Source organism: Dendrobium catenatum, unplaced genomic scaffold (assembly GCF_001605985.2).
Source record: "Dendrobium catenatum unplaced genomic scaffold, ASM160598v2 fragScaff_scaffold_390, whole genome shotgun sequence".
NCBI classification, from domain to species: domain Eukaryota; kingdom Viridiplantae; phylum Streptophyta; class Magnoliopsida; order Asparagales; family Orchidaceae; genus Dendrobium; species Dendrobium catenatum.
The window spans coordinates 9975303-10041788 of NW_021318852.1; the positions used below are offsets into that span (position 1 = coordinate 9975303).

Below are 66486 nucleotides of genomic sequence, written 5' to 3' on the forward strand. Positions count from 1 at the left end.
CAGTCTCAGAGTGATAAAGCCAAGAAAAAATAGAAACCCAGCCAGAAGAGTGCGAAGGCACCTCAGTCTGGGCACCCCTCTTCCTAGTGGAAGTGAGAGGGGAAACCCAAACATGAGGTACTTCCATCGGAACAGTGGGAGTAACAACAGCAGCAGGCTATCGGCACTGAGGGGCTGCAGCAACCTATGCAATATGAGTGACAGGCGCAGGTCGTCTGGCCGCTGGACGAACGAGAGGAACAACTACAGCAGGCTGCCTGCGCTGAGGGGCCGGGGAAACCTGCGCAACAGGAGCGGTAGGCACTGGTCGCCTAACCACAGAATGATTTGGTGGAACTGGAAGTGGCCTAGGCACTGGTCGCCTAGCCATAGGGCGCACAGGCTATGCAAGTACAGGAACAAGATGAACAGGTACCCGGGTTGTCTGTCAAGCAGTCGGGTCTTCCGAAAGGGCGCATGGCTACGCATCCTCTCCTCTGGGGAGGATAGAATGCAGCAGCCTCCGCTAGGGTCGGCCCGCCAAGAGTGACGAAGGCCGAGTCAGTGAATGAATCAAAAGTAATCCCTCCAGCAGACGAACTGGTAAGTATGGACTTAGGGAGAGTCACCCACGCGTCCGAACCAAAATTGAAAGTAACAGATGGAACAAAGGAAGCCATGGCACTGCTGCCAAGAAAAGAAATTAAAAAAAGGTCAGAAATCAGAAGTAAAAAATAAGAAAGGGTGAAGGATTTGATAAAGATAGATAGGAATTGATAAGGAACGGAATAGCCCATAAGGCTGTAAAGAAGTAGAGTAGGGGAACCCTAGCTACAGGGAAAGGAACCTTAACTAAGGAAAGACCCTAACTAAGAGTGGGACGGACCTAATTTAGGGAGTACCAATCCCGGAGTACACACCAGATAGGATAATATAGAATCCAAAGATGGAGAGAGAAACTGGTCCCATCGTGGTAGCCAGAAACCTGTGGACCTCCGAAAGAGCACCGCACGAACGGGTCAATTGGAAGGGACAGATTAGATCGTGCATACGACTAACCATTGAGGATAGTGGCTCTCACCAGCGCACCCCAATGGGTAGTAATATACACGACCTAATCACTGGTTTCCCCCACCTGATGCAATAGCTCGAGTGGGGTTTAGTAGATATGAGGCCAAGTTTCCCACGGGCGTAAGCCCCCGTGGTTAATTATATCCCAGGCTGGAGCCCGAGAAAACTCTCGATTAAGGACCATATATTATCCTCTCCTAAAGTGGGATCAGTATGAGGGTGTAGACTAAGCAATCCTACTCAAAGGGAAGAAAAGTCCGAATGGCTGAATAACATGTATGGTTCAGACCAGCATTCGGAGGCTCTAGAGCACAAGAGAGAAATTAGGAAAACAAAATCAAGCATTTAATTACATGCGTGAGAGAAGGGATGGAGGTGGCGTAATCTTGTGACGCTGATAAGTAGGATTTATAGTCCCTGAAAGGAAGGGACCTACCTACTATTTAAGGCATACTACAAGACCAAGTGCAATAGCCTCGAATCCTAGATCTAGGTTGGGCTTAGTGTTCTACACAACACTAAGACCCGTGTCCTAGCTAATGCAGTGTAAAACCTAGACTTACCCCGGCCTGGATTGGGGAGCCAGCTAACCACCTATTCACTTTAAAACCATGCTGTCAAGTCATTTATGAGAGATAGAAGGGTTGTATAGTTATTAGAAATAGGACTAACATCTAGAGGATTTCCTAAGTGGTCCTGGACTTATGTGGGTCAGATGCTCCAAGATAATGCAATAAAAATTTTATTTAGTTGGTTATCAATGCAATGCATGCTAGTTAAAATGTCAGCTCATGAATGCTATAGAATTTTAAAAATAGGCTTATAAAAAATAAATTTTTAGAAAAGACTGAGTCTCCCTAGGTCCGACACTTCATCCTCATAGGTCAGATTATCTGAACTCTACCTGCAGGTAGGGAGATGTCTTATAATAAAGAAAAAAAGGATGCAGTAATATGCATGTGACCCCGGACGATTCTGGCAATTCCCTAGATTTCTTAGATTTCTATGTTATTTTAAACTTAGAATTTACATATTAGTTATGAGTAGAAGAATTTTTATAGTTCTTAAAGAGTCTAACAAAAATCCAGGAAAAAATAAAATCGGCATGCAAGAAAAGAAACCTAAGAAAATCCAGGTGAAAATCCTCCTTAGTCTCCTTGGAAATCTCCTCCTTGGACACGGATCCGTCGTGGCTTGAATATCCAAATGAAGAGGTAATTCCCCATTGGTAGGGGTGTTGCCTTTTCTCTTTGGATATCTAAAGCCATCCCATTTGATCTCCCAAATAGAAGAAGACTCTCCCCTATGAGGATGTCTTCTTCTTTTGGGATTCAAGTGGGATAAAAATATCCACACTCAAAGATCATTTTCATAACTCTTTACAATTTATTACAAATTTTACATCAAATAAAAATGAAAAATTTCTAGACTCCCTGCATGGTTATCCTAATAAAAATCATTCCAAGCAGTTTATATATATAAATAAAACTCAACCAATTAAAGATGTGCCAAGACATGCTCTTAATTATGAGGGCTAAGCGGTCCACTTGTAGCAGTTATAATTATTTTTAGCCCTCATTTATTTAGGGGGGCTGAGCAAGCACCTGTATAAGACAGTATTAAAAATCATAACGGTGCCCCCCTTTATTAGCTTGAGCATGGCTATATATATATATATATATATATATATATAGCGTTCCTAACCTAGGGATAAATCTAGCGCTCATCACATCATCCACAGAGTGCAGAAAAAGTAAGCAAACACACCAATCATTTTCAAACAACATGCAATAAAAACCACGAAAAGCTCCGGCACACAGCAGAAAATAAAACCCAACGGCCTAGCCTAGATCTAGAAGTGGTTCCATAGAAAATAATTCTATGTGTTTTTAAGTCTTGCGTGGTTTGGATAGGTCCTAAGTAGGGTAGTTGGTTAAAATTTCCTAGAGTTCGGGTTTAATGAAGGCTAGAAAAGGAAACTTTAATTGAAGTTCAAATATTAATTGATTAGGGTTCATTTTAGTTAATTTAGTTTGTTGATCACTTTTAAAAGCTTAGGGTAGTCAAATTTGAAGTTTAAATTGTATTAACAAATTTTGGAAAGTCTCGGGTCCTCCTAGGTGCTAGGCTGAGGCGGTCCAAAAAGTCACTATAGGAAATAAGCTAAGTCTGGGTCTCTTAATATTTTAGGAAAATACTAGACCTTAAGAGGAGTAGTTAGCCAAATAGTACACTAAATTTGGAGTTCTCTAGGCAAAGTGAGATTGCCTAATTTGGAATTTTCTACAATTAGTTATAAGTTTTCTAAGTTCAGGGTATTTATGGAATTATTAAATTACCTAATTAAGGGCTGATTTTATAGTTTTGATCCAAATTAGCTCCAAATAGATTGGAATCACTCCCAAAGGTCAGGGATGGCCTGAAAAAGTGATCCTAAGTGTTTGGAGAAAATTTGGGATTTTAATAATTTTTAATAATTTATTAGGAGCAAAAAGGTAATTTCCACCTAGGGTCAACTTAGAGTAAAACTAAGGAGTCCTATTTATCTAAGGTAAAGGATCAAATTCTAAATAAATCGAGGTATTATGGGTAATTTTTTAACCTAAAATGTATTTATTGTAATTTTTGAAAGGTCTCGGGGCCCTATTTAGCAGGTTAATTAGGGTTAGTTAATTAAGGGGTCTAAAGACTCTTACAAATTCCTAAAAAATTATGAAATGTTTCAAATGTCACTAAGTTTAAGTGTTAAAGTTTTCATGTCAATCAGTGATCTATCCTAGCTCCTAGAAATTTTCTAAGTTCGCTAGACGGGTCCTTAATTGTTATCCTTAGGGTGTCACTACGTTGTATGGGTTTGAAATAAAGTTTTACCTAACCCTCAAGATAATAAATGCATGGTAACACATAAAAAAAACAGTAAACACACCATATCCTTAAATTTACTAGAGCCTAAGCAAAGTGCTCATGGTGCAACCTACACATGCAAGCTACGACGAACAAAAAGTAAGCATGACTAATGAAGGGACCAGTGAATGTTGTGACTCAACCATTCACTAGTCCAACTCCCCCAAGATTGCTCTTCATTCATAGAACCCATGTCTAAAACTTCATCTAGTGGATCTCCCAAAATTGGGTTAATTTAATAATATAGGTAATTTTAAATTAAAATAATTTAAAATAGATACATACTAAAAGAAAATAAGTAAAGTTTTATAAAAATAAACATAATTCAAAATAGTTTTATTCATAGGTATTTGGGAGACCCACTGACCACCTAATCGAGGTTTCAAAGTAATTTTTTTAAAAAATATTTTTTTAATTTTAATAATAACAATAATAATAATAATAATAATAATAATAAATTTAAAAAAGTAAAAAAGTTTAACATTATATAATTATTAATGTTATAATTAAAAATAATAATATTATAATATAATAGTATTAAAATAGTATTTTTTAAATAGTGTTTTTTTACTTTTTTTTAAAATAATTTAAAATATAATTATAATTTTTATTTAAAAATAATTTTAAACCATAGAGAATCCAAATATGATTTATTCGACAAATTATGCGTCGAAAATAGAGCAAAAATTGATTTTCTGTGATTTTCTAAAGTTTTCTGGATTAAAATATATTTAAAAGTAATTTTTTTAATTAAAAATAAAAGCGGCTTGACACGTGGCGGCCCGGGATTGGATCCCGAGGCCGCGGCCAATCATTGGCGGCAGAACAATGATTGCGGCAATCATGCCGCAATCAAGGCCAAGGCCACTTATCCACGTCGGCATGCTCCCGTGGCCGTTGGATTCACGCGGCTTCAAGAAGAACGGCCCAGATCGAGTCGGATCTTGGGGAGATCCGCAGGATCATCCGACTCATTGGACGGAACTTCTGTCTGACCGTATCCGAAATGTTGATCGCGAGATCAACGGCCCAGAACACCTCACGCATACAGCCAGCCGGACCAAAGGCTTAGGGGTGTTTTTCTCCTCGTTCTCCCAAACGGCTTGACGAAATCCCATGAAATTTTAACTGTATATTCCAGGCATGAAGAGCATTCATGGAGGTATATTTTTATGATTTAATATGCATTATGTCAAAAGTTATTTAGATCTAAGTGTTCTAGCTTGGGTTTGCAATATACCTCAATCCACATGGTGGATTCGGACGATCTTGGGCTTATTGGACTTGTGGACTCCTCAAGAACAAGTTCCCAGTTGACGTCAAGTTCTGAATCGCCTTGGATCGGTCGAAAATCATCGAGGAAGATTTGAGGGCTCGTTCTCGCCAGGATCTCACCGCCGGCGAGTCGAGCTCGTTGAATTTTGGTTGGGGAAGGTGTGGAAGGGCTGTAGGAACTCTCCTGCCAAATCTCAGAGGCTGGACAAGTCTCTCGAAAAAGCAAGAGCAAAATTCCCTAAAACGACCTAAATTTCACTATTTAAACTCCCCTCTCCCTCTTGGACGGTGGAGATGAGATCAAGGGTCAAATCCAAAGCGAGAGTGAGTGATTTAGGCGGGATTTTGAATTCTAAAACATCAATGAGCATTTAAATGCATTAAAGGGGGCTTAATTCCAATTAAATAGGTCATTTTGACCAAATTATGACTTAGTTTGACCAAGCTAAGGTTTGACTTGGTCAACCAAGTCAATTAGGTCAAGGAGGATGAGGTTTGAGCCTAAAAGCCATGGAATTGGATTGAAATCAATTAAAAGGCATTTGGGTCAACTTGGGTCAACCCTGGTTGACCTGGTCAACCAGGTTGACCCAGGACTTGGGTCTGGGCTCAACAGACTCAGTTTGACCCAAGAAATTGATTGGGATAAGTCTTGAGTCCTGGCTTGGTCAATTTGACCAAGCCAAACTCTTTGACCAAGAGTTTTGATAAAATCAAGGTCAACAGTCGCAAGCTTGGACAACCAAATTGATTGGGCCAGCCATTAGATGATTGCCAACTGGAAGGGGACAACCTGGGGAGTCATTTTGAGCTCAGAAGAGGTGAGTTCATACCTTGGGGAAGCTTCAATTAAGAATTATGAAGGGAGGGACAACTGGAGTTGGTTTTCTATTCACTCAGGCCACCACGGGCTACAGGCTTGGTCAGGGTGAGCTTGAAAGGATGCTGGTGGTCTAGTGAACTCGGTGGTGAGCTCAATTAGGCTTGGGGGAAGCTAATTGGGAATGTAGGCTTTGGTAAAACTATATAGTTTTGGTCAATTTAGGCTCAACCTGGGTCAAACCAGCTCATGGGATTGATAGGGGAGATTTATTGGGTCAAGGGGCACCCAATGCAAGTGTCAATTAAGTTTTATATGATCTGAGGTTGGATATCGATCGGGTCAAATGAATTTGATCACTTTGGGCTAGCCTAGAGATTGACCCAAGTCAACCCATTGTGGGGGGGGGGGGAGCTCTGATTAGGGTAGGTGCCTTGGGTCTAAGGCAAGCCAAGACAAGTGTTAAATTGAGCTATTGAGTCATAGGTTGAGAAATGGCTCAATCAATAATGGTTTTGACCACTTTAAGTTAGTCTAGTTCCCAACCCAAGTTGACCCAAGGACTGGGTCAACTAGGGAAGGTGTGTTGGGTCATAGGGGACCCAATACCACCATTTATTTGATTCAAATTGGATAAGGTAGAAATTTGGCTCATGGGAGACCTCTCTTTGGACACTTGGGTCAAATGGCTAACCCAAGTGACTCCAAGGCTTGGGTCTTAAAGAGGGATCTCTTAAGGACCCAATGGATGATTCGTTGAGTTTGAATGGGTTTGGAGAACTCTGGTCAAGAGGTTTGAGAGGGTGGAAGTGTATAGGAGGTTTGGTCAAACTTGGTTGACTTGGTCAACCAAATTGACCTGGTCAAGGGTTGGGTCCATTAAGTTCAAATTGAACATATGAACTCAATGGAGATGGTTTCAAATCAAGAGGAGGTCATTTGGTTGAAAATAGGTATTAAAACCCTTCAAACTTTGGTTAATCATGGTTAGATTTGTCAACTAGGTAAAACCAAAGGATGGGCTTGATTACAATGTTCTCCTAATAATATTTAGGATCCATTCAGATAGATTTTAAAGATTGATATGGGAAGGCTAAGTTGGATTTTGGGGAAAAGATAAAAAATTCCTTTAAAGTGCATTTTAGCCATTTTGACCCCTAGTCAACACTGGGTCAAATTAAATCCAAAAAAGTGTAAGCTACTACTCAATAGGTCATAACAAAAGTTATAGATGTGGCTGGAATGTTTGAAAAGAGTCACAAGGTCAAATTCCACTGAATGGAAAGTCTAGTGACACAGGCTATAAATATTTGAAGGTTTTATAGCTTATGGAAAAAGATTCAGTTTATGGGGCTATAAGTTTTAGAATTAGCACAAATTTGGTGAGTTTATCCTAGAGACATGTTTAAATAAGATACAATTGATAGACCCTAAATCATAGGTCATTTGATTAGGTTTCGAGGTGACAAAAAATCATCAAAAAAGGGTTTCAGAACCTAGGTCCTTAACCCTGGGATTTAGTTTAGAAACTTAGATTTGGATTGGATTTTGGAGTTGACTAGTTGCGTTTGAATTATCTATATCAATGACAATAAAATGAATGATTGAGATTTGTTAAATATGATTTGAAAGTCGATTGAAAGTTGATGGGAGGTTGAGCTAGAGATTGAATTGAAGGGTGGAACTAGATTTGATTAGGATTGGATATGGTTTTAATTGGGACCTATATGATTGAAAAGTGGTATCTTTCAATAACTAGGTCGCTAAAGAAAATCTAGGTAGGTCCCACTATCCTCATATAGAAATGAGGTCAACACCACTACAGTCGTGGGCACACTAATGCAGCCTATAAACTGCTCAAGATGAAATTGAGAGAATTATCTGATATGGCTACCTTCGATAATCTATTCAAAATTCACCCGATCAAGATGTAGGCTCGTCCCATGGGGGGGGGGGGGGAATAAAAACATTAAAGAACAACCCGTTGATACTCATCAAATGGCTCGTGAGATTAAAACCATCGTAGGGGGCCCTTATTGCCTTATCAAGTCTTATTAGTTGTATATGAAAAGTCAACACCAAATAAGTTTCGTATAGATCATTCTACTATTTTTGATGATTTTAATTTAGAGGCAATAAAAACCCCTTATCAAGATCCACTCATAATTAATGGGGGGATACAACATCTAAAATTTTTGGTGGATAATGGGAGCTCCATAGATATATTATTTTATTCTACTTTTCTCAATCAATATGGGTCTCACCAAAGAAAACCTTCAACCAGGAGCAAGACCACTATATCGATTTGATAATGTACCCATATGCGTAGAATGTATAATTAGTCTCCCAATTATACTAGGAGAATTTTCTCAACAAGCTTCTCATACAATCTAATTTATTATGGTGAAATTAGAATCAGCTTAAAATGCTATCTTTAGAAGACCCATCCAGCCAATCTTTGGATTTATCACCTCCATTCCACATCTCAAACAAAAATTTTTTACCCCTGCTGGGATCGGTATGGTGCAAGGAGACCAACAAGTGGTGGAATCCTACTATCTTAAGCAAGCTCAACCACACCCATCAGTTATCCTAAGTATTGAGGATTTCAATCATCCAAAAGAAGATATCCATTAGAGGGCTCCTCTTGTGGAAGAACTGACTTCTATATTCATATCAGAAGAGCACCCTTAAATAACTTTATAGTTTTGGTATTTTTGTTATTAATACTCTTGTCTTGTGTCATCATATATCTCTTCTGTGTTTTATATGGTGTAGCTCGGGTATCCCTAGTATTTCCTTCACAAATATTATCAATAATTATTGATAGTACTGCTTAGCTTGTATCGTAATTTCTCGTAAGTTATTGTGAAGTCCCCGTATATATCCCTTCTTTGTTGAGTATGGTGTAACTCTAAAATCCCTAAGTCATACTAGGGAGTTATTATATTATCTTATATAATATAATAATGTATTATTCATTCCATTTTGAGATTATCTTCTTCTTTAAAGAGGATCAAAAATGATAATTAATGATCAATCTAATCTCTTTTTCCATGATTTGATAAATATAATCATTATTATATCTCTATCACTAGATTATCAATCCCAAGGAGATTTAATCTGACCTCTTCCATATAGGTTAATATCATCGAGCAATGCTATGACATACAGCCTCAGATATATCAAATATCAAAGGAGGATGTCAATCAGATCATAAAATCCTTAATTTAAGAACTACATAATCTTTATTGTGTTGCTCAATCACTAGATGACTAATCTTAGATGATTTGATCCGGCCTCTTCCATATAGGTTAACATCATTGAGCAGTGATATGACATATAACCTTAGATAGGTAAAATATCCTATGAGGATGTCTTTTATCTTAATTACTAGATGATCAATCTCAGGAGAATTTGATCTGACCTCTTCCATACAGGTTAATATCATAAAAAAATACTTTGACTAGCAATCTTGGATAGGACAAACATCTAAGGAGGTTGTCTCTCTTATTCGCTCAAGTCAAATGAGCCCACTAAAATATTTCTCGTCATCTAATTTGAAATAAAATTAAGTAAATTATATATATATATATATATATATATCATATACATCATAACCAATAATAAAAAATCACTATGTAATTTGAACATCATCATCCTCAAGGGAGAAAGCCTTTTACAACTCACTCTCAATCTCATCACTATATGAATTTGAAGAAGAATCACCAGAAGCTTGGCAAGGTGTTAGCCCCTCAATCTCAGCTCCAGTATTACACCACAGTAGATGAATGCCTTTCAGAAAATCTTTGATGAAGCCTTCCTCCACACACTCCAGCTCTAAAGCCTTCACTTTCATATTATATATGTGTGATCAAGAGCTTCCTGAACCTGATCTTAAATTATCATCTTGAAGGAAACAAACTTCTTGATTTTTTCTATGACTCTGAAAGGTGATAGTTCTTATTTGGACTTGGCTTCTTTCTTAGACAACAAACTTTAAAGCCTCTTATTCTTATTTTCAATAATTGTTATCTTTTTCTTAAGAATTTGCCGATATCTCACAAACTGATTGATCATCACCTAGGCATCCACTAAGTTAATATGAAGACGATGCATCTTTTGATTCTATAAAGAGGATGAAATTACCATAGTAGCCAATTCTGCTATACACACTGCAAGCTACTTCTCTACTACCTTCATCTCCATGATTTTTTCATCATACTTCTTTTTGTACTCTCTCTAGAGATGTTTGATCTTCACAAACTCATTATTCCAGTCATTCAAGGCTTTGATCAATTCAATTTCAAGATTCATGTATTATACCATCCGAAATAATAAGAAAAAATTTGAAAGGGGTATAACCATATAAATGTGTTAAAAGAAAAATAATAAAGAAAATGAGAACTCGCCAATTTCTCAGCTAATCGATGTCCAACACATTGATGTTTTAAAATATCTTCTAGAATGTGTAACTTTAGTAGAGAAGAAGGGTGACTTTTTCAAGTGACTGTCAAAATCTCCCCCACCCTTTTCTTCTTAGATGGTTGTGGACCACTCTCATTCCCTGATCATTTAGGAGGTACCTTGGAAGTATGGACAACTAGGACTTTTTCTAACTTCTTTAACATATATGTATAAGATCTCCTTGCCTGAGTAGATAGTCTTACCTTGAAAAAATACTCTTCATTTACATATCTTCTCAAATAGTATACCTCATAGAGAAGGGTGTCGACATCAGGAAGATTGAGCATGTTTAGTTGATCTTCTACTCCAACATGAAGGGGGGTAGGTAACTCCTTTAGGTTCCCCCATATCTCCAATAGATTCCAATCATTATGCATAAAGAAGAATCCACTAACCCAGCTCTTTGATTGTTCTCAAGTGTGAATATCTAACCATTTACATTTAATAAAGAAATGACCTTCCATCTCACAAGTTTACCCATCCGAAAAAGCCACTTTGGAGATAACACCATCTTAGGATCCTGAAAAATATTATTAATCCCATTATGATTGATATGGCTCTATAAGAAAGCTAGGACAAACTCACTTAACATGTCGCTAAAATGTCAATCAACTCTGAAGGAAATGGAAATCGTAGCCCTGCTCCCAAACTGAACTCATACATGGTCAAAACTCCTAGATAAGGAGAACATGCATGATATAACTTTTCATACACCTTAATCACAAGATCATTAGGGAAGTGAATTTTTTTCCTAAAACTGATCAAGGAGTCACTAGTGATAGTGGAGGCAACATCATCAACTTTATCCATTTTACGAGCCTTCTTCAGAGCCTAAAATTGGACAATAGAGCGATCTCCTTTGGATAGGGGGATTTTGATGGATATATGATCACCCATTTGTACTTCTACATTAAAAAGGGGCACTGAATTTTAGTTGGGGATGCCACCAACAAAAAATAATGAAAAGCCTCTAGAGTTAGAAGAAAAATGGGAGAAAAAGAAGGGAGAAGACTAAAAAATTCTAACTTCTACACAAAAGATGGGCACTAAATTTTAGTAGGGGATGCCACCTATAAAAAATAGTGGAAAGCCTCAACTATAAGAAAGTTAGAGGGAGAAGGAAGAAGAGTGAGAGGAGCAATTTTCCCCCTACCCTAGCGGGGTATTTATAGGAGGAGTTTTTTTTTTTTTTGGGGGGGGGGGGGGGGGGGGGGGGTGATGTTCAAAAAAGGGGAGGAAATTTCCCTCTTATTTTATTTAATTATTTTTTAAATTTCTTTTATAATATTTTTGAGATTTTTGGGCTCCTCTTTAATTGAGGTGGGCTGATACAGTCAATCGAACAAAAAAAAAAAGATATAGGCCCCATTGAAAAAAAAAATTTAAGTTAAATAATTACAGTTGGCAGTTAGTTGGTTGCTCTACCTACACTGCGCACTAGAAGGGGCACAATTATTCATGTACGGCAGCACGTGCTGCCACTACTGGAGGCTCGCGGTGGCCGGCTGATTAGTCGGTTAGGCTATTAACTTATGTTCGGACCCAATTTTTGGCTCAAATAGTCCAAATCGAACGGTTTTCGTGTCTCTGTAGCCGTTTTTCAACATTTCAAACTCAATTTTGGCACTTTAGGAGCTCAATGGAGCTTCTATAATCAAATTTGAGCCAATTTATAATTTTTTAAATATTTTTTTCTAAATCTAGTAATTTGAAAGGCTGTGGCATATAGTTTTAAACTTCTAGTGCTTCGATGTCCAAAAATATAGGGGAAATTAATATATCATCAAAATTTTATCTTGAACGAGCGCAAATCTTGAGGAAAAATCAAGTTGGAAACTTTAAAAAAATTAAGTCTCAAACCATTTGAACTTTGATTTTGAGAAAACTTGCAGTCAAACTGATCGTCTCAAAAATACAAACCTAATGACACCAAATTTGACCGCTCAAATAGGTCAAAGCGCATTTGAAAGGTTTAAACCATAATTTGCATTACCAGATAGTTTATAAATGTGACATGCTCATATTCAAATCAAGCGGCTCGACGAGACAAATCCAACGAGCCTAGGATCGTTGAATTCTGATATTATTAAGACATTTAAATGCTAAATAAGCCGTCCACGATCAAGGTTTTCAACATCGTTCATTTATTCAAACAATTTCAAATTTACCTTTGATCTTCCTTCTACTTATTGAATATGTCACTCTCAGAAAATAATAAATAGTCCCCTCATTTCTGATGGAAGGGGGAAAAGGAAGGAAGAGAATGAAGCAAGGAAGAGAAGGAAGAAGAGAAACTATGGTTTTCTTGCCACCTATTGGACCATCGCTAGACTTTTACCCTTGAAAGTTGCATTTGCATTGATTAGAAAAAGAGAAAAGAGTACATATCAAGTATGGAAATACTATCTTCCTTCCCAAGACAAAAAATAAAAGTGGGAAGGTCTAAAACTATAACTTCAACCATACAAGTATGACCGACAAAAAAGAAAGCAACTAAGACAAGGATAAGCCCCTTTGAATCACAATGAGGCCCCCCCCCCCCAATTGCTTGCCCAAGAAAAGCTAAAAATGCACTGAGAACCACTCCAGCGGGGGGAGATACCTATAAAGGGTTTAAAACAGCCCGGAGGCTGAGAGATATCCCATTGCGCCAGACGTAGCATGTGCACCCTTAGCTTCCAAGGACAAGAACTAAGGAAGAGCATCATTGATCCTCAAAGGGGACAAAGTCCCCGCTAGACTTTTACCCGGTTGTTGACTGGCGTCGGACTTCTACCCGATTTCCGACTGATGTCGAACTTCTGCCAGACCGTCATTTGAAGCCGGATTTCCGCTCGAACACCAAATATTGTCGAATTTTTTATCTCTGTTTGTAACTTATTTCAACCCGATGATTGACTATTGTAATCTGATCCTTCTCAATTTCAAGGTTGAGTTAGTCACTTGTAATCTAATCAAACACTAATGGAATCATTTCAATTAGGCGAGGCCCCATGATTTTTCCTTTTTCAAGGATTTTCCACATAAAAATTATAATATTTTGTCTCCCTTATGTTTATGTGTTGGATATATGTACAGCGCTGAGGCAAAAGTTTTTAACTCTATCGCTGCGTATATTCTACTCGCAACAATGACTATATTTATTCCATGATTCTTTATGTAATTATAATTTAGTGTATAATTATATACAAGATTGTTGAATTATAGATAATAATCTAAAAAACTATATAATTATTAATTATAGTTGGAATCTATAATTTAATTTTATTAGTACATTCATCGACATTAAAAATGGAGTAGTCTTATCTGGATTATTTGATATAGAGATATTAAGGATTGAGGTAATTTATATAATATGATTATATAGAACTATATTAGATAAATTTTGAATTCTCCAATAAATTTTATTTTAACTAGAGAGAATTTAAAATTAATCATAAAAATGATTATATATAAAATAATCATAGTCCTAAGTTATTAATAAACTTCTATTTGTAACATTTGGTTTCTTGACTTACTCAGAAATAATTTGAAAGAATTGTATCTTAGAAACACAATAAAACAAATGGATAGATATGTTAATAAATAGATATGGAATCCATTCCTTTTCATTTTTGAAAATTAGAAAATTAATTCCATTTAATAGTTAATTTAGAATCTTAACAATTGATCGCTCAAAGTTTGTGATACAGTAAAAAAGTTTATTATTCATTAGAGAATTAATTGGAATTTAAGGATCAAGATATAATTAGCGAGATGACAGAATTATCTAACTCTAATTATGAACTTTTTATGGATGATTGTTTATATGTAATGATTAAATCAATGAAAAATTCAATCTTTTAAATTGAATAAATTATACTATAAATTCAAAAGTGCAATTTCATATTTATAGTTTAATAATATTGAAATTAATAATTTTGATTTATTAGTTTAAAAGTTAAAATAATGATCAAATTTTTTGGAGCTTGAATTATAGGTTCATCGGTCACTTCTTCAACACCTTAGCACTATTATATATAAATTGATTGAACATTATTGTTAATAATGCGACATAATATAAATGTTAAATTATGATTTCATTAGTAACACCTTTATATTATAATAACACTTTTTATTTATATTATATAAAATTCCATGAGATGATGATATGTCATTATAAATATCTTTTAATTTTAAAAGATAAAGATTATGATGTGTCATTATAGATAAGATGTGAACTTTGAATGAAAAATATGAGTCTCTTAGTCTTTTTTTTTTAAGGATGAAATTGTATTGAGAACAAAAATTGCATTAAGAAAAAAAGTGTGCATCAGTAATTGATTGAATGTACATACTCATTAAAATATATTTGCTGAGGTGATTAGAAGAAGAAGGCTTACGATCTCAATCGACGTTTCAAAGAAAATGATTTACGATCTCAGGCAACATTTTCGTAAAATTTTTTTCATTTCATATTTTAAAAAAAAATTATTTATTAAGAAAATTAAAATTGAGAAAGTCTCAATTTAATTTTCTAAATTCTAATTTTCATGTCCGCTTTTATAAATGGATATAAAGACCAAACAAGTTCATCCTCTAGTAATTAGCCAGGATTATGAAACCCGCAAGGTTTGATGCGCATGATTTAGGCTTCATTTGGGATAGCTTTAGATCACTAATTTTTTTTGCTTTCAATAGAATTTTATATTAAAAAATAACTTTACAAAACAGTAAAAAAATCATCCCAAATAAAACCTCAATCATTAAAGAACATATAGTAAGCAATGGAAGAGCATTTCCTGAACATTGTTAAGTTGCCGGTATCCGATAACTGATAGCAATTGCTGCAAGCCCTATCTTCAAGTTCACTCTTTTTTATCAAATAAGCTGTTTTTTCTGCATTTGTTTAAGTGTGCTTTGTAAAAACTAAATTATTTTTATCCTGTTGGGAATAACAAACTTATTTATTACAGTTTCATAGAGAAAGTACAGATTGAAAATCATTTATATCGTATATACTACTATGTGCTAGTATTTGTAACAGATGGCCATTACAATTCAGTGCAAGCCGACGGGTAGACTGGGTTTGTAATAGAGTATTCAATATAGAAAATTTGAAAGAAATCATGAGGCTTGAATCTGTTGAAATAATCATACTATGTAAATAAAAAGTTATAATGGTCCATCCTAGTTTGTAATCAAAGAAAATGCCATTATAAGGTAAATATTGGTGGTATTTTCGCTCCTTCGATACTCATTATACCTTATTTTAATATTGATTTGTTTCAATAGTTAGTTTTAGCATTTGCTCTTTTGCTCTGCCAACCAAAGAGTTGAATGAATATTCCTTGATACTTCAACATTCACAGTTTAAAGAGGGTTTTTGCTTCAAATATATTAAAATAAAAGAATGGACATGGCGTAGTTTGTCAAAATTTCAGGAAGTATCTAATAATAGTAAAAAAAAGTGCCAAATAAGCGCTCCAATATTAAAATGGTATGCAAGCTTCATTATACAAGAAACCACTTGTGCAATCTAAACAGCAAATACGCACCCGTTTATCCAAACGAACGCTTGCTTCCAACAGCGAGCATAACCTAACATCTATATATAAATAAATAAATAAAACGTTCAATTTTTTGTTTTAGATTACACCAAATTTAGCCGACAAAATCAGCAAACATTCTCCATAATAGCTTTCGAAAGAAACCTTAAGATCAGATATAGAAAGAAGCAATATTTATAGGAAGCCACAGCCTACCAGATATAGTTGCCCAAATAGCAACAGCAACAACAAAATGCAGAGAGCATAACAATAATAACCAAGACATTATCTTGGCATTAATATTTTAGACAAGACGGTTAAATCATGGAAATGTAACCTGAAAATTCATACAAAATAACCTCATACTCAATCTGGAATATAAAACCCGAAATATCAATTCTAAAACATCCCTCTTGAGAAGTAATAAATCACCAATTCAAAAGTAAGAAAAATCATCAGCAACCATTTCTAAAAAGCAATATAAAACAAGGAGCAAAAACTCTTTCTTAGTTTCTTTGTTCCAAGATTCCTCATCTTTCGTTTACTTCAGTGGAATGAACCTGGATGAGTGGGTTGCACCAATACCAGGCCTACCGTGCTTAACAGGCTTGTATGAGATGGAGAACTCCGCCAGATAGTGACCAATCATTTCTGGCTGTAAACCAAAATGGATTGAGCAGAATTTATTTATCATAAATTAGACCTAAGAATGGTAGTAAAAATCAGCAAGAATGGAGCTGAGTATACAATTCAATACAACTGGACAAGAGCTAATGACAATGTTGATGAAACTTAAAAATGCTGATTCGCTGGAAGATAATTTTTATCCAATACTTCGATTCGCAACGTTTGGTTAAGCAGATGTGAAAAACAAATTGACAAATAAGGCATTTTATAAGAGAACAGTAAATTCCAAAAATAAACAAGTGAAGTGGGAAAGGAATATTTAAAACAAGCCGGGGAACAAGACAAACATGCAGATAAAAAACTACTCTTTTTCATGGCTAGCTAACTATTGAGCAACATGAAACGCTAAACAAGTGAGAACAAATGAAAATGTCATCCTAAGCTTAAAGGTATCCCTAAAAACCAGATACAAACGGCAGAACAAAAGCTTGAGAAAACAGAGGTATCCGTGTGCATTAAATTTCATCAAATCCCAAAGATTCCATAGTCAATATCCCTACAATGTTTTAATGACGGCACACAAAAATAAACGCACCTTTATCTCAACCTGGTTGAAAGTTTTTCCATTATAAACTCCAATAATGCTTCCAATCATCTCCGGAACAATTATCATGTTGCGGAGGTGAGTCCTCACCGGCTCAGGTTTCTCACCCGCAGGTGCATCTCGTTTCTGTAAAATTTCCTCATCACAATAACGAGTTAATATAAATGCCAAATTTTTTAAAACCATTAACCCAGAAAAACAAACCATTGAAAACTTTTCCATCATTTCTTTGAACTCCTTGGTCCTTAACTAAAACTAAACCCATATCAACAGAAATATAAGAAAGCATGTACAAGTTTTCTTTTAAAACTTAATTAAGGCAAACACATACATCATATGCGCATGTTTTAAATTCAAAATATCTTAATTGGTAGCTAAAACTTTCAACCAACACATCAACGAGAGCTGCACTAGCATATATAAGTGAGACAACCTTAAAATTAATACAAACCAGGTATATATGATATGCTGAAAAAAAAAATTGAAAAGGTACAATTTTAAAATACTCTCAATATTTTTCATCAAAGCTTAAGACTGACAATCATGATTGTAAAAAATTTATGTATTAGAATTTTTGTTAAACGACTATTGAATTCAACCGAAGTCATGGAATTTATGATACATCCATTTTTTTTTAAGTTGAGATAATTCATTTCTGCTCTTTAATATAGAGTTCAGAAAATATAAATTAAAAAATAAATTATAGTTATAACTAGCATTTCTGATCTCAAATATAGTTCATGATAGATTTCCACGAATGCTAACCAAATTCTTTTATAATTATAGAAAATTAACCATTAGTGGATTTAACATTGTCGTTGTCGGTCTCAAACTCTGGATGATAAAAGTGGAGGGTTGTGCGTAGGGTAGTCAACAGCCAGCATAAAATTTATCGAATAATCATGACTGCCTGTGCAAGTACCTGTTCGAAGTTGTCTTGCATGTTACATTCAAGCAAGCAGGAGGAGCAACTCCTCTCTAGGACCAAAGTTCGTTCGAGGGATTCCCTCAGGAAGCTAAAAAAGAGCTTATCACTGGAGCACGATAGACCAGCACCAGCAAACTCTTCTTGGCAGTCCCTCCCCCGGCACGCGCCGCCAGGAACGACCCTAAAAGTTATTCTCAGACAAACATATCTTTATTCATCTTGGTCAGAGTTAAGACTCCCACACGAGATAAATCGAACAACTAATGGCACACATCACCGCTACAAACCTCTCTCACAATTAGGTCAACCTGAAGGCCCCATCATCAAGATGCTACTCACCATTTCTCATCTCAACTGGGCGACAAAAAATCCACTTTTTGTTCTACGCCAGCTTGTTCACCTGACCACACTCCAACGATACTAGCCCCTTTACATCTCAAAAGGGGATCTCGGATCAGCTTCCAATCGATGTATAGACGGTTTCCTTTCTCAATCTCCATCCCACTCGGCATTGACAACCGAACTACAATAAAGAGTGATGGGTCAGGCACCATACTAAGAGCATACTCCCCATACCTTTCCAAGCCCTATAAAAGGGGGGCAGGAGGAACACACAAAGAGAGGGACGACAAACACAAAAGAAGAGGAAGAGGATCACATAGGACGAGGGAAAAGAGATCACACAAAAAGAGAAACGAGACAACATGATAATTCATTATCAAACCCACAAGAGAAGAAAGATGTGTCATTTTCCGTTTCTTAGCTTAAGCTCTGCAGTTTAGAGCTCTCCCTATCAATATTCTTGAATCTCTAGCTTGGATAAAAAGATTTTGCCTAGATCTACACTGTCTCTCATCTTCTATATTTTTCTTCAAATTCAAACTTCATTACATTCTCCCCATAGGCTCTCAGTCCACAGGTAGCATGAAGTACGACCCAACATCAATAAGACCTCACATTATCCACCGGATAAAATGAGATTCAATAGGTCGCTGCACTGACGCCCGGATATAATATTAAATAAGCATAAGTTCTCACATCAAGGATGGATTTGGGCCAAAAAGGGCTGGTCCATGAAACTAATATTAGGATAAGAATTTGAAATATATGTACTCCTATAAACAAATTAATAGTATTAATAGATATTTTGATTTATAGGAAGATAGATATACTATATATTAGGATTCAAACTATGATATTCGGATAAACGCTATACTAGAAATGGTATATGTGTAATTATAAATAAGAATTTGAAAGATAATATTATAGAAATTAAAAAAATATTGAAGATAGAATTATAATTTTAAATATTATTATTATTGTTATGATCATTAAAAACATAAGCACTTATGCTCCTTAAATAGATTTGGATATATGTTAAAAAATAAAATTTTAGAATGACTTCAAAGAATTAATACAAAGAATACCTTTTGAATAAAGAACTTTTATTAAAGGTAATTTAAATAGAATAATGAATATGTTGGTAGAGTAATAGAAGATTTTAAAATATTTCATTGTGAATATGAGTTTGGAGCGACTAATAAAGATAGTATGACCAAATAAGTTTTTGCTCTACTTTATAATTTTGTAATTGCTAATATTTTTTTAATAAAAGAGAATAACATTATCACTTATAAGAAAAGACATTGTCAATTTTAGATTAATTATTTTATTATCAAAAAGTAGATAATTCCTATCACAAAGATTGTAAAGTCAATCTAAGTAAAAATATATGTACCCATCATCGCTTTATTAAGATTTTAAAATGAAGGTGCGCAAAATGAAAAATAAAGAAAAATATTATCTTAGGATTATATGAGGTATTTAAAGAACACCAATAAAAATATTTTTGAGTAAGACTCAAGATCTTAAGATTTGAAATGTTTATGAGTAAGCTAATGTTATAACAACAACAACAACAATTATCCCACTACGTGGGGTCGGCTACATGAATCCTTTTTCTCCATTGTGTCCTATTAAAAGTCAAATTCTCGTTTAAATCTAATAAAGAAAGGTCATTCCTAATATTTTCTAACCAAGTCTTTTTAGGTCTGCCTCTACCTTTCTTAACATAAGTCAAATCTAATACATCTACTCTCCTAACCGGGTCATCGGAAGGCCATCGTTTTATGTGACCAAACCATCTAAGGCGACTTTCTCTAATCTTATCTTCTACTGGAGCTACTCCAACCTTTTCACGTATATGCTCATTTCATATTCTATCTCTAAGGGTAAAGCCACTCATCCACCTGAGCATCCTCATCTCTACCACACATTAACTTAGTATTTATGCTTCTTTTAATGGGCCAACATTCGCACCATAAAGCATTGCAGGCCTCACTACCATCTTATAGAATTTTCCTTAAGTTTGAGGGGTACATTTCTATCACATAACAAGCCCGATGCATTCCTCCACTTCAACCATCCAACTGGAATTCTACTAATAATATCTCCCATCTATTTCACCTCATCTCTGAACAATAGATCCAAGATATCTAAAACGGTACTTCTATATAATGACTTGATCGCTCAAGTCACAATCCCCCACTAGGTCTATTACTACTAAAATTACACTCCCATATATTCCATTTTAGATCTACTCAAGCGAAAACCTTTAGACTCTAAGGTTTGACCTCCATAATTCAAGTTTAACTTCAACTCCCTCTCCAGTCTTATCAACAAGAAGAATATCATCAGCAAAAAGCATACACCAAGGTACATTCATCTTACAAATGTCTAGTGAAAAACATCCATGACTAAAGCAAAAAGATATGGGCTTAAGGATGATCCTTGATGTAACCCAACCGAAATATACTTTGGTCAATCCACCTTGTGTTTGAACACAAGTAATAGCTCCTGCATACATATCTTTAATGATTGAATATAAGCATTATTGACTCATTTCTTTTCAAGAACTCTCCATAGCACTTCTCTTGGAACTTTATCATATGCTTTTTCTAAATCAATAAATATCATATTTAGATCCTCCTTATTTTCTCTATATTTCTCCATCAAACCTCTTAATAAATGTATGGCTTCCATAGTCGACCTACCCGTCATGAATCCAAATTGATTTTGAGAAACATTAGTATCACGCCGCAACTTATGCTCCATAACTCGCTCCCATAGTTTTAAAGTATGACACATTAACTTAATACCTCTATAATTCGCACAATCTTGTGCATCACCTTTATTCTTAAAAATAAAAAAAGCTCCAAATAGTTGATAGTAAAATCAAAATGTGCAAGAAAAGATTAAAATAAAATAATTTATTATAAAAATTGATTTAAATATAAAAGTTTGAAAAATTGGGAAAGATATAAAAAATTACAATGAAAGTCTAAAAAATTTCACTTCTAGTAATTTCTATAATAGATTAGATATTAATGAGGATGAAAGATGCATATATTAGTTAGCTAAGCTATGTTGCAACGATACACCTATTTATGAAGGCATGTTGTATCCGATATACCGATACACGGATATGCCTCCGATACGTGTCGGATACGACTTTGTCGTATCCAATTAAAATACTACTTAATTTCAAAAGGACACGCGTATCCGATATGCGTGTTCATTGAAAAACAAAAAAATATGAAAAAAAGACCAGTCATATTTACTTCCGCGGCTGCGAGCAAGGTTCTCTCATTTCCGAGTTGGATTTGAGTCTCTTGATGATATGGAAATATTGGAAATTGTTATTTTATTTATTTTTAGGCAGCAAAGACAACATGCTTAATATTAGAAATTGTTAATCTTTCACTTGATGAACTTGAATTAGAAGTTATGATATTTATTGAAGATGATATAGAAGTTCAAAGACAAACCATTGAAGAAGCTAATCATATCATTCCTTCTACTGAATAGTTCAAACTTCATGTGCTAGATAATTTATGTTTATGCTTTTGTTGCTGTACTAGACACTTAATGCTTACTTTTATTTTGATATTATAAGCTACAAGGCTACAAATGATGTTACTTTCATTTTTTTGTAATTTCAAATATTATGCTTTGATTTCTTCTTAATTTTTATGTATGATTTATAAATTATAATGTCGTGTCCGCGTCGTATCCATACCCCTGTATTTTTAAGAATTGACGTGTCCCGTATCCGTATCGTGTCGCCGTATTCGTATCGGTGCAACATAGTAACTAAGCAAAGAGATATAATAAATAAAGATTTAGTTCAAATGAAATACAATAAGGATGAAAATCAAAAAGTGATTTCCTTAAAAAAGATATTCAATATAGGTGGATGAGATATATTGATAATTTTTTTAATAAAGGTTGTGAGAATATAATTGACTTTAGTAATCTTAGCACTCTAAAAAAAGAATTTTTAATTTTTATTATCATATTAGTAAAGAAAATGAATTGTGAAAAAGCAGTAGGATCTGATGATATTCCAATAAAATTATAAAAATATTGAGAACAAGGAATTTCTTGGCTTACTAAACTTTTTAATATTATTTTGAAGACTAAAAAGATGTCAAATGAGTGGAGAATTGTGTTGGCTCTCAATTCAACTCTCATTTGTAATATTGATTTGAACCTTGCTTGGTTGTGAGCAATTGGCTAAAATATGCCAATACGTACACTAGTCATAGTTGTCTTCAACTCTTAAAATGCTCGAGTCGCTTCCTCCCCACACTTGAAGTTATCTTTCTTCAATTGCTCTACATAGGTCCTGCTATGGTGTCACATCCCTTCACAAAATCCTGTAGTAATCAGTGAGACCTAAGAACCACCGTAACTCCCTTAAGTTTTTAGGAAGAGACCAGTCTACCATGGCCTGAATCTTGGACTTGTTTGGCAGAAGCGCCCTCTTTGGATGCCACATGTCCTAGATACTCCACCTGTGATTGCCCAAATATGCCCTTTTTCTAATTGACAAATAACTTATACTCCCTCAAGGTCTCCATAGTTGTCTTCAAGTGATCCACATTTTATGCCTATCTTGTTGTATATTAAAATATCATCAAAGAATAACAAGACAAACCTTCAGAGATATTGCTGGAATACTCGATTCATAAGTGACCAGAAAATGATAGGGGAGTTGGTGAGGCCAAAAGGCATCACCAAGAACTTTTAGTTCTCTTCATGTGTCCTAAAGGTCGTCTTGTGCACATCTGTTGCCTTCATCCTGATTTGATGATATCCCAACTTCAAATCAATTTTGGAGAAGATCATAACTCCAAATAACTTATCCAAGAGTTCATCAATCAAGAGAATTGGAAACTTATCTAGCACCATTTCCTTGTTTAGAGCCTTGTAATCTACACAGAATCTCCAGATGTCATCCTTCTTCACCAACAATACCGAGCTAGAGAAAGGGCTTACAATAGGTCTGATGATTGATGCTTCCATCACCTCCCTAATCAACCTCTCTATCTCATCCTTCTGGATCAGGGGTAACGATATGGTCTGACAATGATGGGAGTAATCCCTTCTTTCAAGTAGATAGCAAGCTCGTGCTCGTGAGGCGGTAGTAACCTGACCGGTGGTTGAAATATATCCTGATATTATGTAGAATCTACTAGGTCCTAACTAGAATTTTCCTAGTCTCTTGTTTCTGGACTCCTTCTATGCTTTGCAACTCTATCAAATATCCTAGGCATCCTGGATTTTCATGAGCATGATTTTTAAAGAAATCATAATCTTGGATAAGTTGACATCCCCTTGAAGCACAACATTTTTCCCCTCCACATGTATCTCCATGGTCAATGACTTTCAATTCACCTTCATATCCCTCATAATTTATAGCAACTTCATCCCTAGAAACATATCTGCACTTCCCAAGTCCAAGGGAAGGAAATCATCCACCACCTGAATATCCTGTAAAGTCATCACCACCCTTTTACATATCACCTTGCTCCTCTCTATCTTGCATGTTCCCATCATCACCCCACATCCTTCCTTTTTCACTAACTTCGACCTCAATTAGTCCATCACCTAATTTGAGATGAAGTTATGTGTGGCTCCTCTATCCACCAAAACTACCACAGATTGCTTTCCAATTTGTCACCTTACTTTAATGGTGTGATTTGGAGTAAATCCCATTTAAGAGTACAAGGACACCTCCGCCACATCCAAATGCAACTGCTCTTGTCTCCTCCAATACATCCTCCAACTCATCCCCGCTCTACTCTTCCCCCTCACAGATCAGCAAGACCTAAAGGGCTCGATTCTTGCACCTATGCCCAAGTGTAAATTTCTCATCACACCTGAAGTAGCCCTTTTGCTTTCCTGTCCTGCACTTTTGCTTCGGTGAGGCACTTGAAATTGCCTCAAGGACGGGCTCCAGCACTCTTCTCCTTAGGTGTCACCTTTCTCTAAAATGACACCACCTGGGTCCTCGGTGCCAAGGAAGTAGAGGTGTTCCAGTAAGCCCCTCCCATGGGGTTGCTCCGACTGGCCTTCTCCCTCTAATGTTTCTCCTCCACCCTTTGTGTTAGCTCCATTCTCTCTCTCAACCTCTCGGCCTCAACACTCTAAGCTCTACCCTTATGTCTTCCCTAAGGCCCTTCATGAAATTTCCTTCCAACCCTTCCACAGAAATTCAACTCAGTCTACTAGATAGTAGCTCAAACATCTCCTAATACTCCATAACGGTCCCTTCTTGAGTTAAGGCATAGAATTATTCATGGAGAGGACCCCTTCCCAAATGTCTCAAAAATGTTCCAACAAACAATCCTTAAATTCTCCAAAGGAATAGATCGGATACCAAGCTTCACTCCACTAAAACCAAGCTAGAGCTTTTTCCTCCACATACAGCCCTGTCGCCAAGAGCATGGTTTAAAATTGCGTAATAAGAAGCGCGCCTCAGCGCAATTTCGTCCATTTAAGCCTCAAAGCCTACGCAATGAGTTCAAGATTTGAGGCGTACGCCTCAAGTTTACTGAGGCGCGCCTCACCTCACGGTTGAGAGGCGTCCGACTCTAAAAATTATGCTCGGTACTGAGCAGTACATACTCGGTATTGAGCGGTATATGCTCGGTATTGAGCAGTACATGCTCAGTACCACTAGGTAAATGCTCGGTACCGAGCCAGTACCGTTGGTACCGAGCAGGTATATGCTCGGTACTGAGCAGTACATGATCGGTACCACTAGGTACATGCTCGATACCGAGCCAATACCGCTCGGTACCATTCAAAATAACTCTTACAATAAAATTTTGTTCCGGTACCACTCAAAATAACTCTTATATGTTAATGAAAAGAATACTGTGATTTAGGAAAGATGGAGTTTGAGTTGAACTATATTTCATGTTGTTTTATAATGGGATATTTTGATTTCACTTCATATCTTGTGCATTTTTATGTTTTATATATTATTTACTCATTACTACATACAAAATTTATCATTTTTTGTTTACGCAATTTTTTGATTTTGAGGCTTACGCCTCAAAACTCCTTGAGTCTTACGCCTCGCCTCACGAACGAAAAACGCCTCAATAACCGAATACGCAATTTTAAACATTGGCCAAGAGTTCTTCTCCTTCCGTCAGACCATTGATCGCAAAGCAAAACTCCACCCGGTACACCCAACCTTAAGCATCTTCCCCTTCGAAAACCGGCATCTTTAACTTTCTCAACCTTGCATCCGTACCCCAATGGTTTCAGCAAGGTGGAAAAAAAATTCAGCAGAAATCAACGATGGCGACTTTAACTTTCAGCACAGGACACCACTATGATATCAATTTGATATGTCGTTGAGTAAAATCAACGAGAATAGTAAAGAAAACAAAAAAAGATTAAAGAAAACAACATAACAAAAGGGAAAATAGCAGCAAATGATAGGAATAAGGGCTAATTTTTTTATTAATAACTCAACGAGAAACAACATACAAGTGATATACAATTAGAGATAGATTGGCTCTCCCAAATAACCTAGTCACCGCTAGGGAGTCCTCATAAAAGAAAAACAAGAGAAAACTATAGCAAACTCAAAACATGCATGAAGAAAAATACCTCTAGACCTCTCCTTAAATAAGCTTTCAAATTCCCTCCAAAATAGATTTCCCTATTAATTTACACATTTAATTTGAATTCAATTAAGAAATATACCCCTCTTTAATATGAATTCAATCAAGAAATCTTTTTCTAATTAATCCTCTCTTTAATTCATTTCCTAACATAATGAATTAATTTCTTATTGAGCCCCCACAAAAGAGGTCGAAATTTCTCGATCCTGCTGCCGTATCAGTTACATGTAAGAATATAGCCTTCAATAGATTAAATTGAGGTTCATAAATTACATTACTTCAGCCATGAATGAGACAAGTTCAGTAGATTATTTTTATTAAGCAAATTAACAATTGCATAAATGTTTTCATTAAATTGCACTTTGGTTCATGGAATATGGAACAACCATGTTTAAGTCCTTTCTTTAAAAGAAGAGTACACGTCAACTCAACCTAAATATCTTAAATGCTATTTTGTTCATCTTCCTTAAGTAGGTACATCCAATGAGAGCACTGGTGACAAAAACAAACGGCATCCAAGGTGGCAGTTCACGAAAGATAGCTTTAAAGACTTCAAAGTATCAGTTTTATAGGGATCAAGGTCTTAGAATCAGGCATCTTCTTGTTTAGGGTGCAAGAAAAAGCAGATATTTAAAAGAGTGCATGGAAGTGCAGTGATTGAAAGAGTGTTTGCCAGAAAGGGAAGGAAGCACAAACAGTTTCTATCGGGTCATTGCCTTATGCGGGACATTATGTCTGACACCATGTCAAACATGACACATTGGTGTGTCTCGTTATTAATTTTATCTGACAATTACTATTCACCTTTCGAACACTTCATGGGCACTTGCCCGCATATTGTGAGCATCTCTCAAACCCTTCAAACAATCTATAGCACTATAATTACCAAAAACTATTATTAATCAAACTAGATTTAGACAATTGATAGAATAACGAGAATTAGAACTTCAATAGAAAACAAGTGCAGGAATTGAGAAAACCTTGGCTGAAATTTAGAATTTCAGCAAGATTTCAGATTTTGAGATAAATCCCTTGGCAAAATACTAGGAAAACTTGATAATAGATGAAAAGTAGAAGAAAATAAGCAAAGATACAATGAATCTTCAATTCGAGAGGGACATCCAGCTCTCCCAATCTCTAGCCAGCAGCTAGAGCTCAAAACACCTAAGAGAAAACTTAAAAACAGCAAAACATCACATAACCCTAACCCTAAACCTTGTCCCCTTATTTAAAGGATACAAATAAAAGCATAATTACTAATTATCCCTTCACAAACTAATTTCCCCCCTAAACCGCCCCCTCCAATTTGGATTTGCATCAAGGCATGGCCCCAAAAGGGGGCCAGCATCTCCTATAGTCCGGCTAGAACAAACCAAGAGCAGGCCCTTGTTTTGGGCCAACTGGGCCGATCCATCTTGGATTGGTCTATAAATACTACCCCCCCCCCCCCCCCCCCCCCTTCTCCCAAGAACCACCTTGTCCTGAAGATGGAAGGACGAAAGTTGATGTTTCATCTGCTCATACGGCTCCAAGGTAGCCTCATAATCGGGTTGGTTTTTTGACTTAATAAGCACTTCCTTACTTCCTCCCTCCCCTTGTCGTACTCCTACCAACTTCAGGGGTTCCAACACCACCTCCAAGTCCTCTATTAGTGTCACGGGTAACTCTGCAATGACTCGACTGTGACACATGGAATACCGGATGTATGGTCGCAGTCGGAGTTAGCTTAAGTCGATATGTCACTACTCTGATCCTCTTCTCTATCTCAAAAGGGCCAAAGTACCATTAAGCCAGCTTCACATTCCTCCTACTTTACACTATCTACCGCCAATAGGGACGAAGCTTCAAATACATCCTATCCCCTACCTCAAATTGAATGTCCTTATTGTGCCCATTGGCCTGCCTTTTCATAATCTGCTAAGCTCTCAACAATGTTTTTTTCAGTTCCTCTAGTATCTTATCCCTCTCTTTCAAGTACTGCTCAACTGAAAAGACTGATGTGCTACTATGTCCAAAGTGCACCAAGTGAGGCGGATCCCTGCCATACAACACTTTGAAAGAAGTCATCTGGGACACCAAATGGTACGAAATGTTGTACCATTATTCTGCCCACTCCAGCCACTTAGCCCACAACCAAGGTCTCTCTGAAGTGAAGCATCGCAGATATGTCTCCAAGCTGTTGTTGACCACCTCCATTTGCCCATCAGTCTAAGGGTAGAAAGCAGTGCTCATTTTTAGCACGGTCCCATGCAACCTGAACAACTCTCTCCAAAAGTGACTGAAGAACACCTTATCTAGATCTGACACTATAGACTCTGGTATCCCATGTAATCTGACCACCTCCTTGATGAAAGTCGATGCCACTGTTACTGTCGTTTACAGGTGTCGTGGAAGAATGAAATGTTGTCCACCACCACCAGGATAATTGTAAACCCTCCAATCGGATGGTCTGTCTATGAAATCCATAGAGAGTGGAGACATCTTCCCACACTGTACCAAGAAGTTCTAAAGGATATAGTAGCCCTCCCGAAACCATAGCCATATACTTGTTCCTCAGGTAAATCTCACACCTAGCCACCATCTCCTCTACATCCTTGTGTATCCCCTTCCAATATAATTCAGCAACAAGTCTCATGTATGTCTTATGTACACTAGTGTGACCCCCAACAACGCTCCCGTGGAACTCCTATAATAAGTGCGGAATATAAATTAAAGTTTGAGGCAGCACAAACCTTCCCTGATATAAAAGTCTCTCCCCATCTACTGAATAGCCAAGATGGCTAATCTCATCCTTCAACAGATCTTCACTGATCTTTCTCAACTCATTGTTCTGTGCACTTTCTTCTTTAATAGCCCCCCAATCCAACATCAACGGTATAGAAATAGCTATCTCCTGGAGCTCACTTACGCATCTCGATAAGGCATCAATCACCTTATTCTCCAGTGCTGGTCTATATTAGATCTCAAAATCATAGCCCAATAACTTTGACAGCCATATTTGATGTTCCTCGATCACCATCCTCTACTCCAGTAAGTACTTCAAGCTCAACTGGTCAATCCTGACGATGAAATGCCGGCCAAACAAGTACGGCTGCCACTTCTGAATAGCCAATACAATGGCCATCAAACTTCCTCTCATAGACTGACTTCAGTCCAGCTCTGACTGTCAACACCTGGTTGAAGTAGGCTATAGGTCTGTGATTTTACACGAGTACTAACCCTAACCCATATCCTAAGACATCAATCTCTACCACGAGCATATAGCTGAAATCAGGTAGTGCTAGGACCGGAACCGTGGTCATGGCGATCTTCAATATCTCAAAGGTCTATGTGGCTTGCTCTCCACACATGAAACTATCAGTAACCCGTCAATCCTAGGAAACCCTTGGCTCCATTAGGTTCCTAGACAAAGGCCATTTAAGCCTTGCCTTGATTTCGGCCTGATTAGCAGCCATCCCTTCCAGGGATACCACATGCCCCAAATACTCCACACTTGCTTAGGAAAAATAGCACTTCCTTCATATTGTCCCTCAGCTGGTGCTTTTGCAACCCCTCTAAGACCATCCTTAGATGCTCGAAATGCTCCTCAATGGACTTGCTATACACCAAGATGTCATCAAAGAAAACCAAAACAAACTTCCTAAGATAAGGTTGGAACATCTTGTTCATAGGGGACTGAAAAGTAATAGGGGCATTGGTGAGACCAAACGACATCACCAAGAACTCATAGTGTCCATCGTGTGTCTTGAAAGCTATCTTCGGAACATACTCTTCTCTAATCCGGATCTGATGGTATTCGGACTTCAGTTTTACCTTCGTGAATATTGCATCTCTACAAAGCTCATATAATAATTCATCAATCACTGAAGTAAAAAAACTTGGCTGACACTGTCTTATTATTCAGGGCCTGGTAGTCCATGCAAAATATCCAACTTACATCCTTCTTCTTGACCAGTAAAACTAGGCTAGAGAAAGGACTCACGCTCGGTCTGATGATCCCTGCCTCCAACATCTCTTGGATTATCTTCTCAATCTCATCCTTCTGGATCTGGGGGTAATGATAAGATCTGACACTGATCAGTGAACCCCCTCCCTCAGTGTAATGGCATGCTCATGTCCTCTCTGTGGTGGCAATCTCTGAGATGACGGGAAAATCTTCCAGAACAGCTGTAGAACTGGCTATACGGAAAGAGGGATGTCCCCTCCTTCCTCCCCTATGATCCACTCCAAGCTCTATAGCTCCACCAGAAATCCTCCTCCCACCTCTTGTATGGTCCTTACCATGGTTTTTAGTGACACCATGACTTTGGAGAGTTTTGCATCCCCTAAAATCAACATCCTTTTCCCTTCCACTATCAAATCCATTGTCAACATCCCCCAATTCAAATTGGTATCCTCCAATGTCTGCAGCCATCTCATTTCCAAGATGATATCAATGTTCCCCAGCTTCAATGGGAGAAAATCCTCCCTCACATGGATCCCCTGTATGGTCAAAACCATTCCCCTACACAAACCTCTACCTGTCTCCATCTTTAGTTTCCTTGGCCCCTCACATCCATACCCTATTGGTTTCATCCCCAACCATGCCCCTTTCCATTCAACCTCTCCCCATGCCCGGATAATCTCCCAGAAGGGTCAACTTCCTTCCTCCTTGTTGTCCTCTCATCGAAATAACCTGACCCGGCCACCAACAAGGCTCCATGTGACAGACCTCAATGGAAAATACTTTCCAATTCATCGTCATCCTCCTGGATCTCCTTTCCTCGTGGTTCCACCCTAGGAATCACCAGTGATGCTTTTCAATGCATCTCAAGCATCTTTTTCATTATCTCTTCAAAGTTCCTGAAGCGGTTCTCGATGGCCGAGAGTCTTACCTCCACCCTAGAATATTTTTCCTCTACTCCAGCAATGAGTTGTTCCATTTCGCCTTCCAACACATCCATCTCTTTGATGTCATTAATTGGATCTAGGTTCCAATTACAAAAACAGTAATGAAAAATTGTTTTTCCTCCCAAAGTGCTATGATACCAATTTGATAGGAAACAAGTGAAGGAATCAAGAAAACCTTGGCTGAAATTTAGAATTTTCAGCAAGATTCAAGTAGATTTTGAGATAAATCCATTGACAAAACACTAGGAAAACTTGATAATAGATGAAAAGTAGAAGAAAACAAGCAAGATACAATGAATCTTCAATTCGAGAGGAAGATCCGGCTCTCTCAATCTCTAGCCAGCGGCTAGAAGCCCAAAACATCTAAGAGAAAACTCAAAAACAACAAAATATCAAATAACCATAACCCTAACCCTTGCCCTCTTACTCAAAGAATACAAATAAAAGCATAATTACTAAACAGCCCTTCCCATAAGAATTAACCTCCTAAATTGCCCCCTCCAATTAGAATTTGTCATCCAGGCATGGGCCCCACAAGGGGGCTGGCAGCTCCTTAGTTCGCCTAAAATAAACTAGGAGCCGGCCCTGGTTTTGAGCCAATTGTACCGGTCTATCAGACTTTTATTATTTTCTAATTGGTTTTAAAGTATCATATGTGAATGACATTCTTCTATATGTTATGAAATTTAAGAGCGTGGAAGTGCATGTCATATACCTTTTCAAAAAAAACATCATCTATCATGCCTATGTGTTGTACCAATATCCCAATCTTGAAATTAGCATTTAAGGAGGATGAAAGTGGAAAATGGTTATGAAATGTTGGGAGATAATTATGAAAGGGTGGATGCCAAATGTTGATAGAACAATCAATCACTAAACGGTTTGCAAACCATTAAAGGTCGAAATCAAGCCTAACAGCATAAATACAGGACTGAATCTAGTTATGTGGTCGTTGTTTATTGATTAGTTTTGAACAAGGGTAAAATTTTAAAATAAGACTTATTTAATAATTTAATAAGAGGAAAAGGGTAGGGGTGGGGGGAATATAAATTTTAAAAAGATATCAATTCGGGCAAGGCTTTTTGTCAGCCAAGGTATTAGAATCAGGCAACTAATGATGCTTTCACAGATCATTCATAAATTCTCTTTTAATTAATAAAAAAACAAGCCGATTAAGTTCATAATAATTCTTAAGGATGGGTAGCCATTTTTAAAAAAGAATTAATGAAACATATACAAAAGCATTGTTGGAGTGAGGGAGTCTGTGGCTAAGAGAATACGTAGCAGGGTCATCCAATCCTTCCCTAAAGTTGCAGGTGAAGTCCATCGATGCATATAGATATTGCATGCATTTATGAACATCAGAACGAGATGAATTTTTATAATGATTACATACTGATGTCATGAGGATGCGCAATAACAAAGTAGGAGAATTTCAAAATAGCGCCAAATGGAAGCTTGTAGAAAAAAGATTTGTAGAGATGGATCGCTATTTAGTCGATCTTCACTTTAAATGAAACGTTATGAGGTTTTGCATGAGAAATTAGACGTTAAGATAGAGGATGATAATAAGCACAAAGTAAACTTAGATGTCATACTATCTCATCAATAGAATTCCACTGAGAACGGATATATTAGAGTTATATAACAAATTTATAAATCAACAATAAATTATAATGGAATGTTAAGAAGAAAATATTTTTATCTGGTTTAGACTCCCAAGAGATACACAACAACTTGATTATTACATCTTATGCTGTCCAACGTCTAATCTCGCATGCATAAGTTGCTCAATGAAAGAAATACTAAAGCTGAATGGCAAATAGTTGCCAACAAAGGAATGTTGTGTATATTTTAAATATTTGTTCAGATGAAACATTAGTTTTTTCATTAATCTCTATGTGGTTATAGAATTAAATAGCCTAATATAGTGCATTCATTATAAGTGAAGTTTTGTAAAATTTTGTTGTTTGAGAATAATTGTAGGCGGTACTTTATACTAATTTGGCTCCCCATCATCTTTATGAAATGTGTAGTTATTTCCAATACAATATATACCAACGAGATAATTTTCTTTACATAGAGCTATTCAAAGAAGACAAAAATAGTAGAACATCACAATAAATTCATCATCTCTAAAAAGAATAAAGTAACATAAAAGTATTAATTATACTGCAAGCAATACATGTGTATACTAAAAAAGAAGTCCTGTGTCGTCAAGGAGGCATAACATCAGTCTGGTGTGTAAAGCTGGGGACCATAGACCAACCTAATGCAAAGTTGATTTTGTGAACCTGATTCATCTTCATGTTCCTACTGTTGAAGCCGTGTAACCTAACTAATCTGTGTCGATGGCTGTGGCTGTTATTGTGGAATATGAGAAGGCATCCAATACGACCCTGTGTATGGTGACCTGGATGGGACTACTCTAGGTCTCAACAAGAATGTTGGAGAACCAAAATACTGAATAGGAATGAACAACATATACTACTAAGTTGTAAATAATCCCTCCAAACCATCATATGCAGGTTAAAAGGAGAACATGGCAAACCATACAGTGATTCCATAAAGCTAAATGGACCATGTGAAAATGTAACTGCAACGCTGAGCGGGGCCCAAAAGCAGGTGAGCTTGTGGTTAGATCAGGATCTATGTGAAGTGATGGACCAACACCCCTAACCATCAATAGCTACTCTTCTTAACAACTACCTTCTCCCCCAATGTCATTTATAACATGCATGTTGTATCTCTCATCACTACATAGTATATCGAACTTGTTAATGGCCGCTTGTGATGTTGTGTCCTAGTCACGGTCAAACATCAGCTGTAAAACCTCCAAATTATCTAGGAAAAATAAATATTGTTACTAAGAGAAGGCAGTAGAATGTTAGTTGAACTAATAAAAATAAATCAACAAAAGATGTTACTAACAATTATCTTTCAATTCGTTGATCTTGGATAATATGTTGACTCATAGAAAGCTCTTACCAAGTATAAGCCTAAGATTTGCGCTAGAGCAAATACCACCTATCAGCTTTGCCCATCTACATGCTCTGCTAATGCTAAACTACAAGGGCATGCTTGCTCTCCTATAACTGAATATATTTTTGGAGGTACTCCACCTAGTCAATATATACTTTTCCCTATTCATCTGCCCGAGTGAAGCCTTACTGTACTGGATCCATGTCGATCCACTTCTAATCACCAAACAATCTTATCACATGATATGTTGAGTGTCACTCCACTCGATGCCAGCTAATGAGTGGAGCATGATTCTGGTAGATTCTCTAACCACCAAGACATCTGTTTGCAACTCAAATCAAAATCTAATGATCATAAAGTTACCAAATAACCTAAAATTTAAAGGATATAAGTTGAATGTGGCTCAATCATAGGAATTTATATCATTTCATACTTGGCTTTCTAAAAGGTCATCAATCTCAGCCCTATGGGCCTATTTAGCAACAAATAGGATTTAACTCTAGTAAGATTTAGTAAATCATATAAATTCGGATTTCGTAAATTCTGAGTGTGTTAAATCCTGAAAACTATTAAGCAAGATAGCTGCTAAATCTAGTGAAACTATTTTGCAATGTAATCCAAGACATAGGACAATTAGTTCAATAAAAACTCAAATTTAATTAGTATTGTAAATAAGAATTACTTATTAAATCTAATTTGAAATAACTAATCATTTAATTACTACTTATACTATTAATAAATTAATTAAATATTTAAAGTAGTATTTTGATTAAATTTTAAATACTAATATTTATTTATTTATTTAAGTTTTCTATTACTAACAAATTATTTAATTATAATTTATATATCTAATTCTATAAATAATTATTTATAATTTTAATTATATTATTTAAATTATTAGATTAATTTCTAATTAAGAAAATAGGAATTAATTTAATTTCTTTTTTTTTTCTTCCCAATAGTTTAGAAGGCGTCTAGGGTTTGCTTTTCCTCTTATCTATTTCATTGTTGTTGTTCGACATCATTACTTCACCTGAGATAGAGTTTTACAAAAGTCACTTCTTCGGCTCCTCTCTTCGTTGTTCAACTTTGTTTAAACAATTTACTTATTCGACTCTAAAGACGTTCCCTTCTTGTAAGATCGAAAGTCACGACATTTCGATGACGTTCTCCTGTTGGATCAAAACTCGACAAGAGTTTGTTCGCTGTGAAGGTGATTATCTTTCTCCCTTTTGTGTGCTTGTTCAGCCAAATCCCGTAAATCCGACAAACTTTAGGATTTAGTAAATTTGAGATTTATAACAAAGAGGGAAACGGAAGATTTATTCCACCATGAGATGTACCAAGTAATCAAATATCGTTTGGCAAGATTTAGGAAAAATCTTCCTCAAATCCTACATAAATGATGTTAAATCCTATTGTCAAACAGTCCATAATGGTTTGAATGTCCCTAGCAAGTATATTTCTAATTTTGTGCTCATTCCACCAATGTTTTATAAGATATGATAAATACATAAAATGGAAGAAGTAATAAAAGTATTGTTAGCATATCTAAAATCCAAGCTCTAGCCCTCAAAATCCTTTAGACAAGGAACATGTAATTTTGGCCATCTAATGTGGACATCCAACCATTCATGCCTATCCGAGGAGCTGAAGATTGACGGTCGTCATCGTCCCACGTTATCTTAAATTTTATTTCTAATTTTTATTTTTATTATGAATTTTTCATTTTTACCCTTACTTAAGAGGGTCATCCTATGCAAGCCCTAAGGGCATGTGTCTTATTTTAGTTTCTTAGCCTATATATAGAGGCCCTTACTTGTGTAATGTAATGATGGATTATTAATAAAAAAAAGAATTGGAGCCTTTGTCTTGATCTCTGTGTGAGTTTTGGAGAGGAAAAGTCCTATGGGAGGATAACTTTGTTTCCACTAGCCGCAAGATGGATCCGGGCTCGTGGAGGGCAACGTAGTAACTACCAGCCGCAAGAAGAGTCCAGGCTCGTGGTTTGTATCATTTTTATTTTATTTTTTTCTTTGTTCTCCATCCTCTCATCTCTAGTCTCCACCATTCACCGTCCATTTTTGTTTTATTTTGTTTGATTTTGGCTCACTTTTCTTTTGGATCAAACATCAACCCCTCCATCTCCATAGCCGGACGACTACCTCACCCCTAGCCTCTTACCTCCACAAATTTTGAATTTTGAATTCAAAATAGCCTCTTTATTACCTTCCTAAATTAATCTATTGTTAACTTGAAAAGTTTCTAATTTGAATTCAAAGATATTTGAATTTCAAATCATTTCTGAATTAAAAAATCTATTTTTGGAACCTTCCCCTAATTCCTCTAAATCTGAAATCAATTTCAGATTTAATATCAAATCTCATTTAATGCCTTGGGCCACATACATCGTATGTGGACATCTCTCCCCCTCCTCCTTTGGCCGCCCCCATTTTCCCTCACATATTAATTAATTCTCTTCAATTAATGCTCTCAATCAAATCCCTTTCCCATAAAATTTATTCTTTTCAAAATTAAGTTGTTCTAATTTTGGTAAGTTTTCGAAATTCAAATTCTTTCCTAAATCATTTAGCTTAATTTTGGAAAACCTTCCTTCAACTAAAGATTGGGTAAATCAGAAATTAATTGAGAATCAATTCAAATTCCACATTCATTGAACTTGGACACCCTATCCCCTTTCCCTCTCTCTTTGACCGACCCCTTCTCTCCCTTTTCCAATTAATTTGAAAATTCAAAATTCACATGACCCCCCCCCCCTCCAATTAGTTTTACTTCAGTTCGGTATTAAAGCATGGTTGCTCACTCGGGACGCGAACTCGACGGAGTCGAGCTGTTTTTCACCCCGGGAGAATGATGCGGACATCCAACCGTCCATGCCTATCCGAGGAGTTGAAGATCGACAGCCGTCATCGTCCCACGTTATCTTAAATTTTATTTGTAGATTTTATTTTTATTATGAATTTTCCGTTTTTACCCTTATTTAAGAGGGTCGTCCTATGCAAGCCCTATGGGCATTTGTGTCTTGTTTTAGTTTATTAGGCCTATATATAGAGGCCCTTGCTTGTGTAATGTAATGATGGATTATTAATAAAATAAAAAAAGAATTTGAGCCTTTGTCTTGATCTCTGTGTGAGTTCTGGAGAGGAAAAGTCTTATGGGAGGACAACCTTGTTTCCACCAGCCATAGGATGGATCCGGACTCGTGGATTGAAGTACCTCGTGGAGGGTAACGTAGTACCCACCAGCCGCAGGAAGAGTCCGGGCTCGTGGTTTATATCGTTTTTATTTTATTTTTTCTTTGTTATCCGTCCTCTCATCTCTAGTCTCCACCATTCACCATCCATTTTGTTTTATTTTGTTTGATTATGGTTAACTTTTCTTTTGGATCAAACATCAACCCCTCCACCTCCATAGTTAACCGACCACCTCACCCCTAGCCTCTTCCCTCCATAAATTTTGAATTTTGAATTCAAAATAGCCTCTTTATTACCTTCCTAAATTAATCTATTGTTAACTTAGAAAGTTCCTAATTTGAATTTCAAATCATTTCCAAATTAACAAATCTATTTTTGGAACCTTCCCTAATTCCTCTAAATCTGAAATCAATTACAGATTTAATATTAAATCTCATTTAATGCCTTGGGCCACATACATCGTATGTGGACATCTCTCCCCCTCATCCTTTGGCCGCCCCCATTTTCCCTCACATATTAATTAATTATCCTCAATTAATGCTCTCAATCAAATCCCTTTCCTTGTAAAATTTATTCTTTCCTAAATTAAGTTGTTCTAATTTTGGTAAGTTTTCGAATTCAAATTCGTACGAATTTGAAATTTCAAATTCTTTCCTAAATCATTTAGCTTAATTTTGGAAAGCATTCCTTCAATTAAAGATTGGATAAATCAGAAATTAATTGAGAATCAATTCAAATTCCACATTCATTGAACCTGGACACCCTATCCCCTTTCCCTCTCTCTTTGGCCGACCCCTTCCCTCCCATTTCCAAATAATTTGAAAATTCAAAATTCACATGACCCCCCCCCCTCGCTCTACATCAGCATCCTACATGTAAACAATATTTAAAATTGTGTATTCGGGTATTGAGGCGTTTTTCATTCGTGAGGCGAGGCGTAAGCCTCAAGGCGTTTTGAGGCGTAGGCCTCAAAATCAAAAGATTGCGTAAACACAAAATGATAATTTTTTTATATACTAATGAGTGAATAATATAAAACATAAAAAAACATAAGATATGAAGTGAAACCAAAATATCCCAATAATAAGACAACACGAAATATAGTTCAACTCAAAATTCTATCTTTCTCAAATCCCAGTATTCTTTTCATTAACATATAATTCAAATTTCAAAAAAAAAAAAAAAATAGCAATGACATATCGCATAAGAACTCATAAGTCATCAGCACTGTCAGCACTAAGGGGTTCTTCATTTGAATCATCATTATGATGAACTATCTCTCCCCTTCCTCCTCTCCTATAGAGTCCAATGTCGGGCATTTACTTCAAGATTTAAGTAAGTTTTAATATATATAGCATGAGGCGTAAGCCTCATGCCAGTGAGGCGAGGCGGGCCTCAACCAAGTTGAGGCGCAAGCCTCATAAAAAAAACTCGAGGCGTAAGCAACGAGGTGTTTTTTACTGGAATTGCGCAAAGGCGGGCCTCAAGGCGAGCCTCATATTGCGCAATTTTAAACCATGCATGTAAACATTCCCAACCCCAAGCTTGCAACGTGTAGGCAACCAGATATGTTCACTTGACTAGGTATCGTGGCTTCCTTCAACTCATTGTAAATATGAGCCAACACCGCGCTCTGCAAGATATTTTCACAATCCCTTTAAATTTTTGAAAAATGATAAATACTGCAATTGTACCTCACATACTGATGTATCTGAAAGCAAGGGACATCTAATCATACATGGAACATAAGCACAAATATGTCTCTAAAACTCAAGGTTTGTACAAAATGTCCAGCGAAGCCATCTAAAGAGCAAACATATATGGGAGCAAGCCTGTCCCATCTGAAAAGTTAAGGCAACTTTTACTTCACTCAATTGATGCTATATAATGCCTTTCATCTCACCAAATGGAAAATTAAAAATGTTCATGTCCAGCGACCATCTCTCAACCAACACTATTATCAAATGATGATAAAACATATGTGTTAGATAAGTTTGATGCAATCCAATTCAGCTTGCTATATCTTTAAAAATCACCACCACCAAAATGCTTCGCATTCGAACTATACCATGGCAAAGGCTATGGAAATAGAACATTGTTAGCATCAATTGCACTATGCTAAGATTCGTACCTTTAAATTTTCCCAACAAGAATATCTTATCCATATGAGATGACAATAATTCTAATCATTGATTGATGATCTGAAGGCCTAAAACAAATGTTGAAATTGATTCAAAGGCCTACTTTGTATTACATCAATAGATACCGGCACAACGGAGTAGATGGCCTCCATAAACCGAAATGGAGAATGATAAGATTCTTCCCTAGTTCCAAATATAACAATGATCGCCTTCCATCTAGCATCCCAAGTTTTCATCTAAAAGACCGTGAAATTAAATCCATCTTTCACATGTCTTATTACCTCCTTCGATAAGATCTAAATATTGTCGAATGTTGGGGAATATGAAAACTATAAAGAAACTAGAAGTACACTGGCGATGTCCAGTTAGCATGACAAGATGGTTGAAAATGATATGGTCTGATATGCTCGAAATTCTCCATGCCCCTCCAAGATGTTTCCTAAAAGTGTTTAAGCGCCATTTACAAGGCTTCGATGATAGTCATGTTGGCCACAAGCTATTTTTAAGCAATATTTATTAGAGTAAATCATCTTATACTTCACATTATTAATAATTGACCAGACGCTAATTACACACTACAGGTCATTATAGATTGCAAAGAACATATATCCCATGAGATAGAAATAAATCCTTCCAAAGTAGTCATTAAGTGCACGACAGGGCAACTGAAGGGAACATTATCGTTCCACTCCCGTGAGGTGTGATAGTAGTGAATATATGCATTAATGCATGTCATGGCATCTGCTACATCACTATGTAGAAATGCATGATTTTGTATTAATTCATGCCCTATAAAAGTTGTATTTTCCTGCTCTTTATTCACATAAACCTCAGGCCCACTATCTTTGAAACTACCACTACTTCTTGATCCACCATCCATTGTCTCATAGCCCTTTGTAGTACGAGCAAAGTTCATCTCTGATTCAAATCTGGAATAAAATTTTTATGTAGAGGTGTTTGCTCTATTTGTATCATAACTACTCCACATGCAGGATATGTATAAAATGAAATGAATATTGAATTATCTAACTCTTAACATAACTTAAATAATTGTATTAGTTTGTGTCGCAACAGCTCTTTAATCTTCAGAGAGAGAATTAAATAATGATGGCTGCGAAGCTATGTACTCAAGATTTGCAATATCAGAACCTTGACATAGGTAAAGGTAATTGTCATGGAAGCAGCCTCTAATATATTGTCAGATATTTCATCATCATCCATACAAATCGCAACAAAACCATCATAAACAACGAAGTGACAAATCAGGTTTTGAGTGTACTTTGATATGTCATATGTCAAGGACGTAAGTATTTTATTCTTCAGCTAATTAAAAGTCGTTTATTGTGGGACATCAATCGAATGGCTCCTGAAACCAACATACTTCGGATGAGTTCATTTGAAATGGTTAGACCACTGTTGTATCAAAGCATTAAATGAGCAATGTCATCGACCAATTTAGTGTAAGTTCTGTTGGATTTTATGCAAAAATTTTAAAAATGAATCACCCCTTGGCCCATGGTAACATCAATCTAATCAATCATTATAGTATGTTGCATTTGTACTAAAGCTGTTCTATTTGAGAATTATAAAAATCTAAAATTCTATACAAAATTAATGCTTGATCCATCGGTTTCAAAAACCATATTAATAAAGGATGACTTCTAACACATGACCATGCAAACAGTTTTTGAAATGGTGAAAATTACTTAATAAACCAAAAACTTTGGCCTAAAATTAGACATATGGTGCTCAATATTTGAGTCAAGATAACCCCATTTTTCTGAAAAGAAATAGTATCGTTTTGTGAACACCTCCATGGTCAAGCTCCTAAATCATTTCACAGAAACTCATTTCTGTAGATCAACAATGTAATTTACTCGAAACTAATTCACAATAGAGTTCATATATTCATGTACTATATATTATTTTTACTTTTTTATTTCAAATCGAATTATATTCTTTTTTTTTTGCTAATTTATTTTTGTTATTTCAACTTGAAAACCAAGATGAAATAAAATAATCAATTTTTCATGCTCGTAAAATTTGCTAATAAAAACATTGCACTATTAATATCATAAAAATAACAAATAACCAGAATAAAATAAACAACTTCGTATAAAAAATAAATTAAAAAATAAACACCCAAAAATATCTAACTTGTTCATACAAAAATAAAAATATACATAACAAAACTATCCAAATTCTTTAGGCTAAACAGAAACAAACAACTCTAACAAACTAGCTTTTTCGTTGCAAGAATACCAAAGCGTGCTTAAGAGAAGAGGAATAAGAGTATGGGGAAGCATTTGTGGGCAATTGGTGGGTTTGGATAGCTCCCTTGAGGTCACCCAACGGCCAGCCAACAGCTAGCCCAACATAAAAATAAAAAAAAATTGAAGTTGCGACTTCCACTACATGGCAGGCAAGTAATAACAGATGAGCACCCATAACAAACAAAAGGAGTAACAACACTCACACAGTACGGTTCACAAGGACAGCTAGTAGCGCATAACAAACTTTGTTAATCCTAATCTTACACGTATCCTACACTTACCTCTATATATATAAGCAACTGTTACAGTAAACGTTTATTCAAGTGCTATTTCACTGAAATGGAAAGCTACTCCCTTCTACTATGTATATTCTCTCTGTTTGCATTAGCTTAGGCATGCATTTCTACACCTTTTCTACATGGTATCATAGCCTCTTTGGCTCGCAGCCCAATAGTTACCAGGTTGGCTACCACCTCTTCCTCACACACCGACGACACCTCCAATGAGCTCACCCAGGAAGACATCGTCATCCCATCCTCCCTTAAATTTCTCATTGACAACATTAAGATGATTGTTTCCGTTCAGCTATCAAACAACAACTACTCTACTTGGCGGTCCCAAATTCTTAAACTATTCATAGTGAATAGTTACGCGCCCTTCCTAGGCAAATCTACACTTGTTCCTCCCCGCCTCATTCTCGACACTACAAGCACATCTAGACCGAAAGAGGCACACCGCCGTTGGACATTGATAGACTAGATCCTAGCGGCCTCTTTATGCTCCACCATCATTGCCAGCATCCTCCCATAACCTGCGCAGACATTTGGAGCACACTTGAATGATGCCTTCAAGCTACCAATCGATCACGTGTGATACAACTCAAGAATGAGCAGCATTAAATCTCTATGGGACAGCAGACCGTGATTCAATACCTTACCAACATTAAGGCGTTGGCCAACGACATTGCCACCGCCGGTTGTTCCATCGACAGTGAAGACATTCTGTTATACACCCTCAATTGACTTCCTCTACAATATCAGGCATTCAAGACCATCAAAATGACATTAACCCCTGTCAGACTCGAAGACCTCTACTCTCTTCTCCCCAGCTTAGAGATTAACCTATCCATCGAACTTTCCAAGAACCAATCACAACCCAACGTTCATGCCACACTCTACACCAGTTGAGGAAGAGCTCGCACCGGTGGTAGATTTCCATCCTGCGGCCGCCCCGCTTCCTGGTCCTCGTCCAAATCATCACAACCTTCCCCTCCATCATCTTCGCTCCCTGCAAGAACCATCACCTATCAGATATGCGGTAAAAGGGGACATACAGCCAACAACTGTTGGCATATGTTCAATGCCAACTACAGTACACCTTCAACCGCCTTACTTGCTTCAAATTACAACCCCACCACCAACTGGATTATGGACTTCGGAGCCTCTTCCCATCTTACAAACAATCTCGACAACCTCATCCAGCCATCTGAATACAACGGCTCGATCGGCGATGGCAAAACCATTCCCATATCCCACTCCGGCCAAGGTCCCCTACCCACATCAACTCGTAAGATATCTCTCTCCAATCTTCTTCATCTCCCTAATTTGTCTCACAATCCCCTCTTTGTTTCTTCACTAACCAAAGACAATAATCTTGCTATTCTATATGACGCCTCTAGTTTTCACATAAAGGATCTGCAAACCAAGCTCACACTTATATCTGACCACTGTAGAGACAGACTCTATCATCTCTCAACTCACCATCGCCTCCCTCAAGCCTTCTCTGCCACAGTTCCATCCTCTCTTCGATGGTAGCTTGGTCACCCTCATCCGCTAGTCATCTCAGCAATCTCCAAAAATAATCAAGAGTTAGCTATACCTACTTCTCTTCTCTCCTGCTCTATATGTAAGGTCTCTAAAGGCCATAAATTACCCTTCTCTAAATCCAATCTCACAACTATAAACCTCTTGAGTTTATACATATGGATGTATGGGGTCTCTCCTCAATCTCTTCCAATCAAGGATTCAAATACTATATATTTTGTTTGTGGATGATGCTATTGGATTTACTTTGAGTTTTTCCTCCCATGCTTAAATCTGATGTATTTTCCATCTTTACCACATTTCACTCAGCTATTGAAAAACAATTATTTCTCACTATTAAACATATTCGCAACAATGGTGGCACTGAATTCTTAAACCAAAAATTTTAATCTTATATCAAACTACATGGTATTAATCACCAGATTAGTTTTCCTATACTCCCGAGCAGAACAATCTGGCAGAACGAAAGCACAGATGTATCCTTGAAACAACCCGTGCCCTATTACATACAACCAGTCTCCCTCTTAACCTCTGACTAGATACCCATCTCATGGCAGTATACCTTATCAACTTAATGCCCTCCACGAAAGCAAACAAATCTCCATACCAATTACTTCACAACCGCCCACCCCAATACTCTCACCTATGCATCTTCGGATGTGCTTGCTACCCTCTACTACCACCAAACGCTAGCCACAAACTCTCCCTCAAGTCTCCACCATCCATCTTCATGTGCTATGCCAGCTCCTACAAAGGCTACAAATGCCTTGAACCCAATTCAGATCGCATTTACATCTCTTGTCATGTAACATTTGACGAATCCCACTTTCCCTTTGCCACCACCCAACCCAATCAACCTCCACCCTCAACACCTTAAACTCACAACAACACACATCTCCTCCTACCAACCTCTCTCATCCGACCACCTTCAAGGCCCGCCTCCAACACTTCCACAGAAACTACATACTCCACAGCAACACCTCCTACTACAAATCATATCCCAACACCATCGCAATCCTCCACAGTCCCTTCTTTACCACCACCATCTATACCCTCTCCAACTACAATACCCTCTTCTCATCCTATGCTCACCCGCTTCAAGACGAGATCTCTCAAACCCAAACAAATTCTCAACCTTAACCATCACACCAATTCCAAACCTCCAGATCCAACAACATACAAAGAAGCCTCCCAACACTTTCATTGGAGCACCGCTATGGCCAATGAATTTCTCTCCCTTCAACAACAAGGAACTTAGCGGATTGTACCTCCTGCACCCAATGCCCTCATCCTTGGGTGTCGTTGGACATACAAAAGCAAAAGACATCCAAACGGATCCATTGCCAAAAACAAGGTCCGAGTTGTTGCACAAGGTCATTGCCAAGAATACAGCCTTAACTACACCGAAACGGTTAGCCCTGTCGCCAAATTCCCCACCATTCGAACACTTCTCTCCATTGCCATCAATAAATCATGGCCTATACACCAACTAGACATTGCCAATGCATTCCTACATGGATCCCTCAATGAAACCGTTTACATGAAACAACCTCAAGAATTCGAGGATTCTAAATTCCCTCACCACATTTACCTCCTTCAAAAATCCCTCTACGGTCTCAAACAAGCACCCCGCTAATGGTTCCAAACATTCTCCAATCATCTTCTCTCCCTCGGCTTCCATCATAATCAATCCGACCCCTCTCTCTTTATTTTCCAACAAAATAATCTCCAAGCATACCTCTTAATTTATGTTGATGATATTCTTCTCACAAGCAATGATCCACAATCTCTCCACCTCATCTCCTCCCTTAACAACCACTTCTCCATAAAACATCTTGGCTTTCCTCAAACCTTTCTCGGCATACACATCACACATAATGCTAGCTATCTCCATCTCTCCCAAACCTCCTACATCAACATCATTCTTCACCAAGTCAGCCTCACCAACTGCAATTCCATCTCAAATCCTTCATACACCAAACCCCCCGCCAATATAACCACTGATATTCTTTCCTCCAACCCAATTGTAAACCCCCCGCCAATATAACCACTGATATTCTTGCCTCCAACCCAATTGTCTACCTCCAGCTAACTGGCTCGTTACAGTATATTACCATCACCCGCCCCAATATTGATTTTGCAGTAAACACACTCAGTCAAAACCTGCATTCACCTCTTTCCCAACACTTCCATATTCTCAAACACCTCCTCAGATACTTCCAAGGCACAAAAGATTTTGGTCTTCCCCCTCTCAAAATCCAACCTTCAACTTATCGCCTTCGCAGACGTTGATTGGGCCATTGATCCCGCCACCCGCCGATCTACATTAGGCCACTGTGCATACCTTGATGACACCCTCATTTCCTGGACAGTAAAGAAGCAACAAACTGTTGGTCATTCATCGATTGAATCCAAATACAAATCACTCGCAGCAGCGGTAGCAGAAGTCATTTGGCTCAGACGCATTCTCTCAGATATCTAGATCACCCCAAGTAAACCGACCCTCATCAAATGTGAGAACATATCGGCCATTGCCCTTGCCCACAATCCGGTGTTCTATGCCCGTAGAAAGCACATTGACGTCGACTGACACTTCATACAGGATCACATTCAGTCAGGAGAGATCACCGTCGTTCCCATCAACACAACACAACATATTCAAAAAAAAAAAAAAAAACAGACCAAATTGTTGACATTCTTACAAAACCCTTTTCTACTCAAAGATTTCAACTACTCATATCCAAACTAATGATTCAATCCTCTCAATCTTTAGTTTGCAGGGGAGTGATAAGAGATGAGCATCCATAATAAACAATTGGAGTAACAACACTCACACAGTTCGGTTCACAAGGATAGTTAGTAGCTCATAACAAACTTTGTTAATCCTAGCCTTACACGTGTCCTACACTTACCTCTATATATGTAAGCAGCTGCTACAGTAAACGTTTGTACAAGTGTTATTTCACTGAAATGGAAAGCTACTCCCTTCTACTCTGTATCTTCTGTCTGTTTGCATTAGCTTAGGCCTGCATTTCTACACCTGCTTTTCTACACAAAGTCGCCACCTTGCGGGCAACTTCCGGCAGGCAAGTCCCCAATGGAGGGTGAATTGATCTTTTTGGGAAGACTTGAAATTTTCCCACCTATTTCCTCTAATTAAATTATTAAATAAGTTTAATTTTAAAAATTTTCCCGACAAATAAGAGTAAAGGAACCAAGGATCAAACAGATCGCATCAGGATGTAAGAAATGTAGAAAATAGCCTACTGCTTTGCGAAGCTTCTTGATTAGAGCCATGGGCTTCCTCTTAAGACCACGCTGAAACCTGCATTAGAAATCAAAGAAATGGCATCACATTCATTAATTCCTAAACCAAGAAACCAAAGCAGCAATCAATAAGCGGAAACCAATAACAGAGGACAACCTTCTCCGAGCGCGGGCAGGGAAAAGCTTGACGAGCTCGTCGGTGCCCATGTCAAGGAGCTGGTCTAGATCGACCCCTCTGTAGGAGAATTTCCTAAACGTTCTCTTCTTCGGCTGGGCTCCGCCCACATCCACCGCGTCCGAGGTATCCGCCTGCAAGAACAAATCACGTATATCAAAACCATGGACAGTATCAAGAGCGAAATGCTTTCAAAAATTGCCCACATAAAGAGAGAGAAATCAAAAATTCACCATGGCTATTGAACAACGTCAAGCTCCGATCGAATGCGGCGAACCAGGGCCGAGGGATAGGCTAGGGTATTGGCTTATAACGGCGCTTACTGGAAAATTATTTATCCGTACGCAAGCGAGATGCTACTCAAATTGTTTGCCGCATCAGCCCCCTGTGGCGCTCTTGCCAATAATCGGACGCATTCCGGACGGGCACGTTATAATTATACATAATGTGTGCATTGGTATGTAGTTATTGTTTATTTGAGTTGGGATTTGAGCTACATTCAAATTATGCACATAATTTTGATTTATGTATGTAAGAAGTGTACATTATAAAATACAAAACATTATTTTTTAAGAAATTTCATACCTAAGATTAAATTTTTAATTATTTATAAAACAAATACTCCTATACTTCTATTCATCAAAAACCTACATTTTTTATTTTTATCAATTTCTTCAAAGATTAAGGTTTCGTTGGAATAGTTTTCTTACTGTTATATTTTTCAAATCACAACAATAATTTTATTTAGTCACTATTGTTGTTGTTGTATTATTTTTTTTCGATGCTTTCAAAACAATTTTATACTATGAACTATTTTCTATAGCAATTTTAAAAATCACTTTATCCACAACAACTTCACAAAATAGTGAGAAAGTTGTTTCAAACAAAGCCTAAATCTCAACATTTGCATTCTGTCTCTAAGAGTAAAGTCACTCATCCACCTGAGCATTCTCAACTCTATAACACTTTAACTTAATTTTATGCTTCGCTTCAATTGCCAACACTCTACACCACAAAGCATTGCAAGCCACACCACCATGCTATATAATTTTTCTTAAGTTTAAGGGGTGCTCTTATATCACACAATAGCCCGATGTTGCAATTCATGATCCCTAGCTTGTGATTTTGATGATAAAAAATATTATTGATTAAATTTTCTTATTTATCTAGCATGAATACTGAATATTATTTTTTGTTTGTGTGCACTAATATTTCAAGGAAATCATACACTGCTCAAGATTATCGAAGTCTCAAGCTTGGGTAGAATATGATGTCAAGTTAAAGTCTGTAATTTTAACTTTCTAATAATTTTCTATTTCTTGAGTCTAGCCACATAGGAGTGTTTGCAATTGATGATCATGCACGCACACACACAGGGGTAGTGAGAAAATTTTAAGATAAATCTTTTTTAACTAATCATATCGTACAATCATTTATTCAGAAAATGATTTAACAGCTAATTGAATCCTTAATTTTCATGTACTGATTGTATTTTATGATTCTTATCGTACTGTATGATTTATTTTGATCTATAAACCCTAGCTACTAGATTAATTAAATAAGAAATTTAAAAAATGATTTTTGAACTAATCGTATTGTACGATATTTTGAAATCTTGCTTAAATTATCCTCCATAATTAGTAAATCAAATCATGGTTTAATTAATAATAGCATATCGTACTACACGATCTTGATTGTATTGTACAATTGATAGAGACAAAATTTGGTAGTATCAAAAATCGTACCAAATGAAATTGTGATTTCTGAACTAATCATACTACATGATATTTACATCAAACTAAATGACATATTGGAAAATAAATTGACCGCATTGTACGATGAGAATAGTATGGGATGATTGGTAGAGTTGAATAAAGAGAAATTAAATAGATCGTATTGGACAACCTCATAATCGTATGATATGATATGTTTGCAAATTTTGAATAGTTCATATAAATAATTGTTTGTATCATACTAGCCGGGTCAAGTTCTTGAACTAATCATACTGTATGAGTACATATAGTATTGTACGAATAGAGATGGCCAACTTGAATTTTTAGAATTTTTTGAAGACTAATATTTAAGCAATCTTTTAATAATCTCTTTAACAAGGAGACGAGTTGTTGGCTATTAAAGGAACTCTAAGAGATAATACTTCTTCAGAGCTCTTGGGTGAGAGAGGAAGAAGAAGGTTAAGTTGATCGTAAGGGAGAAGAAGTGTGAGGGGTTCACTCGGTTGCTCCAGGTTAGCTTGAACTTTGATTCCTCCAGTGGCCTAGTGAGTCCTTGAAGTTTCTTTTGGGAGAGAGGTTTCTAAGTTATGTCCTCTAGGTTCTCTACCTTATCCAAGAGGGAGAAAAAGAACCTGAGGTTCTTTGCCTTCTATATGAGGGAGAAAAATGTGCTGGGATTTGCTTCCATCACCAGGAGGGTGACATAGCATCTAATACTTTGCTACACCAGGGATTGTTAGAAGGAATTTTGTAAGGACTTCTCCACCTTATAGTAGGAAAAAAAGAAGTGTCACTTAGTACTAGTGCAATATCCAGAGTGGAGTAGGTTAAGATTGACCAAGCCACTATAAAAATTTATGGTGCACTTTTTTCCTTTTGTATTTAGTTTTCTTTAAATTAATTTTCTATTATCTCTAAGTTGAATTTACTATACAAATTTTAATAGTTAGAATCAACGGTATTAAGAAAAAATTGTGGCTTGCAAAAAGAATTATTTGTATATATTAAAAAAAAAATTTATTTCTCAAATGCTTCTACATAATTTTGAGTAATTTTTTGGATTAGTTTCAAAATCATTTTTTAAAAAAATTATTGCATAAATATTTTTATTGATTAATTTTTAAATTACCAATTCACCCCCTCTTGGTGTGCCTCGGGCTAATTCATTGAGGTCTCACAACCTCCTTGGACTTTCAAGTGGTATTAGAGAGGGTATTGATATTTTGATTTTAAAAACATCAAGAAAATATCTAATGGTGTAATTGGGTAACTAAAATATTGTTGAGAGTTATTCAATAACCAGTCCACCACTATTTGAAAACATTCCTTTCAATTTCTGAAAAATTTGCATGTCTACATTTTTACCTCAATTGATTTTAAGATGTGGTATGTGATACAAAGTGGTTATTCTCTTCTGTATACTCAATAGAGTCAAGAGGATAAAGAATTTGCTCATTTAAATGCTAAGTATTTGAATTTCTTTTTTTGTGCTTTAAAATCTAAGGACTATATGTGAGTATCTACCTGTACTACAGGGAAGAAAATCTAGAATAGACTGTGCATTACATATGAAGGAATTAGTGAAGTAAAATATTCTAGGTTAAACATGTTGTTACATGATTATTAACTTTTTTGCATGAAACCTAGTGAGTCAACATCAAAAATATACATTATGTTCATATAGATAGTGGCATCCCTACATGCATTGAGTAAAGAACTATCTAATTTTGAAAAAGTTCATAAAATCCTATGTTGCCTACCTAGTATATATGATGCTAAAATTTTGCAATGAATGAATCAAAAGATTTGAATGTTTATTCTATTGATAATTTTCTTGGGTCACTCATTGCCTATGAATAAGATGTGAGTCAAATACTAAATGATGCAGGTGATAAGAAGAAGGAGAAGATTATGCCTTTGAAAGTGAAAATTTTGGATAATGATAGTTCTTTAGCAGAGGAGGAGGATGACATTATGTTGATGACCTTATAGTTCAAAAACTTTTTAAAGAGGAAGCAAATGTGCCATCAATAATAGTGGAGCAATGGTAAAAGCAAAGGAAATTTCAATGCGTCATCTGACATAATATATATATTTTGAATGCAGGAAACCAGGACATCTCCGAATAGACTGACCCAACTTGAAAACTCACCTAGTCAAGGAGAATGGTCAAGAAAAGGCTAAAGTCAGGAAAGGGAAGAATAGGAGACATAAGGTATTTAGGGTCGACTCCAAGTCAAAATCATCGGAACTAGAAGCAGAGGAGGAGGTAACAAAACTGTGTCTTATGGCTAATGATAATCTTGTTTAATCAAATCAATAAGAAGTATGTCAGCTCTCCTATGATTAATAGTTTATTATTTTAGAGAAAATTTATGATTCGTATAGAAAACTGAAAAAGATGTATGCTAATCTGAATAATAATTTTACTACCTTGCAAAAAGAGCATACTTGTTTGATAAATGAACATTCTAGCTTGGATAGCAAAAACATGACTTTACCTAATGAGTTTGATGCATTAAATAAGAAGCATATTAAATTATCTAATGCACATGATTCCATGAAAATAAATCATGTTGAATTAGAAAATTCATTCAATGAATTAGAGGTTGTGCAATAGAGATAGATGATAGTAAGTTTACAATGAAAATAGAAATGACTATTATAGAAAGTGTAAATAAATTCCTACAAGAAAAAATAAATGAACTTTAAAATCATAAACCATCACCTACTCTAGCATAATGACAAAATTTATCAACACAACATGCATCTTATAACTCTAGGAAGAGGCACCATAACCCATATAGATTAATGAACACTTTTCCTGGTGTTAGGTGTTACTCTTGCGCATGGTAGGTCACATAGCCCGCACTTAGGACATATCTAGTGTGGAGGACAAAATTACGTACATCACAGCATAACATGTAAACATCTTATTCATCAATGCATAAGGCGGAATCCACGTTAAGTGGGTTCCTAAATTTAACATTTAAATAAATTTGTAGGGGTGTTCTCACAAAAGACCTAGTGAGAGTATGTGGTACATGGATGGTGGATACTTGAGGCACATGAAGGGTGATTTAAAGTAGTTCATCATACTGGAGGCTAAGTTAGGAGGTAATACCATTAGAAAAGTTATTAGCTCATATATAATTGGAAATTCTAATAAGTTTATTATTGAAATGATTTATTAGTTGATGGCCTTAAGCGTAATATACTTAACATTAGCCAATTATGTCAAAGGGATTTGATAAAGTTTCTTTATGCAAAATGCATAATTAGCTTAAATGGAAACCTAATTTTAGAAGGAAATAAAATAAATAATGTTTACATGCTTGATTTGAACTACATAGAATATTATAATCCCCTATGTTTGAAAACTATTATTGATGATTTCTAACTATGATATAGGTAACTATATTATATAAACATTAAAACTCTTAGGAATATCACCCAAAAAGATCTAATTAGAGGCAAACCTAAGTTAGACATTACTAAGGACCACCTATATGATGCTTGTCAACTAAGAAAATAAGTTAAGTCTTTATTTTATTCAATTAAGGACATCAATACCTCTAGGCCTCTAGAAATACTTCATATGGACCAATTTGGACTAGTTAGTATAGCTAGCATAGGAGAGAAGACATATGGATTTGTAATTGTAGATGATTATTCTATATTCACTTTAAATTATTTGAGGGAATTAGAACCTTCTCTACTTGGATATAAAGAAAATTAGGGTAAAATTTCAACCATTCACAGTGATCATGGCATAGAGTTATAGAATGATAGGTTTGAATCTTTCTATTAAGAGAGAGAGATAGAATATAACTTCTCTACCCTTAAGACCCCTCAACAGAATAGGATAGTTGAAAGAAAAAATAGAAAATTAGTAGAAGCTGCTAGGGTCATGCTAGCTGAATATTCTCTTCATAGATACTTTTTAGGCAGAAGTAGGGAATATTACTTGTTATATTTTAAATAGGGTGAATGTTAAATCCAAATTAAATAAAATACCCTACGAGCTCCTTAAGGGCAGGACACCCAACCTTTCTAACTTGCACATTTTTAGGTGGAAATGCTTTATCCTAATCAATGGAAAATCCCCCTTAAAAAAATTTGATCCCAAGTCTAATGAAGGAGTCTTCTTAGGTTATTCATTTGTAGGTAAGGTCTATAGAATCTTTAGTAAGAGGACCGTGGTAGTAGAAGAGTTTACCCATATTATGTTTGATGAATCAGATAGGACCTCTGAATCTAAACCAGAAGAAGAATAAGAAGTAAAGGTTATTCAAAGAGTATTAACCATTGACCTAGGAGATGTAGTTGAACCTTAGGAGCCCCTGCCTAAAAATGGAGATACTCATCTAGTCATCCTAAAGAACTTATCTTAGGAGACCCAACTGAAGGTGTTCGAACTAAGCATGGACTTAGGAAGGAAGTTAGACATTTTGCATTTATCTCTATAATAGAAACCACCAATATAGATTAAGCCTTAGTTGATAAATTATGGATCCTAGCAATGTAAAAAAAAAAGAATAAATTTGTTAGAAATGATATATGTGAACTAGTTAAAAGACTTAAGGACCAAAGTATAGTTTTAATGAAGTGGGGTTTCAAAAGTAAAATGAATGAATATGGAATGGTAGTGATAAATAAGGAAAGATTAGTAACTAAGGTTTATAATTAGATTAAAGGAAAATTTTGCCCCTATAGCTAGATTAGAAGCCGTAAGGGTGCTACTAGATTTTATTTGCTTTAGGTGTTGCAAATATGAGATTATGGATTAGACTTTTGATGATAGCAAGCATTCATTTTTTTTTTATGACTGCCTTGCCTACTAACTTTTTAGGTCCACAAGATCGAACACAACTCAAGACCAGCTCAAGATTGGGTAGATTTAGTTTGAGTCAGTCTGTAATGTTTTTCTTTTCCTTGAGTCATTTGTAAAAGTATTTCCTAATACTAAGTAACCTTGCATACACACGCTAGAGGGTTTTCTAAGTTTTTCTATTTTGAGTACATCAGCATAGACGATATCCTTGTTAAGTAGCCGTCATTAAGAAAATCATCCAGGACGAACCTTGTATCGGCTAGGACGGTAAGCTCAAATTAGAAAGAATCAGCTGTCATGATCAATTTAGGTATTCTTTATTTCAGGACATTGGCCAGGATGATCTATACATCAGCCTGGATGATGCAGCACAATTATGCCTAAATTAATCTGATAATTATGGAAAGTAATTAAGGCATATTGATATGATCACATCGGCCGGGACAATGGCCTGGATGATTAACATCGGCCAGACTCTTTTCCGGGCAATGTTTAGGATAATTGTAGTCATATTTGAACTAATAGGCCAGAACGATATTGTATCGGCCTGGACGATGTAAATAATTTTCTTCTGATTGTCCCAAATCATCCCAGCTGATTGGGCTTATTTTGTATTGATCGGCCCGGACGATAATGTCGGTTCTTGAAATTCTATTTAAAAGACCCAAATTTTCTCATGCAAAGAGACCTTTAGCTGCTGTCTTGACCTGAGAGAGCCAAGAGGAGAGGGAGAGAGAGGGAGGAACTTGTGAGGGGGAGTTTGTGAGAGGAATTCACAAAGGTTGCTCCAAGCAAGGTTCCAAGACGTCTTCTCCAGTTTTAGTCCTTCATCCTTGGGGGTTCAAGGGAGGTAAGCTTCAGCAATTGGTCGAGGTTCTCTGCCTGCTTCAGGAGGAAGCAAAAGGAGTCGAGGTTCTTTGCCTGCTTCAAGAAGAAGCAAAAGGAGTTGGGTTCTCTGTCTGCTTTAGGAGGAAGTAAAAGGAGTTGGGTTCTTTGCCTACTTCAGGAGGAAGCAAAAGGAGTTGAGTTCTCTGCCTGATACAGGAGGAAGCAAAAGGAGTTGAGTTCTCTGCCTTACTGGGGTTGGCGGAAAGGAGTTTTTGTGAGGGCTTCTCTGCCTTATTGTGGGAGCAAAAAGAGAGTCACTTTTGTAGTGCAATACTCGGAGGGCACCTCTGGGGAGTGGACGTAGGTCGAGTTGACCTAACCACTATAAATCTGATGTGATCTTTCTTTATTTTGATTTTCATATTTATTTTTTTCGTACTTTGATTTCTGTGGTGATTTTTGTTTGTGATTGTGCTTTGATTATAAGAGGATTTTTTAAAATACCAATTCATCCCCCCCCTCTTGGTTAACCTTGGGCCAGTTCATAAGGGCTTAATATCCCTAACGAACTTTCAAGTGGTATCAGAGCGGGATTCATAAAAATTAAGTTTGAAAACTTTTTGAATTTTGATCCATGGCTAAGAACGGTAATCGTAATCCAACAGAAGGACATTTTATAACACGTTCACCTTTGTTTGATAATCTTCCTTTTGATTTTTGGAAAACTCGCATGTCTACTTTTTTATAATCGATTGACTATCGTATGTGGATGCTTATTAAAGAAGGATATTCTCCACCTTCTCGTGTACTTAATGGAATTAAAACTGAAGTACATTTTACTGAATGTATTTTTGATGACAGAAATTTAGCACAACTTAGTGCAAAGTGTTTGAACTATTTTTTCTGTGCTTTAAAATCAGAAGATTACATGCGTGTTTCCACTTACACTACTAGTAAAGAAATTTGAGATAAATTATGTATCACCTATAAAGGCACTAATGAAGTTAAGCAATATCATTTGAATATTTTATTGCATGATTACAAACTTTTTTATATGAAACCTAATGAAATGATTTTTGAAATGTATACAAGGTTTACTCAGATTGTTACTTCATTGCATGCATTAGGAAGAGAACTTACTAACTATGAAAAAGTAAACAAAATTTTAAGATGTTTTCCTTCCTCTTTTGATGCTAAAATCACTGCAATTTCTGAGTCTAAAAATTTAAATTCCTATTCAATCAATAACTTACTTGGTTCACTCATTGCTTATGAGCAAGGGGTGAACCAAAGAAATCTTGATGTAGGTGAGAGGAAGAAGGAGAAAACGGTGGCACTTAAGGTGAACAACTCGGACACTAACTCCTCTGGGTCTGAAAGTGATGATGTTGCCTTCATCACTAGGCAATTAAAAAACTTTCTAAGGAAGAGTCACAAGCATCATCAGAATTGGAGAAAAGGTAAGGATAACAAAAATTTTAAAGGTTCTTATGATGATGTTTGTTTTAAATGCAGGAAGCCTGGACATGTCAGAGCTGATTGTCCTATACTTCAGGATCACTCAAGCAAAGATAAGAATGAGGAGAAATCTAAGTTCAAAAAGGATAAGAAGCGAGCCCAAAAAGCCTTCTAGGCGGAGTCTGCATCTAACTCATCACAGACTGAACCTGAAGAAGAGACAAACATAACTAAGAAGAGGCATTATGACCCGAACCGATTAAGAAATCCTTTTCCTGGAATTAGATGTTTTTCATGTGGCATGTTAGGACACATAGCACATACTTGCACCATTCACCGTAGTACACATTGGGTGTGGAGACTTAAATTGCATAATTCACTGCATAACACTCATGCATCACATTCTTCTTTTCATAAGAAGGAACTCAAACCTGTTTGGGTTCCTAAATCTGACATTTGTTGATTTTGCAGGTGTGCTCTCACCAAAAACCTCGTGAGAGCATACGATACTTGGACTGCGGAGGCTTACGACTCTTAATTATTTATTTCTGCTGCTTAATCAAATCTGAGTTACATGATTTTATGATTAATTTCTTATTATTAACTTCTTTTTTTCCTTTTTATTTAGTTGGTTTCTTTCTCTACTTTTTTTGTCATTTTTACTTTTGTTTATTTAGCACGTTTCTTTTTGGATCATCGCTGAATTGATATTTTCTTCTTGATTTTATTTTTTGGAGATTTATAGTCAATGTTTTAACATCTCTAAATCAGTTAAAGGGAGAAACACTGTTGATGGTTTCCCTCCCTCTAACTTCTTCTAGTGGTATAATTTTTTTCCTAAACAAAAATCTATCTCAAATTAATAACACGTTTTTGAAATTAATATCTTTTCTATCTTGCTAGAATAATCTACCTTATATTTATAATATTCAAAGTTTTTATATATCTTTCATGTTAATTGAAATCTTGCCATTGCATTTATCATATAATTACTAAAGTATGCTTTGTGGTCTATTCTTCCTTATGTTATTGAGTGAGTTTCTCTTCTCTAATATCTAGATGATCTACTCACAACTAAAAATATTTTAAGAGTTTTTAAAAAGGGATATAGCTTGCAAGAACAAAAAATAAAAAGGCCAATGACGCTAAAAATAAAAATATGCGCAATGACAGTAAATTGAAAAATATACACAAAAGTGTATCAAAAATCAAAAGATGTGCAAAGTACACCATTTAAATTGACAAGAGGCATAAAATGAGCCCACAAAAGATAAGCTTACCCCTCTTTCAAACTTTTAAAAAATTTTAGAAGAATTCATGGGTTACTTGATATTTTTAAAGGCTTGATTTCAAATTCCATGATTGAGACAAATTGCTTTGGTATATTATTTTATAAGATATTTTCTTTGGAGCAAGATTTGAATGGATCTTTTTTTTACCCAATTAGTTTGTTCTGAGTTAGGTCTTTTGTTTTCAAAAGATAATTTTGCCCTGAAAAAAGTCTGAGCTAGGGTTAACATGATCAGATATTCTAACATTTTCATATTTCGACTTTGTTAACTCATTGATCTTACAAATCTTTAAAATTTAATTATTTGGAGCATTTATCATATGCATGCCTTGCTAAATTAAAAAAAAAAACTTTGTTTCTTTGCTACTTTTTTTTGCCTTTTTCGTGTTTTATCGTTGTTGTTCTTAGTTGATTTTATTATTTTTGGGCCTTCTCTGATCATTTCCATCCTTCTTCTGAAGTTCAAAATTTTGTCACATCGTCATGGCCGATACCTTTATCGTCCTGGACAATATGTTCTTTTCTCATCAAAAACTTCATCTACTAAATATTTTGACTTTTCTGCTCTTCATCGTCCTGGATGATCCATTATCTTCTTGGACGATATGATCGTCCTCTACTACAATCATCTTGATCGTCGTGGCCGATACCTTTTTCATCCTGGACAATGTATTTATTGGTAATCATCCCATCCGATACACCTATTCATCCTGGACGATACACATGTCAGCACGTTTAAAATCTATAATTTCACCCGGGATGATCCATTTTTGGACAATCGTCCTAGACGATCCACTGTTCATCCTGGACGATACACATGGAGCATGATTTAAAGCATTTTAAATTTGGCGGTACGATCCATTATTGAGCATCATCCTGTACGATCCACATAATCGTCCTCGACGATATGCTTTTTCAACGATCGTCCGGCTTGACTCCTTGGGACGATCGCCTGTGTCAAATCATCCAAGACGATATCTGATCATCCCGGACGATCAGACCTCCTTTTTGACCAATCGGTCAGTGTAAAATAATTGCACCGAATCAACCTAGATAATCCTACGATCATTCTGGTTGATCTGACCGTTTCTTTAAATTGAGCCCCTTCCAGCCATTTATTTTCACATCAATTTCTTTATTTGGCTTTCTAGTTCATGTTCCTTGCTTTTTCTTGATAATGGCTAGCAGCAAGCATTCTCAACACACGTTTGGAAGCTCCTCGAGGGGCATGCTGGACCCTCATTTTCGAGAAGTAGATGATCAGGCTGCCTACCACCGCTACAAAGAATGTAGCATTTCTCTCTTTCGAATAATCAATCCAGTCCACCTCTCCTATCCGGTACTCGACTTTTTTACTCACACCTCTCTGTGCTTTATTCTCAACCTCGCAGTCCCCTTTAATTATGAACTTCTTTTTGAATTTGATGCCAACCTTTGCTTCAATTCTTCCTACACTGCTCTCACCTCGTATGTGAATCGATGCCCAGTCGAGATCACATACTAGGATTATGCCGAACTGTTGCAGCTATCCACCACTGGGGATAAGCTGCATACCCTTATTTCTGATCCTGATTTTAACTGGGCTACGGCCAATCACTTTCTTCGCCACAATAATTCACCCTTTTTATGTTGGAGAGACTAGCTCTTTACTTAAAGATGCTAGGACGATCCAGCATATCCTTCGCACCTCTTCTCCACACAGGGAATGGCGAAGCTCAATGGGCCGAGGAGGAGGAGGCTCCCACTCCTGTTCCTTAACATGTTCCTCTCCGCTAGCACTCTCAGCTAGATTAATTGGTGAAGAGATTTGATCAGTGGGAGACACACTTTAAGGCCTATATTATTGCACAAGAACAACAACATACTGAGGACATCATCCGCATGCAGTACCAGCACGACCAGGACATGACCTGGTTTGGATCTCAGTTTGCCTCATTGACCAGTTACTTCCAGCAGCCACCACCACCACCACCACCTCCGTCTGATGATCAGGGTCCCTTGTTTTACTAGTTTTAGTTTTTGTTTTCTATAGTTTGTTTTCTATATGTTTGTTTTAGTTTGTGTTCTATTTCCTCCTCCTTGTTGTGATGTTAAAAGGGGAAGTAGTCTGCTGTATCTTGTACTTTGGATTCTGGAATTTAATTAACTGCTTTTGGTTACACTATTTTTCATTAGACTGCCATAAACTACTTGGTTTTTTTTAATTATGTTTGTCATCATCAAAAAGGGAGAGATTATTACAAATTTGAGATTATGGATTAGACTTTTGATGATAGTAAACATTCATGTTTTTCTATGACTACCTTGCCTACTAACTTTTCAGGTCCACAAGATCGAACACAACTCAAGACCAGCTCAAGGTTGGGTAGATTTAGTTTGAGTCAGTCTGTAATGTTTTTCTTTTTCTTGAGTCATTTGTAAAAGTGGTTCATGATGCTAAATAACCTTGCACACACACTTGAGGGGTTTTTTGAGTTTTTTTGTTTTGAGTACATCGGCCTGGACGATGTTTATATTGGCCAGGACGATACTTCTAAAAATAAAAACCCTAATTAGGGCATCCTAGTTAAGAAGTCATCATTAAGCAAATTGTCCTGGATGATCATTGTATCGGGCAGGACGATAGGCTCAATTCAGAAAGAATCAGCTTCCATGATTAATTTAGGGATTCTTTATTTTAGGACATCGGCTAAGATGATCTATACATCAGCCTGGACAATGCAGCACAATTATGCCTAAATTAATCTGGTAATTATGGAAAGCAATTAAGGCTGATTGATATGATCACATCGGCCAGGCCGATCGCAGGATTGATCGGGATGATTAACATTGGCCAGACTCTATTTCGGGTAAAGTTCAGGATGATTGTATTCAGATTTGAAATAATCGGCCAGGATGTTATTGTATCAACTTGGACGATGTAATCAATTTTCTTCTGATTGTCCCAAATCATCCCGGCTGATTGAGCTTATTTTGTACTGATCAGCCAGGATGATATTCTTATCGTCCTGGATGATAATGTCGGTTCTTGAAATTCTATTTAAAGGACCCAATTTTTCTCATGCAAAGAGACCTTTAGGTTCTGTCTTGACTTGAGAGAGCTAAGAGGAGAGGGAGAAAGAGGGAGAGAGAGGGAGGAACTTATGAGGGGGAGTTTGTGAGAGGGATTAACAAAGGTTTCTCCAAGCAAACTTCCAAGGTGTCTTCTCCAGTCTTCGTCCTTCGTCCTTGGGGGTTCAAGGGAGGTAAGCTTCAGCAATTAGTCGAGGTTCTCTACCTGCTTTAGGAGGAAGCAAAAGGAGTCGAGATTCTCTGCTTGCTTCAGGAGGAAGCAAAAGGAGTCAAGATTCTCTACATGCTTCAGGAGGAAGCAAAAGGAATTAGGTTCTCTGCCTACTTCTGGAGGAAGCAAAATGAGTTGGGTTCTCTGCCGGCTTCTGGAGGAAGTAAAAGGATTTGGGTTTTCTACATCGCCGGGGTTGGCAGAATGGAGTTTTTGTGAGGGCTTCTCTGCCTTGCTGTGGGTGCAAAAGGAGAGTAACTTTTATAGTACAATACTCGGAGGGTGCCTCTAGGGAGTGGACGTAGGTCGAGTTGACCGAACCACTATAAATATGATGTGATCTTTCTTTGTTTTGATTTCCTCATTTATTTTTTCCTCACTTGATTTCTATGGTGATTTTGGTTTGTGATTGTGCTTTGATTGTAAGAAAATTTTTTAAAATACCAATTCACCCTCCCCCCCCTCTTTGTTAGCCTTGGGCCAGTTCATAATGGCTTAACATCCCTAACAAACTTTCATTAGGGAATTTAAATTGATTCAAATTGATGTTAAGAGTGCATCCCTAAACATGGCGATTGAAGAAGTTGTGTATGTTGAACAACCCCTCAATTTTGAAAATCAATCATGTGTTCACGTTAATAAAAAAGGCATCATATGGATTAAAACAAGCACCTAAAGTATGGTATGAAATGCTAAGCACATTTCTCCTAGATAGAGCCTTTATTATATGTATTGCAGACATCACCCAATTTATCAAGAAAGTAGGAGAAGACCAACTCATTGTTCAAATTTATGTCGATGATATATTATTTAGATCTTCAGATAAAAACTTATGTGATGAATTTTTAAAAATAATGAGTAAAGAGTTTGAAATGAACATGATGGGAGAGCTAAATTGTTTTTTTGAATTTAGTGTGAAGCAGAGGGATGATAGAACCTTCCTTAGCAAATCTAAATATATCAAGGAAATCCTTAAGAAATATGAAATGGACAATGTTAAGGAAATAAACACTCCATGAGCTCTATCATTCAATTAGATAAGGACCCAAATGGGAAGTTAGTAGATCAGAAAAAATATAGAGGGATAATTGGATCAAATCTCTATTTAACTACCAGTAGAACTAATATAATGTTTAGTGTATATCTCTATGCTAGATTTCAAGTAGATCCAAAAGAATCACATGTATCTACTATTAAGAGAATCCTTAGATGTCTTCTAGGAATCCAAAGGTTAAGAATCTTGTATCTTAGACACAATACATCTATTAAAATCATAAGATATTCTGATTTTGATTTTGTAGGATATAGGATAGATAGAAAAAGTACATTAGGAACCTATTAGTCTATTGGCCAATCATTATTTTTCTGGTATAGTAGAAAGCAAAATTTGGTTTTCATATCCCCTATTGAGGTGGAACACATTGTTGTCGGAAGTTGTGTTACTCAAATCTTATGACTAAAGTAATAAATCTTTGATATTAGATTACCTATAGGCACCATTATTATCATGTGTGACAAATGTGATTGATAAAAAGCCACAGGCTATATAATATCAAAAAAATTTAACACAACCAAAGTTTGAGATTTCTATAGAACCTGATAGTGATGGGGATAGGGTCCAAGCAACTAGGAAAGTTGATTCAAATCTATTTACTATGGAGAGATTAAAGAAGTATGTGAATTTAATTACCTTTACTCCACTCTCCCAAAGTGATGTAAAAAGGTTAGAGGTGAAAGCCTACCTTCCTTTAAAACCTAGATACCAAAGCAAATACTTTTATACCCTTTACTAATAAAATCACTGAAACTGATGTAACCTCTAACGATCAATTTATGGATGAAGTAGTGGAACTCCCTTTCAACTGATACTTCAATTATGTATACAATTTCTCTTAAGTAAGGTTTGAAACCCTTAGATTAGACTAGAGGAGAAGCCCAACAATTTGAACAATTGTGGAATACAAAATTCCAAAATCTAATGATGTGAATATTGCATAGTTATATCAAATAATTTAGAGTATTATAGTCTCTTTTCAGTGAACATTAAAACACTTAACAAACTCTATTTAGAAACTTTGGATGATCTTGATGACCCTTAAGTTAGGGATGAACCTCTAGAACTTTAAGAGTAAATTATATATATGATTGATGATATGAAAGAAATATATCTAGGAAATGAAGAATATCTTCATAAAATTTTCATTGTTCATTAATCAAAGATGATGAGGCCAATGAAATAATAGAATTATTAAAAGAATTTAAAGACTAGCTCACCTGAAGCTATGAAGAAATACCCATATTATCTCTAAATATAACAGTCCATTAGTTAGAAGTTCAATACAAAAATGGTTTTGATTAAACAATCACCTAGATGAATGTGTCTCAACATAAAAAATAAGTGATTTTTGAATTTAAAAAAGTTAATTTATGTAGGCTTTTTTTAGGAAGGAGAAATATTTATCGTAGTTAGCTAGAATTGTGCCAGTCAAGAAAAATAATGGTTAAATTCATATTTATATTAACAATAGAGATTTAAACAAATCTTATCATAAAGATAAGTTTCTACTTCCTATTCTAAAACCTATGATTGATAGTAAACATCCTTGCATGCAATATTCTCCTTTATGGATGGCTCGTCTAGATACAGCCTAATTAAAATGGCCTTGAGGAGGAAAAGAATACAACTTTATAACACCAATATGAGTTTAGTATTATAAAGTTATGAGATTTAGTTTAAAGAATAATGGGGAAACATTTCAATGAGCAATGAAGAGGATCTTTGATGAACTAATCCACAATCAAGTGGCATGTTTTGTTAATGTTCTAATAATTACAAGTCTCCAAAGAGATGATCACTTATAACTAAGAATCATTTTCCAATGATTATGTCAACATAACATGAAAATGAATATGTTGAAGTGTGCTTTCGGTGTCATTTTAGGAAAGTTTTTAGGTTTTATTATCTGACATCGGGGAATCAAGTTATATCCAAATAAAATTAAAGCTATAATAGAAATGCCACCTGAAATTACTAGATGGACAAGAGGGGGGGGGGGGGGAATTGTGAAAACTTTTTGACAATAGTTAAAACCTAAGCAGGAGTTCTAATATTTTTGATGTTTTAAAATTTTAACATTAAAATTTAAACAATTTTTTTTTCTCCCAAGCAAATATTGAAAAATAAAATGCACGCAGTAATAAAAGACAATAAGGAAAAATCACACCGAGATTTTTATAGTGGTTCGGTCGAACCATGACCTACGTCCACTCCCCGGAGTCCTCCGCTCCGGGTATTTCACTACAAGCAATAGCTCTCCTTTTGTCCCCCTTGGCAAGGCAGAGAAGCCCTTACAATACTCGCTTTCACCAGCCCGGCGTGGCGGAGTGCCAAACTCTATTTTCACCCTCCTGGTGACGGCAGAGAACCTTCTCGTTTTTCTCCCTCCTGGAGAAGGTAGAGTACCTCGAGGTCACGGATATAGAAGAGCCTTTCCCCTTGGAGATCCTCCCACAAATTCTTCTAGGGCCATAGAAGGAGCAAGATGCAGCAAGTTCGGAGCAACCGTGTGATCTCCCTCACACCTCTTCTCCCTCACAACTCTCACCTTCTCCTTCCTCTCTCAAACCCTAAAGAACTTCTCAAGAGTTCTCTCCCTCAGAATCCCTCTCTAACCATGTTCTCCTCTCTGATTCACACCATCAAAATATGACAAGTTTTTCACCTTAAAACGCGCTCCAAAATCCTTGAGATTTCAAAAGTAGCCGTTACTATCGTACAATACGGTTTATACTCGTACAATATGATATGTATAAATAGACTTCGTCCTGGTACGAAGTGGTACGAACATTTGAAAAAACATTTGTACAGTACGATTATAAATCATACGGTACGATACATGACACTTCTATTCGTACATGATGATAGTCGGGACGATCAAACATCATCTCTGTTCATCGTATGTACGATTGCCATCGTACAGTACGATGAGACAAAATCGAAGAGATCGTCCGGGATGATCTTCAGGACTATTATAGTTCATCTATGTTCATCGTAGTGTACGTACAGTACGATGTTCAAATTATAATTAAGCCCAGATTTCTTGCACTAATCACGGATTAAATTAAGTAAGTATTTAAACAAAATCGTACAGTATGAAAAGGTTCGTACAGTACGAGCCGCAGAAAATAACTTACTTAAGTTAAAATGGATGCTATGGTTTTGGCTTTAAACATATCGTACAGTACAAATACATTCGTATGGTACGATCTATTCATAGAATCATCCTACAAAGCTCTGATCGTACGGTACGAAATACCATCGTACAGTACGATCTACAGAGAAAGAAAAACTCTAAAATTTTCATTTAAAAACACTCCCCCTGTGTGCGTGCATGGTTGCTCAGACTTTTATGCATTTTGTGGACAGACTCAAGAAAATAAAAAAAAAATAAAATCAACAAAATACATTGCAGACTCATACTCCTAATCTACCCATTCTTGAGACTTCCTGTCGTCCTGAGTAGTTTTTGATCTTCCTGAAATGTTAGTACTCACGGACAGTAGCAAATAAAATAATATTTAATGAATAGACGATTCAAGTGACATTATTTGTCATCATCAAAATCTCAAACTCGGGGTCATGGGTTGCAACAATCTCCCCCTTTTTTATGATGTCAAATAATATTTTTTGTAAGCAAGTGTTAAAGGCATTTTTTTTTAATTTAAACATAACAACAAGAAGAAAAGAAATAAAGGAAGACGTATTACGAAAGAAAAAAAATGCATTTAATCATAGAAACAAGATACAACAACCTTCTCCCCTTTTGACAGCACCAAAAAGAGGAGAAAACACTAAAAAGGAAAAAACAACTACAATACAAAGATAATTTATAGTGGAGGATCCTGATCAGTAGGTGGTGGAGGTGGGTTTGGTTGGAAGTACTGAAAGAGAGTGTCAAAGCACTGATCAATAGCAGTAAACCATTCTCCAAACTAATGCATATATGTCTCGTGTTGCTGATGCTGTTCTTGAATGTGAGTATCGAGACGAGTCTGAAGTTGGTCGAAACATTCGACCAGATCATCGTGAGGGTAAGCAGGTGCAGGTGCTTGAGGTGGTGCATGTCATCGTGGACGTGCTTGAGCTACAGCCGGGGCATCTTCCCCTTCTTATTCTTCAAAAATAGGTTCTTCCGGCTCGTGTCCCCGATGGAAAAGAATACGGAAAGAGGCATCCGTATAAAAAATAGGAAGATTGTCGGGTTCACTAGGATATGTCAATTGATATTTATTTTGGAGAATATATCCTATAAGGTGTCCAAGAGCTATATTTTGTTTTTGGCGAGTGGTAGGGAGATGAACGAAGGTCATGTGGCGAATGTAGTCAATAATCAGATCACCCTCGTTGAATTTTGTGTTGGTCATGATAAGGTAGGTAGTTATAGATAGGGTTAGGGTCATGTTGACACGGTCACCACCTTTGGGTATTATGGAGGTACGAAGGACATGTTGAATTATTCGCGTATTTCTATTTAGTGAAGAAATGAGAGGTTGGTGTTGATAGAATGCTGTGTTCCTAAGGACTCGATTAACGTCGCTCCAGTCAAAATCGTTTGTAAGAAAAGAACGAACCATAGGCCCTTTAGTAGATATCCCAATGTATTGGACGATGTTAGCTTTGGTTAATTCAACATTTTGATGACAAACAAAAGAGTGGAAAGTGAGGTTGTCGACAGTATATGTCTGATTGGCTAGGAATTCTAGAAGGAGTTCAAAATTGTAAGGGAAGGCCAGGGTGAGAAGAAATTGGAGGGTGGTGGAAGCAAAGAGGTTCATTACCTCGAAGTTTAGAGCCTCCTGATTTAGCAGTCTGGAGGGTGTGATTTTGCAGGCTTTGAACTTGTAGTATGCATCCTTGTTTTCGGCATTCAAGAATCGAGCGCTATGGCATCAAGAGGAAGACGAGCTTCCCACTACCATACGACCTCTCTTGCTTGAACCAGACATCGTATAGAGGCAGGTAAGAAGGAATCAAGTGGATTGATTAGTGTAGTGCAAGTGAAGAATTCGGCCTAACCATCCAATTTATAGAGTTTTCCACAAATC

General features: G+C 36.4%; 1 protein-coding gene across 1 annotated transcript; it reads right to left on the bottom strand.

The window, feature by feature from the left end:
* Window positions 1–16238: 16238 nt before the first annotated feature.
* LOC110110192 (40S ribosomal protein S15) lies at window positions 16239–47348 on the bottom strand. The gene is made up of 5 exons (XM_020841572.2): window positions 47188–47348; window positions 46937–47088; window positions 46780–46837; window positions 17267–17401; window positions 16239–16699 (listed from the first exon to the last, which is right to left on the bottom strand). Exons 1-5 carry the CDS (start codon window positions 47188–47190, stop codon window positions 16586–16588), a joined length of 462 nt encoding a protein of 153 aa, XP_020697231.1. The 5' UTR covers window positions 47191–47348; the 3' UTR covers window positions 16239–16585.
* Between the last annotated feature and the right edge of the window lie 19138 nt (window positions 47349–66486).

Excerpts from the sequence above, each read along its gene's own strand:
- LOC110110192 (XM_020841572.2), bottom strand. Across the intron at positions 46,838-46,936 it reads CCTGCCCGCGCTCGGAGAAG|GTTTCAGCGTGGTCTTAAGA; the intron begins GTTGTCCTCTGT and ends TTTCTAATGCAG. Across the intron at positions 16,700-17,266 it reads TCAACCAGGTTGAGATAAAG|CCAGAAATGATTGGTCACTA; the intron begins GTGCGTTTATTT and ends TTTGGTTTACAG.